Below are 50,519 nucleotides of genomic sequence, written 5' to 3'. Positions count from 1 at the left end.
TTTGCATTACCACTTTTTTTTATTTTATTAAGCGTGGCCCCTATAGTCCGTACTCGTGGTGGGCCGAAAGCGGTCCATTACTGACTCGATGGTGGTCATGCCGAGAAAGTTTGTTGCATGCCACCATCTGGAGACTTATCCAGGGGTGTTAATGGCATTCAAGTTTTGTATATTTATATCCTCCTTCTAGATTTGAAATGTCGTTTTCCTTTCTTCTACTTTTTTTTCTTTTTCTTTTGTTTGTTTCTAAAATTTAATGTGTTTAAATATAACAATGGGAAAGTACAGTAATGCTTACCCATGACAGCATGAGAAAAATGGTGTACTGAATCCTTAAAACCATATATACCTATGTATTTGATTGTTACATAAAAAAACATCTTGGTGTCACCTAGGTTAAAACAAAATATGTGTTGCCTCGCGACAATCCATCATCCATTTCAAAATCTATCCTGCAAATTTGCAGGGAGCATCGTCACCACCTTCCCCCGTAATTCTGCACCACCACACCACCACCACCACTACAAAGGAAATACATCGCAGGTGGTTGAGTGATGGAGTCTGAAGTGGGTGGGAGTGGTGGTGGTTGGTGGCCTAGTTCTCTGGTGTGGCGTTTCGGATAACCATGATTCTGCGCAAAAATAAATTTACAGGTATGATCAATTGGAGATGAACCATTCCTCCCTTAGAATTAACAATGAAGGATTTGATAGGAACAATTACATGTTGTCAAGAACAGGCTACTGAGGCTACAAAGTTTCCTTGAAATGTTAAGAGAGAAATGCTAGAACTTTCATTTTCTATTCAATTATGTAAAAGGTGAATCTAAGGCCTTATTTGCAGTTCAATCCTGTCAGAGAAACATGCCTACTTACCTTCATGGGAAATTTTGAAAGACTATAATCTTTAGTGTCCATTTTCATGTTAGATATATCTACTTTCATATGACTATTTGAGGCAGGAAATTGTTTGTAGAAGTTGGTCACATAAATGAACTTAGCCAACCCACAATTTGTAGAGATTATGACCACCTTTTTAAAATAACCACCTTTTTTAAAATAACCCACAATTTCTTTTTAAAATAACTACCTTTTTTAATGCAGTATATTTTCAAAGACATGACGCCAACTAGTTGACCAAGATAACTAATGTACAAGGTTCCTGTGCCATAAGATTAATGCCCTCAACTTAAAAAGAGAAACATAATTAAATTAATTATTGAGACGAATAGAGTGTGTGTGTAAAATTTAGGGTCATACAAATACTACAAACATGATATCTAGAAGTGTCGTTGCATTGGATCATTGTTCATATATATATATATATATATATATATAGCTGCATGACTATGTTTACCAGTGACAAGAAGAACCCAGAAAATTAACAAATAGAAAGAAGATTGACCATCAAGACCAAATGAAAGAACCTAAAAGGCAAAAATCACAGACCATTCCAATTTTAAAATTTGAAGCAGTAAATAGATGTACATGATATGGTGGTGGAAATTAATTGGAAAATAATCAGAATAATATACCAAAACTCCTATATGTCAGCTAGAAACCCCCATACGAGTGAAAATTCATACTTTGACAAAGCAACATGCTAGCGTATATCTTAATAAAGAAAGAAATATCATTTGAGCTTGAATCAAAAGGACTACAATTTAAAATTGAACATGACTAATTCCAAAATAAAAATTGACAAAGTAGCTCTAAAATCTTCTCTATTCTAAAAAGAAAAAGAAAATCAAATGTTCACAGCAAGAAAAGGAACAAAATAGATGAAGTTATCTCTCTTCCTCTCTCACTCTATACGAATCAGAGGCAGCATTCACCCTATGAGCTGAGATAAGCTCCGATTGGGAAATTGATTTGGTGCAATAATGTTAAAAAATAAGTTGATATTGTTGCTAAAATATATAAGAAAATCATAAAATTTAAATATGTATACGTTTTGATCTGATATGGTTGAAAGAGAGAGTGGATCGAGGAGGCATGATATGCAGGAGAGAAGTAATGGTTGGGAGAGGGTCAAAAGGGTTATAGGACAAAATTTTCCTGGAAAGTTGCAATGTAGGGTGACCATACACACCAACTTTCATTGAAATAGTACAGAGGGAAAACATAGTGTTCCAACTTTCTCGGTTTACCCTTTAATTAAACGAGGGAAAACAAAAAATAAAATTCTTTATTTTTTTTCGGTAATTCAGTGGGGGAAGACAGACCCAGTCTATTTTTTCAAGTAGTTTAGGAGTTAATTTTTTGAAAATTTTAGTGAAGTGATGTCAATAGAAATGAAAATCACAAGGTAATGACCAATGTTGCCAAATTCGCTTCATTTTGGCTGAAGAGGCCGAAGCCTTTGGATTTTAGACCTTGATCGAAGCGACCTTGATCGAAGCAAAATGAAGCCTGCTGCTTCGGTTAGCTTCGGACCACTTTGTGCCGCTTCAGTTAGATTCAAGTCTACTTTGGGCAGATTCAGCCGAAGCTTTCAGCTCTTCAACCCAAGCAAAGAAATATCTATATAAAAGTATTTTTTTATTTTTATTTTTATTTTTATATATTGGTGTTGCCACTTCAGTCAGATTCGAGTTGCTTTGGTCAAATTCGGCCGAAGCTTCAGTTTCTTGCCCAAACAAAGAAATATTTATATAACAATTTTTTTTTTTTGTTAAATATTTTTTTTAAATTTTGTCATTATTTTTATATATTTGTACATATAAATATAAAATTTAATTACATTAAATTAAAAACAAAAAAAATCCAAAGTCTTTCTCTTGAAATCAAAGCACCAAATTACTTCATTTTTCTCATCAAACAAAAAAAAAACGAATCCGACAACATTAGTGGTGAGCACAATGTGTGGGTGCTACATCTGGACCCAATCCCAAGAAAAAAAGCAAAAAATAGTAGACAAGAAAGTAGGGAAACTTCCCCAATTTTCATGGTCATCAAACATGATAAATAAGTGTGTGCTCGAACGTTATTTCTATCTCCAAAGTTATGTGGATAATTAGGTGACGACTCCTTCTCTCTCCCCGGTGATGGGCCACGTTACTCTCTCTCTTCTCTCCCCCAGTTCTGTGGATGTTTGCACGATCGTCTCTCTCTTGACTTGAGGTTATTTTATTTTCGCTAACATTGACTGCTATTTTTTGATATTTTGGGTAAATGTGTTGAAGTCACAAAAAAAATTTGATTTATTTCCTCCTCTTGATGGAGATAGAGAGTGGAAAGGGTTTTCCCAACACATGGAAATCGTTCAATATCAATTGGGAATTTTGTCAAGACGACAAACAATGTTGTTTTTAATGAAAGACTGCATATGGAAACATATGAGACAGTTTCCATGTGAAGTCTGCATCGGTTCGGCAGTCGAAATCAATTGCTTGCCTTTTTTTTTATTTATTTTTTTTGGTACAACCACCACCACAACTCCGGCCTCATTTTCATTTTTTTTGTTTTTTTAGAAGTTGTATCGTTGTTTTTCTTTTTATAGGAGTTGCATTTAAATTGCATGTGTACTTGCACATGAGTTGCACAGACTGGGTTGGTAGTCAATCAAAATTATACCTAACTGGAATTCTACTTATAGGGTGCGGTTTGTATAAAGTTGCGGTTCTAAACAATCAGAATAAAGCGGAACTTTAAATAGTGTCGAGAAATGTGGCTTCAATACTCGAAATTTTTGTGATAGCCTTAAAATATATTTTCATTTTAATTATAGAATTTAAAGTTTAAAAAATAGTGTAGATTGAACAGATCTATGAAAACTTGAAAGTCTTGAAAATTGACGGTCCAAAAATGCATTACAAGATGCACTATTTCCAAAACTCAAAATCTATTTTTTCTTGGTTGAGATGATCAATTTGAAGAAACAACCTCCTTTAGTGAAATTTTTAAAGTGTGCTCTAGTTTGATTGTTTAGAGCCTCGCACTTATAGTAACTTTTTCCCCTTTGAAATTACACCTACTTCTTTTTCCCTACTGAAATTATACCTACTTGAGTTGGATTGGGGTTGAAGTTAATAGAAAAAAAATACATAACTGGAGTTGTACTTGAATCGAGCGTTGATTTTAAACAGCACATAAGGCCACGTGATAATCTTAATTCCTTTTCAAGTATAGTGCCTCTGTCACAATCTTGCCTAGAAAATCTGTCTATTTACCGGATGCCCCCTGCTCCAAATGTTAGGGGTTGTTGTGTAAAGGATTGAAAGAATGATGTGTGATTTCTTATGGCGTTCATATGGAAATGAAAGAAAATACCACTTGCTGAGGTGGGATACAGTGTGCACCCCTAAAAGTTAATGAGATCTAAGGATTAGATTACGTAAAGTTGTTAATCAGACTCTACTGTGCAAGTGGCGGTGGGGAAACCTCCTTTTTAAAGATCAATTGTGGTTCAAAGTATTGGCAGCTAAGTATGGGGTAGACTGAAAAAGCTTGTGGTTAGGAGCTGGTCGTGGGGGAGTGACGACCACTTTTGGGAGACCTATCTTTCTTTGTAGAACAATTTTTGATAGAAATATTAAATTGGTGATTGGAAATGGAAGTGATGTCTCTTTTTGGCATCACAAATGAGTTGAAAACTGCTTTGTAAAACTCTTGTTTCCTGGAATTTTTGAGAGGGTGATCAACCAAAATGCCACGGTTTCTGAGGTCTTGGAAGGGGTGGGTGATCAAGTATTTTGGAATGTGAGTTTACCTTCAATAGGATAAGTGATATACTCATTGAAGAATTGAGTTCTGTGCTGGAATTACTGAAAGGAGTATATGTCCCACAAAATACGGAGGATGAGATCATATGGGAAGTTTAAAATGATGTTGAGTTATCAGTTAAATCTTGCTACCGGTTGTTATTCCATAACTGATGGCATTGGTTTTTACTTCAGGTTACCTAGATTTGGAGATGGTCAGTGCCTCATAAAGTACAAAATTTTATTTGGTTGACAGCACAAGACAAGATCCTAACCACAGATAATCTAATAAAAAAGGGATAATTCTATCTAACATATGTTTGATGTGTAAAGAAGATGCAGAATCCAAGGCCGACCTTTTTCTCCATTGTTCGTCTCAAGGATTTTGCACTGGTTTTTCATGACTTTGGGTTTAGCACATCATTATCGCATATTGTTTTGGGTATTCTCAATCATCTTTCTTTACCGAAATTGCCAAAGATTGGTAGTGCCATATGGAAGATTGCCCAAGGAGTTATTTTGTGGGAGATTTGGTTGGAACGTAATAGGCGCATTTTTTAAGAAGAGAGTCTGCCGTTTGAGAGAGTTCTTGCTAAGATTAAGCATACCTTATGGTGTTGGTTGGTTGCAACTAAGGAGGGATGGGGCATTTCAAAGATTGATGTTGTGCTTCATCTACATAACTTAATTGAACTAGAGACAGTTTTAGACAGTTTGAACAAGGCTTAGAAGTGCTTAGTATCCTCCCCTTCAATGTATGCTAAAGTTGAATTTTAATAGAAGCTCAAAGGGTAATCCAAGGGTTGCAGGGATTGGGGCTGTGATTCGATACTCCAATGGCCTTACCATTCTCACTTTTGCAAGGACAATTGGGAAAGTGACTGCTAACCATGCTGAAATGGCTGTTCTCTTACAAGGTTTAAAGCCCCTTCGTAGCTATAATTTGGGGTATGCTTGTATTATCGAAGGAGACTTGATGAATGTCATTCGATGGTGTAAAAAGGAGTTAAAGGTACCATGAGAACTGAAATCCCTGTGGTTGCATATCATTGATTTGTCGATAGGCTTATCAGTTTCTTTCCAACATGTTTTTAGGGAAGCTAATTTTTAGCTCACTCGCTTGCCAAAAGCGGCGCGCCTTTATCTTCTCTTTCCATTTCTGGTGATATTGTAATCCCTCTTGGGTAACTTCTATTATCAATAAATACTTTGCTATTTGTCAAGAGAAAAGTATCGTGCCTCTGACTCGCTGAATGACCAAGATGTGATATGGTTAAAGAGAGCATATTCCTTTGAAGAAGCCAGTTGGACAATGTATAGGGTTGGCAACAGGTCGGGTATGGGTCAAGTCCGGCTGGACCCAAACATGGACCCGGAATATCACTTATGGACCTATATTCGGACCCATACCCAATAGATCCAAAGAATCCAGACCCGTACCTGTACCCGTACCTCGGACAAAAATGAGCAGATCCCTTTTTTAATGCACGGTTATGTAAAAGTCCCCAAAAATTGTTTTTAATGCATAATTCTGTAAAAATCCCCCAAATTTCCTTAATACAGCTTCTTCCACGGAGAGAAAGCTCTTAAGAAAATTAAAATGCAAAAACAGAAAGCACAAAAATCAAATAAAGACTTTTCATTTTTGCTGATCTTCCACCGAGTATCAAGATGATAAAAAAGAACACACGAAAATCAAATAAAACCTTGCCATTTTTGTTGATCTTCCACCGACCATCAAGATGCAAAAAAGAAAGCACGAAAATCAAATAAAAACTTGCCAATTTTTCTGAGCATTAAGATGTGAAAAAAGAAAGCATGAAGTTAAATAAAAACTCGTCATTTTTGCTAATCTTAACCAAGCATCAAGATGCAAAAAAATAATGCACAAAAATCAAATGCAAACGTGTCATTTTTGTTGATCTTACACCGAGCATCAAGATGCAAAAAAGAAGCACAAATATCGAATAAAAACTTGCCATTTTTGCTAATCAAAGGTCCAGCTTGGAAGAGAAATAGGGTTTGGCAAGACATAAGGGAAGAGAGAGAGAGAGAGAGAAATGAGGTTTCCTAGGGGAAGATAGAGAGAGAAAATGCAAATCTACGGTCAAGGCTTCAAAGATGGAACATACGCATAGCTTGGCCGGATAGGGTTTCTGTGGTCTAAGCTTCGAATAGAGAGAGGGAGGGAGCTCAAAGCCTCATCGCTTCAGTCAAGCAGGAGTACTGGAGTTGGTAGGGTTTGCGTTTGGGAAGGAAATTAGGGATTTAGGGTTTGGCCGTACAAAAAACTTAAAACAAGATGGCTGAAGTTTGCTTAATTAGGGCTAAATTATAGTTAGTTAGGTTATAGTTTATTAGATAATTACGTTTTTAAAGTATAATATGATTTTAATTGAACAATAAATCATTAATCTTTATATACTTAAAATTCTAAATATATATAAATACCTTATAACTAACGACTCCAGGTTGGGTACCGGTTCGGTCCACCAATACCCACACCCCATATCAGAAATATTTTGGGTATCCATTGTTTGACCCAGACCCTACATGTGGGTCCAAATTTGAACAAATACCCGGACCCAGTTCGGGTATACTTGGGTCCCAGGTCGGGTACGGGTCCATTGTCGGCCCTAACAATGTACATTTAGAATTGATGAGTTGCATGCTTGAAAACTTATCTAGTCCAAGGATTTTTCTAGAACCAAGGTTGCCACATTATATAATCTACGCACCTATTCTAAAAAATTAAGGGTCATAAACCTATAAAAGGATTTTTTTAAAAAAACATTTATGCCATGTCTTTGAAAAGTTGGCAAAATTATAGATAGACTTCCAATTTGTACTTTCTAGGCACGCCACCAACCCAACTCCCACCCCCAAAAGAAAAAAGAAAAAAATATTTTTAATACCACACTATACTACACTTTTAACTCAAATACTATTTATTCTTCTATCCCCCCCCCCTCTCCCTAAATAAGCAAAAAAAGTTAATTTTTTTTACCAAAATAACCTCATTTTAACCTATGTTTTCTCTCCCAAAATGCAATGCCTATCATGTATCAATCCAACACAAAATTATGTCCGACTGGCTTCTAATTATTAAAATGTGCCAGTCTGGTACAAATGTGTCGGACTGGCATCAAACAAAATAGGCCGATCCAATACAAAATGTGTCAAACCGATTTTTGATATTAAAATTATGTTGGTATGGCACAAAATATGTTGGACTGATTTATATTGAAATTGTGTCGGTCTCACATAGTTTGTGTCGGATTGGCTGAGAGAGAGAGAAAGTGGAAGTAATTTCGCCACAAAAAACCTTAGTTTTTACTTGGGGAAGGTCGCAAAACTAAAGAGTTTTGGGGCTTAGGACGTGATCTAAGAAGTTTTCTTTTTTCTATTTTTCTTTCTTGGTTGGGTGGGGTGGTGGCGTGGGATGGTTGGATTGACTAGAAATTTGGGTGAACAAGAGATTTAAAATTTTCCTTTTAAAGTTGGAAAAGTCTATATAAAGTGTCAAGCATAAATTGTAGAAGTAAGGTGCACCACATAAATCCATATAAAAAAGTTGTTCTTGCGTCAAAAAAGCCTTACAATTGATCATCTTCATCTCAATATATCCAAAAAATAAAAATTAAAATCCAATATTAAAAATTATATATTTTGTAATGCATTATTTGTATTGTCCATCTTTTAAATTTGTAAGTGTTTATAGATTTGTGCGATCTATTGTTTGAGCTCTAAATATTATAATTAAATGTTAAAATAGATTTTAAGACTATCATAAAGGTTTCAAGTACTATATCTACATCTTTTGGCCAGATTTAGAGGTGCGCCTTAATTTGTTGCAACCATTGTTGGAAATACCAGACGATCTAACCGCTAACTGCCCTGTTAGATCAAAATCGTCCACTTCTAGTTTTGGATAATTTTGTTGATTGATCGGTATTTAAAAAAAAAAAAAAATTCAATATAAATTCTCAAAAACAAGAAATTTGGTTTGTAATGCATTTTTTAACATTCTTTACTTTATGGTAACGATTAAAAATAGTTTTGATTGTTAATACTCACTTTAATTTTGTCCCCTCTTTTTCATAAAATTTTAAAAATACCTTTAGGTACAAATTGATTAATTAAAATTCATTTTTTCATTAACTTTCAACTTCATTTGAATGTTTTTTGTTTTAATAATTATTTATTTGCTTTTCATATTTTAGTAGATTTGTTTATGTATCTTTTTTATTTTTTTCAACACTTTTTTGACCTTCCAGGCTTGCCCGATTAGAACAATTGAATAGGCCACTTTACCGGTTAGGCCAGTTAAATCGCTTCTAAGCCCATGCCTGATTAACCATTCCGGTTCGATTTTACTAACACTGGTTGCAACCTAAACAATCGAAGTAAGGCACACCTCCAAACATTGTCCTAAGAATTAATTTTGGCATAACTATTTTATCTCTAACATAAAATTTTAAACTATAAAAATATTTCAAATCAAGCATAACTATAAACACACGAAAACCTTGGAAATGGATGGTAAAAACCATATATTGCAATCTATCCTATTTAGGACTTGAAATCTTTTCTTGTTTTCATATCCATGCATCCCAACATCGAGATGATCCATCCAATAGTTTGAGCGTTAAAACAACCTTCTTTTCATCAATTTTTGAAGTACAACTTAACTCTACAATATAGGATGTCAAAATCATATATAAACTTTTGGGAAAAGTTTCTATACTTCCCCTACTGTGTAGAATTTTTATACTTCTCCCATCCAGCCGTTTTGATTATTTGACCTAGATGTGATGCCTCAAAGTATTTTATTTTTAGTTTTTATTCTACAAATTACATGAATATGAAAGTTGGTACATGCCATCAATTCAATGAGGCACACCTAAAACAAATATCCCCAATAAAAATAAAATAATCAAAATACCTTTAAAATTTTAAAAGGTATTTTGATAATTTCATTTTATTAAGAATAATTTTTTTTTATTTTTATTTTGTAGGTGCGAGGAGTGAAAGCCCAAAATTTAGTGTCAAAATATTTTGTAAAAACAAAAAAACATATTGTTTTGGATTCGGGAAGTATTGAAAGCTTGCTCAACTTTTCCAAATTTTAGTTGGGTGTTCCGGTAAGGGGGCGCATGTGCGTCAGTCATTAATAAACACTTTTCCTCCAATAAGGTCTGAAACTCACTTGATCCACATTATCACTTTTTAGGCATGCCACCAATCCAACCCTTTAATACTTTTAATACCACATTATGGGATATTATTAGCTTTAATACTGTTTATTCTTGCATCCAATCTATAAGTAAAAAAATTAATTTTTTATCAAAATACCCTCATTTAACCTATATTTTTCTCCCAAAATGTGATGCCCATCATGTGACGATCCAACACAAATTTGTGATGGACTAACTTTTGATCATCAAAATGTGTTGGTTTGGCACAAATGTGCCGGACTGGTTTCAAACAAAATATGCCGATCTGATACAAATGTGCCAAACCGACTTCTGGTATTAAAATTCTATTGGTCTGACAAACATGTGTTGGACTGATTTGTATTAAAATTGCGTCGGTCCAACACAATTTGTGTCGGATAGGTTTAGAGAGAGAAACTGGAAGCATGACTATAAAAAGAGAAACATGGGTTATAATGAGGGTAATTTCGCCATAAAAAAAAACCTTTAGGTTTTGACTTGGGGATGGTTGCAAAAATAAGGAGTTTTCGGGTTTAGCATGTGATCGAGAAAGTCTTTTTGTTTTTGTTTTTTGGTTGGGTGGGGAGGTGGGATTGACTAGAAATTAGGGTCCATAGGGCATCTAAAATTTCCCTTTTTAAAGTTGGAATAGTCTATAAGTTGTCAACTTATATTTAGATGTAAGGTGCACCACAAAAATTCATATAAAAAAGTTGTTCCAGAATAAAAAAGCCCTGCAATTGATCATTTTGATCTGAACATTCACAAAAATACAATTTAATATTAAAAATTATACATTTTGTAACATATTATTTGGACCATCCATCTTCTAAATTTTTAAATCTTTATAGATTGGCATGATCTATACTATTGTTTGGCCTTTAAATTTCATAATTAAAGGTGAAAATAGATGTTAAGGCTAGCATAAGGGTTTCCAGCACTAGATCTATATTTTTTAGCCAAACTTAGAGGTGTGTTTTACTTTGATTGTTTAAGGTTGACACTTTATACAAACCACAACCTTTAAAGTTTTGGTGTGATTTGCATAAGGTTCCATCCTTAAATAATTAAAGTAAAGTGCATCTTATAATGTTGTTGTAAGAAGCAATTTTGGCAAAAAAATCTCTTTGGATGACCTGAACATTTTTTTTTTTTTTCTTGAATCATGAAATTTTAAACTCCAAAACTATTTCAAATCGAGCTGATAAAAAAATACATGAAAATCTTGAAAATGCATGGTAAAAATAATATATTGTAATATGTGCTATTTTTAGGATTTAAAATCTTTTTTTTTTTCCCTCATATCCATACATAAATTTATGAGTCCATTTCAAAAATTGATGAGTCCATTTCAAAAATTTATGAGTTAGTGGACTCATAAATTTTTATGAGTCATAAATTTCATAAATTTTTATGAGTAAGTGGACTCATCAATTTTTATGAGTCCAATTTTTTTTGAAATGCACTCATAATTTTTTGAAATGGATCTAGTTTTTATGAGTCCACTGACTCATACTATTCTCATGCGGGCTCCCTCTAATGCCCATTTTTTATATAGATCTTGGATCTAAATTTGTAGAGATACATGATCTACACTATGATAAATATGAATAAAAAAGATAAAATCAAATTTTAGAATATTTTTTTAAAATTTTTTCATAAAATAAGATAATAAAATTTCAAATAGAAAATAGCCTCTACCCCTTTCCCAAAAATTTCCATTCCTGTTAGTCCATTGGGTTCACCAAAATCCCTTATACCCTCTCAAGTTTAAAATTTTGGGATCCTTAGTTCCCTAATTATGTTTTTCTTCATGTTTATATTTGTTTGATATTTTTATTTTACCAATTGCCAAACCCTTCCATTAGTCAACTTCCTTTCCTTTCTCTTCCTTGCCTAAAACCAATCTTACCTCCTAAAACCAATCTTACCTCTGTAGACTCTACTCTATAAATTTAGACATGAAAAGCAAATGAATTTTTTTTAATATTATGACCTATTTTACAATCGCATCGATATCTTTTGAACTTCAAAAAAATTAATCAAGATCTTTATTACTATTGTTAATGGAATATTATTATTTATTTATTCATTAATTAAAAAATTTCTCAAAATACTTATAAGACATGAATTTTTTAACAATTAACATTATTGTTGTTGTTATTATTATTATTAATTATAAACCGTATTATTATTACTATCATCAACATCATAAATAAAAATTTTATATCAAGCCACAAAAAACAAAATAGAGATGACTAATGTATGGGTTTAGCATTTATGTGATCAAAATTGTAAAAAGAAGAAAGAAAAACACAATTAGGGGGCTAATGGTTCCAAAGTGTTAAACTTGAGGGGATAAAAGGGATTTGGCGATTTCAACGGGTTAATAAGAATGAAAATTTTAAGGAGGGGGTAGAGGTAATTTTCCCAAATTTAAAATAATTTTTTTAAAAAAAATTCCTATCCATTGAATAGGAATCTTTAGGCGTGGAGGTTAATCGTAAATATCAACTTCTGTGAATCCTCAAGACTGGGTTCCGGTCAAGGGGCCGCATGGGGGTCGGTCATTATAAAATGTTTTATCCATTTCCTTTTAATCCACCGCTTCCAACTGAGAAACGGAAACAGGGCTCTATGGTTTCTTCATAAGAGAGGGAGATTTAAGAGAGAGAAAGAGAGAGATTTAAGAGAGAGACAAAGAGAGAGGAGAGAGATGTTTAAGGGAGAGGAAAGAGAGAGAAGACTCATTTGTTAAAGCTTGAAAAAGATGGAGAGTTGACTTATTACACCTCATTACTGTTACCAGTGCCATTATCGGAGAAACATCTGCTTGAACACAGAAGGAGAGAGAGAGAGGGGGTCATGGAGCAATTGAAGCCAAGCGATGCCAACTCTGTGGCTCTGACGCCCGTCAGATTCCTGGATCGTGCGGCCACCGTTTACCCTGACTCCACCTCCATCGTCTACAACCGCACCCGCTTCACCTGGTCCCAAACGCTCGATCGGTGCACCCGCCTCGCCTCCTCTCTTTCCTCTCTCGGCATCTCCAAAGGCCACGTCGTGAGCACCAAATCAATAAACCCACTTTCCGATTGCCGGCTTTTCTTTCTCTCTCATAAATTCCCAGTTTCCGATTGCCCTGTTTCTCTCACTATTTCTAATTTCCAAATTACTCAGTTTTTTCAATTTACGTCTCTCTCTCTCTGCAATTCACATATCACTGCGCTTTTCAAGTTTTCACTTTTCAATTGCTGTCTGTGGAATTCACAGATCTCTCATGGCTTATTCTCTCCCTAACAGGTCTCTGTGATGGTGCCCAACATCCCGGCCATGTATGAGCTTCACTTCGCGGTGCCGATGAGCGGTGCGGTGCTGAACACCATCAACATCAGGCTCGATGCTCGCACTGTATCAGTCCTCTTCCGACACAGCGAAGCGAAGCTGGTCTTTGTTGACTGCTCCCTCCTCCCCCTTGTCCGTGAAGCGATCTCCCAGCTCTCCTCCCCTCCCCGAATTGTCGTCATCGAAGACGAATATGACGATGCAGGAACGGGTGTGGAAGTGGAAGGATCGGCCCTTACATATGAGGGGCTGGTGCAGCAGGGAGACCCTGCGTTCAAGTGGGTTGAGCCGCAGTCGGACTGGGACCCGATGGTGCTGAATTACACGTCCGGGACAACATCGGCTCCGAAGGGTGTGGTCCACTGCCATCGCGGCCTCTTCACAATGACCATAGCCTCGTTGATCGATTGGTGTGTGCCCGGTCAGCCGGTTTATCTGTGGACGCTCCCGATGTTCCATGCGAATGGGTGGAGCTTCCCGTGGGGCATCGCGGCCATGGGCGGGACAAATGTCTGCCTCCGCCGCTTCGACCCCGCCTCAGTCTACAACGCCATCACAGAGCACAGGGTCACCCACATGTGCGGGGCGCCGGTTGTCCTCAACATGCTTTCCAACGCCCCTGCCAAGCTCCAGCACACCGTCAACATTTTAACCGCCGGAGCGCCTCCCCCGGCTGCAGTGCTTGCCCGCACTGAGGCCCTCGGCTTCACAGTCAGCCATGGGTACGGCCTCACAGAGACTGCAGGACTTGCGACGTCCTGCGTCTGGAGAGGGGAATGGGATAAGCTACCGGGGATGGAGCGTGCACGGCTCAAGGCACGGCAGGGGGTGCGCACAGTAGCCATGACAGAGGCCGATGTGCTCGATCGCCAGACAATGACGAGCGTGCCACGAGACGGTGCCCATCTCGGGGAGATCGCACTGAGAGGCTCGTGCGTGATGCTCGGGTACCTCAAGGACCCCGAGGCGACCGCCAAGTGTTTGGTTAACGGCTGGTTTCTCACCGGAGATGTGGGGGTGATGCACCCGGACGGGTACATAGAGATCAAGGACAGGTCTAAGGATGTAATCATAACAGGGGGCGAGAACGTGAGCAGTGTTCAGGTGGAGTCGGTGCTCTACGAGCATCCATCAGTGGAGGAGGCAGCGGTGGTGGCGAGGCCCGACGAGTTTTGGGGCGAGACTCCATGTGCTTTCGTGAAGGCGAGGACCCAGACGCAGGAAGTAGGGGAGAAGGAGGTGGTGGCCTTCTGCCGGGGGAGGATGCCCCATTATATGGTCCCCAAAACTGTTGTCTTTGTGCCGGAATTGCCAAAGACCTCGACAGGGAAGATTCAGAAGTTTTTGTTGAGGGAGAAGGCCAAGGCCATGGGCTCTGCCTCCTATTCTTCCTCTACTCTCAGTCGCATGTAGCAGTAGCATTCGCCTGTGTAAGTTTATTGCTCGTAGATGGATAAAATAACAAAACAAATAAATAATAATAATAATAATGGAAGATTGTTGCTCAAAAATTTCAGTGAAAATAAGATTGTTGTTAAAAAATTTCAGTGAAAATTAGTTGAGTTTAGTGAATTTTCATTGCTAGTCTCTGTTGTGTATACTGATTGTGGCTTTGAGCAATTGGTGTTTTAATGTTGTACTGGATTTCACTAGTTTGGAGTAATTTACTCTTCCAGTCATACTTGAAATTTTGCTAAATTTGATGTAGTTCCTAGTATTTTAAAAAGCCATGGCTAGGCTCAACTCTGAATACAGTTCGATGGAAAGGCGTTTTAGTCCAAAAATTGTGACTTTCAATTAATTCCATTGTTCGTGCCACGAAATTTGTGGCTCAAAACTATCTTTTGGGATTTCAGTTTAAAAGACTTTTTCAATAATTGTTTTGGAAGATACATCCAAAGGAAAAATCATTGGCAGGGGCTCATCAAGGGAGAGACAGGTGAGGGTGCATCAAGGTACTGGAGATGATGGTGCAGAGAAATGAAAATGAACATGCTAGATTGTCAGGTTCTACTAAAATAAAATTTGACTCCTATAGTAGCTTCTGAGTATGATGCTATTAGCAATGGGCGAGTGCTTGATGGTCCTCAACCCAAACCCAATGATACCAGCTTTTTCAATGAAGAAAAGCTAGTGGAAAATCATAAAGGTATGGACTCTGTGTCCCCATTTGAATATGTAACAAGTTACCCATGTTTCGAGCTCACTATTTCGTTTCCCATCACTTAGAGAGACACATATTAGTGGTAATAATCTGACATATTAGTGCAATAAACCAGTATTTATAGAGATACAATTCCTATCTTTTAATAAATAAATCTTACCACAATAATAATCCCACAAAAAAAAAACTCAAAATAGGAAACTTAATATATTCTAATATATAAGATAGAAACTCAACATTTGGTTTCTATAACTGTCAATACTCCCTCTTAAGTTGATGCGTAGATATCAATTGAGCTTAACTTGGATAGTATCTGATGGAACTTTGTCTTTGCAATAGTTTTGATAAACATATTTGCAAGTTATCCTTCACTTCAAACATAAGGAGTGCTAATAATTTTGTACTGAATAAATTCTCTCACAAAAGTGACAATCAACTTCTGGATTGGAGGCTATATGCATAGCTGTTTGATTATGTGATAACATATCTATTGAATTGACCGTTGGGAATCCCATATCTCGAAGTAGGTATTTTAGCCACATCAATTCACTTGTAGTTGAAGCCGTAGCTATGTATTCGGCCTTGCACTGGATCGAGCAACTACATTTTGCTTCTTGCTTTTCCAAGTAATTAAATTTCTTCCGATCAATGTACAATAACCAGTAGTTGACCTCCTATCAATTGGACTATTTGCCCAATCAGCATCAGAATAACCAATAATATTAGTACGACCATTCGGTTTCAACCAAACGCTTATACCGGGTGACGATTTAAGATATCTAAGAATCCTATCAACGACCTCCATATGACATGATCTATGAGCATGCATAAGTTGGCTTACAAGACTAATCGCATACATTATATCTAATCGTGTCACATTCAAACAAATGAATATGCCCACAAGTATTTGAAAGCAGCCCACATCTTCAAGAAGTTTTCCATTTGTTAACTCTATAAGTTTGGGTAAACCCTTTGGCCACCAACCTGGCTTTATGTCTCTCAACAGACCTATCACTATTGTATTTGATTTTATAATTGCTTTTTTCTCTTTAGGTAGCTTGACAATATCCCAAGTATAGTTCTTGTTATGTGTTTGAAGTTCATAGTTCATGGCCTTCCTCCACCATTATTTTGAGGCATTTTTGTTTCATATTTTTCATTATTAGCAACCGAAGAAGATTTTCTCAACACTTTCTTCAAAAGTTTTAAAATCAAGATTCATGATTTTCGTCATAGTTATGTATTCAAGTTTAGATTTTTTAAAGAGAATGAGAAACAACTTTCGATCAAACAAGATAATTGAATCCATTTAAAAAAACAATGGTAAGTTTTATGCTTGAGTTATTTTTTGAATATGCGATTATAAAGAAATAACAAGAACTATAAGATGAAGAATTCCAGTTTTTCTCACTAGAAATTGCTAATTTACAGGATGAGGCAACAAGTCCGCATCAATATTTTGGTCAACTTGAGTGTGCACGGAAAGCAACCTTTTGCATTAAAAATTTGCGCATCAAAGCCCTCAATGCAAAAACCCTCGACGTCTTCCAAGTGCACATCAACGTCCTCAATTTGTAAATTATTTTCCTGGAGGTTTCTTTGCCTCTAGGAAAATCACGGAAATAATAGAGAGAAGAAGCACCGAAGAACAATAAGGAACTTGTCCGAGATTTCAAGAGACGAAAGAAGCACTGCATAAGGAAAAGAGGGGTTTGTAATTGAGGCACCTTCTGGATATAAGAATTGGCAATCATTTATATATATATATATATATATATATATATATATATATATATATATATATATAGGAAAAGGTTTATCTAAATAATCAAGGATACAACCTTATAATGTTGAACTACAGATGCACCTCTAAAATCCATTGGAAAAGGTAGTTTTAATGTTGAAAAACCCTTGATTGATCATCATCGACATGTATGACCATGAAAAATAAAAAGATTTTAAGTTTCAAAAATAGTGCATTTTACAACATATTATCTACACCGTCCATTTTCAAGATTTTCATATGTTTATAGATCTACTTGATTTTAATCTTTTTTGAAATTTTAAATTTTATAATTAGATATAAAAATAGATTTTGAGATAATCCTAAGAACATTTTACATATAAGAACATTTTACATATATACCATGATAAAATTTGAAGGTGCACCTTACCTCTACAACTACAGATGCATTTGTATGCCAATTGCACCTATATATATCGACTGTGATCTTCTACACAAGTCTCAAGACTTTTGCTCTGATACCATGTTGAAGTTGCAATAAACGAAATAGAGACAAAAATAGAGAAAATAGATCAACACACATACATGTGGTTCGGTAATGGTGCCTATATTCCCATAAGGTAAACTAGTATTTCATTTATAGGGATTACTCTGGTTTACCAGAGATTTATAAAATTACATTTCTTGTCTTTTAGGAAACAAATATCATCACAATAGTAATCCCACAAAAAAAGAAACTAAAAATAGAAAACTTAATATCTTGTAATATACAAAATAGGAACTCAATATTTGGTTTGTATAATTGTCAACATAATCAATGTCGGGGGTGATAACTGTGATTATAAGCTTGCTCTCAAATGGAGCTCTCTATGGTTTGGCGTGAGAATAAGAGGTTGGGGAAACTGGGTGAGAGAGAGAGGTTGAGAGAGAAAAAGTGGGGAACACAAGAAAGAGAGAGAAAGAGAGAAGTATGGGGAATATCATATGAAAAGAGACAAAAGATGGAGTTTAGAAAATGAATATTTTTATCAAATTTGTTTGGGCTAAAAATAAAGGTCTAAAGTGGGTAAAGTCAATCTAGGAGGTTAGAAGATATAGCATCTAGGTTTTCTATGAGGCAAGATAGGTTTTGAAACATTGGGTCAACTAAGAAATTAAACCTAAAAATATGGAGTATGGAGATATTTTCCCCTTTTTTTTTGAGGGAGCGATTAAGTTGGAAAGACATGCCCTACCCATTTTTTCAAATAGTAGTAGTTTAGAGATTAGTTTTTGGAAGTGTTAGTGAGATGATATTAGTGGGAATGAAAATCACAGCGTGATGATTAGGATGTAGGGGTGCTACACTACGACCCCAGCCCCTTTCCTTTATGTGGTCTTTCTATGTTGGTATTTTAATGCCATGTTCCCATATTTTTTTAACATTTATATATTTTAATAGTTTATAAGTTTTAAATGGATGAGGTGGGGCTTCCCTCAACAAGGACATGTACATTCTCTTTCTCTGTCGTTAACATAAGCTTTTTCTCTCTTATAAGTGCTCGTACTCTCTCTCTTGTATGGAGAAAAGAGAGGAGAGAAGAAGACACATGTTGCACCTATGGGCTTCTCTCTCTCTAAGCTTCCTAATTCCAACATTACAAAGAGATAATGAAGATATTTGTAGCACTACCTCACGTGAGTTTTAGATAACAACACCATTATATTAATGATTTATTTTATGAAGTGCAAGTGTTATATGTGTTTTTATTTCCCAAACGATATTAAATGGCTGTTATTTTATCAATTGGATGATTTTTGTTACGAGAGAAATGTTTATAGATATTGAATTATGTTTCCAATCGATGTTGAGTGATATTATATCAATTGGAAGATTAATATGTAGTGAGAGAGAGAAGTTTGTGATCCTAATCAATGCTTTTATTATACCCGACTGGATGATGATTTTTGTAGTGAGAAAAAATTATGTTACCAATTATATATGTGCTTCTATTTCCCATATGATGTTAAACTATTTCTATTTTTAATTGATATTGATAAGATTGGAATATTAATCTGTATTGAGAGAGAGGTGTTTGTGATCCTAATCGATGCTTGTATTATACCAATTGGATGATGGTTTTTGTAGTGAGAGAGAAAATTTTGTTTTCAAATGATGTTTGTAGTTTTATTCCGATTAGAAAGACATATCAAGTTTATAAACTGCAGTTTTGTATGGGTCTCATGAGTGCATAACTTAGGGACTCAAGAATTGTATTTCGATTTGGTTGTATCTTGGGAGTGTACTTGCAGGACCCGTTTGCACTTTAGAATTTTACTGAGAAAAATGCATTTAATACTTCAAAGAAAGTGAGCTTTTCTCATGCCTCTAGATCCCCAGAATTTGGTCCCAGTTATATAAGAGTTTATATCCACCATGGTGTATAGTCAACCGCGGTGAGACCCCAAACAACCATTCGAAGTGTTAAACGTGGTTTACTTCTGGAGATGTCTATTGCTAAGTCGCTAAACTTTAAGAACCAGGACTGTGTAAGGCCAAATCAGTTTTGATAATGTATGGCTTTTAAGATGACTTTCAATTTCTTGGAAGATTGCAAGTAGGGTAATGTATAGACCAACGGTGTCTACTTGCTAGTCATGTATTTGTTGATTTTGTGGTTGACTTGGTCAGCCGTAGATTTCTGCAGGCTTTGAAAGTAGTCAAGGCCCCAGACCTAGATTGATCGATGAACATATTTTCTTATGAACTTCAATGCTAGTATAGTAAGGGGCCTACTATTTAATGGGTGGACTCCAATGCCACCAAACATGTTTTCAATATTGAAGCATGTTTTTGAGGCCTATAGAAATGATGGGGGTCATATTGTCTTATATAAGGATTACCCCATCGCTGCGAAGGTAATTGATAAAGGCATTTGAATTAAAATTCATGTTCGATGAGGTACTTGCTTTTTAAACTTGTACGTTGCCCTCGAAATCTAGAGATATTTTGTCAAATTTAGGATTTACGCATCAGTAAGCATGTTTTGTATGAGATTTGTGGTTACCTTTTACTGTGGACGAATTGGATAGATATATCAGTAACCCAGGCTAAGGGCATTGGGATGTGATCTATAGGGTCCTGAGATATTTCAAAGGGACTACAGATCCTGACCTACATAATGTAGGTGGTCCATTGTATTAAAATATATAGTGATACTTCTGGATTCTAATTAATCTATAACTTTCATATATATCTCCACTTGTGGTGGTGGTATATTTTTGAGCTTCCAAGAGGTAGACTTGCATCTCCAAATGATCGGAGAAAATTGACATGAAACCCATAGTGACAGGCTAAATGATTAAGGATTTGATGGTAGACATAGCTCCTATTCAAGGCGCATGCTTGCAGTCTCAAATAGTGTGTCTGTGAAGCTTTTGTATACTAATCGAAAGGTAAGGGATCCATTTTGCAAAATTCAATACTACTTGCTTGAAGCACAATTAGTTGATATTTTTTCTTGAGGATGGAGTCATAAAGTACTCCATATCTATTATACCCTAGGACTTGGTATAATATTAATAAAAGATCTTGCAAGGCACCAAGTCTGAAAGATGAGGGATAGGATTGAACCCAAATGTATAATTCTAACTCGTTCAACTTTAACTCTAGACTCCTACACAACTCTGCATGAGATATACATACCCATGTCTACCTTATTTACCATGCTTAACACTAAAGAAGAGTTATATGTTAGTCAAGTAACATGTCCTCTTCCTCCTTAAAATTCGGTCTTGTCCTCAAGACCAAAATCTGTAAATTGTTTCATCATGGCCTCTAGGACTTCCCACATAGCTTCTACAGGTGACATTCCCTTCCAATGGATGAGAATTTGTTCTTTCCTTTTGTTAACTCTCTTATCAAATGACGGCTTGTGGCTTGGGATGGAAAATATCGTCGTCTTCTCGAACTATTGGAAGTTCACTCTGGACTGGAATGCCTTCACCCACACTTTTCTTCATCAAGGATACATGGAATACCAGGTGAAAGAATGATTACTTGGGCAAATCTAACTTATATGCGATGGCCCCAATTTTCGTGACAATCATATATGGCCCATAATACCTTGGGGATAGCTTGAGATTTTTTCTCAGGGCTAACGTGGACTGCCTATAAGGTTGAAGTCTAAGATAAACCCAATCTCCTTCTTCAAGTTATCTCTCCCTGTGATAATTGTCATACACCTTTTTCATGCGATTTTGAGCCTCCTTAAGAGTGGCCAGTAATTCCTTAATCATGAGGTCCCTATCAAGCAATTGTCTCTCAATGGTTTCAACTCAAGCGGTGCCCAGAACGTATGTTAGCAAGGATGGTAGTGGCTTGCCATAAACCACTTCAAATAGAGTTGTTTTGATCACCGAGGGTCAGCTAGTGTTGTAACAATACTCTGCCCAGGATAATCACTTGCGCCATTCCTTAAGATTTGAATCAGAGAAACAGATCGAATACATTTCCAATGTATGGTTAACAACTTCGCTTTGGCCATCCGTTTAAGGGTGGTAAGCAGAGCTATAATTAAAATTTGTACCATTAAGTTGAAACAGCTCTAATAAAAAATTTCTAGTGAATGTGTGATCACAGTCACATATGATGTTTCTTGCCATTCCATGCAATTTGAACACTTGATCAAAGAAGACTTGTGCAACTCCCATGGCTGTGTATGGGTGAGATGAGAGAATAAAGCATGCATATTTTGATAATCTGTCAACAACCACCAGAACGACATATTTTCCCTTAGAGGCTGGTAACCCCTTGACGAAATCCATCAAGATGTCCTCCCATGTTTGGAGTGGAATTGGCAATGGCTGGAGTAGCCCAGCAGGAGATACTTGCTCCATCTTATGGCACTGACATGTGTCACACTAGGCAATAAAGTTCCTAATTTTAGTCCTCATGCTTGACCAATAAAAACTGGTTTTTTTCATTTGGAAGGTTTTATTATAACCCTCATGTGCGCTACTGTGGAGTTGGGCAATGATATCTTCAATTAGGGACGAATTTTAAGCAAGATAAATTCTTTCCTTAAAAAAGATAAGCCCCTCCTTAAAGTCCCATGGGCCCACTGCTTCATCATTCTATATTCGTTGAACCAACTTTTGCAAACCTGGGTGTGAAGTGATCTCCTCCTTAACCGCAGCTACCCAATCGGGTACTGGTTGAGAAATAACAGCCAACTTTCCTTCCTTATCTTCGTTATTTTCTCCATATTCTTCTCTTCTAGACAAGGCATCAACCACAACACTCTCCCTTTCTTTTTTATATTCAATAACAAAATCATAGCTCATCAACTTGTAAAGCCACCTCTGTTGTATTGAAGAAGTTATTTTTTTGGCCCATAAATACTACAGACTGCGTTGATATGTCCTTACTATAAATTGTCGCTCCAACAGATATGAATGTCATTTTTTGCATTGCCAGCACCAGCGTCAACATTTCCTTTTCATAGGTGGATAATAGCAGGTTTTTTCCTTGCAAGGCGTGGCTATAAAATGCTATTGGCCTTTCTTGCATTAATACAACTCCTACACATGAGCCACTAGCGTCGCATTCCATAATAAACCTCTTTGAGAAATCAGGTATGGCTAATACGGGAGCCTTAGTCATAGCTTCCTTTAATTTTTGAAACGACTCCTCCGCCACTAGGGTCCACTTGAATGAATATTTCTTGAGCATGCTAGCAAGTGGTCTGCCTATCTTACCAAAATTTTGAATAACTTTTTGGTAATAGCCTGTTAGATCAAGAAATCCTCTCATAGACTTTGGCGTTTTAGGCTTAGGCCAACTCAGCATTGCAGAGACCTTATCCGGATCAACCGCCACTCATGTGCTAGATATTATATAGCCGAGGTAGTGTACCTCATTTTGGCCAAATTGACACTTCTCTTTCTTGACAAACAACTTGTTAACTCGTAAAATGACCAATGTCATTTCTAAATACTTAAAATGTTCTTCCCATGATGCACTATATATTAAAATATCATCAAAAAATACTAATATGAATTTCCTTAAATGATTTTGGAATACCTGATTCATCAGGGATTGAAAGGTTGACGGGCGTTGGTGAAACCGAAAGGCATCACCAAGAATTCATAGTGACATGGTGCATCTGAAACATTGTTTTTACTGTATCTTCGGGCACTACTCGAATCTGATGGTATGCAGATCGTAAGTCAAGCTTTGAAAATATCTGTGTTTCATTCAACTCGTCCAATAACTCATCAATTACTGGAATCGGAAACCGATCCTTGATTGTGATCTTGTTAAGGGCACGATAGTCTATGCACATCCTCCAAGATCCATCGTACTTCTTAAGAAGAATACGGACTATTCCTGGGTCGGATTACCCCGTGGTGAGCATCTCAATCATTAATTTTTCAATCTCCACCTTTTTGTATGGGTATCGATAGGCCTTGACACACAGATGCCCACTCCCCGCCACCAAGGGAATTTTGTGATCATGGGAACGTGGAGGTGGAAGATCCTTGGGTATACATTATGGAGTTTCTTCAAAATTTGTTGCAACCGAGGAGGTTGAACCACCGCCTTGGGCGTAGACCGTAGAGTTCCCAATGTATACAACTGTAATAATATGCCCTGCTTGTTTTTTTCTTTGCTTCAAGGCTGAACACTGGGTCTCCAATAACCTTATCATTAGAAGCGGTGACTCCCTTGAGAATCATTCTTTTTCTTTCTATATTAAATTTTATCAATAGCCTTACAAAGTCCCATACAATTGGGCCAAGTGTTTGTAACCATTGTGCCCCTAAACCATGTCATAGCCTTCTAATGATAGTAAATAGAAGACCACATAAACTGGGACATCTTGCAATATCAACTTAACGTTCAAGCACTTACCCGATTCTAGGAAGTAACACTGTGGCTGATACACGACATATGATGTCATTAAGTCGCATTGTTTTAGGTGCTCTTACACCAGAAATAACATGTAAAGAGATCTCCGGCCCCTCAGGGAACTCTTTAGCAACAACTTCTTCCTGGTCTGTTGCAACGTTGCTATCTTCTTCTGCATAAGGCCTCAATTTAAAAACAACTTCTTACATCAGTGCCCTGGCACAAATTTCTCGTTACAATTATAGCACAACCCTTCGCATGTGTCATCTGTCGAATTGGAAGCGTAAGACCAATGTTGGTTGCAGCCTTGCTGGTTATGATGGACTTCTTCCCATCAGACGTTGGAACAACTCGTCGTTGCGAGAAATTGAAGGCCTATTACAAACGAGCAAGTCTGATAGCAGTCGATAAGGTTGTAGGGTGCCCTGCTAACATGTCTGCCTTGATGTTGTCCTTTAAACCGCTGATGAAATAGTTGACTTGGTAGTTAGGAGGAAGATACCCCACCTTAGTGAGCAACTTTCAAATTGAGTCTGGTAATCTCGAACAGTTACAACTTGTTGCAACTTAGCTAATTCTCTAAAGAAATCTTGGAATTAGGTGGGACCATACCTAACATGCAACCCGTCATAAAATGTTTGCCAAATCATTTCACCTCCTTCTTGTTTGAATAGCTGGTACCACAGTTGAGCATCACCCTCCGAATGGAATGATGCAAGAGCCACACGTTCTTCCTCTGGTGTTTGATGGAACTGGAAGAATTGCTCCACCCTGCAAGTCCAATTCGTCGTGTCTTCTTCACCATTAAAGCAGGAAAAATCGAGTTTAACAAGCCTTGGAGCAAAGGCTGTTGCAATCCATTTGACGGTTTCCATTGGTGTTCTCAGGTCGTACTCTATAGTTCTAGAGTCGAGCCCTTGACCTCTCTCCTACTTCAAGTTCAGTATTGGCTAGACTTTTCGAACAGCTCGTTAAGCATGTTCAATATCTGCTACTTCAAGTTCAGTATTAACTAAGCTTTTCGAACAGCTCGTTAAGCTTGTTCATTATCTGCTGCTATCCAATATTGAGAGAGCTCATAACATCTTTAACCTTCTCCACCTGCTGATCCATTGCTCTAATACCATAATGGTATGTATTGAGAAGAGTTCTTCTTGTTCTTCGATGTACCTATTTTGCTAATGCAGCAGAAAACGAGAATAACTAATGACTAACGAGTAAAATAGGTTTAATGGAGGAAACCTGGCCTTGTTTAACACATAAGTGTTGGTTGGGATTCAAAAAACCTCCTCGCCTAAAAGATTACTTCTAATGAAATACTCAAGTCCCGTTTGATTACAAGAAAATAGCCAAAATATCAACTTCTACTAACTATTCATGTACATCTAGTCGATAAACCATAACCCACTTAAACGACACAATAAACAACCCCTATAGAATCGGACAACCCAAAGACTCGTTCAACTTTAACTCTAGACTCCTACACGATTCTGCATGAGATATACATACCCATGCCTACCTTCTTTACCATGCTAAACATTAAAGAAGAGTTACATGTTAGGCATGTAACACATTTTGTTCTTGCATTAGTGTGAATTGTTGGTGGAGTGATCTCGTAGTTGTCAGTGACCTATCTAGATTGCCTAGAGACCGTGATATTACGGCACCGATGAGTTAGTATTTAGCATGTTGTAACTTAGTATTGGATCATCAGTGTTGGAACAGAACGACAGAGGATTGACTCGATGAGGTATAGTTGTGGACCGTAAGTGAGATCAGATCGGATTATTCAAATTGCCAATTTTTGGGATGCGTGTGTGGATGGAGAGATAGTTTCTAGTATTATAATCATATTTCACTCAACAGAAACAATTGAATTGTCTGGAAACCTAAAATAAAAGTTCTTTTATTTTATAAGGACTTTTTATACGTTTGTAAAAGGGACGAAAGTGCAAGCCCAAAGATGTGTTAGATGAAGACTCCAAGAAGTTTGATATAAAAGCTATTAAGACAATCTGACAATTGCTAAACATGTTTTATACTATTGTGTTAAGCGAGACAATTGTCAAGTCTCAGTACACGAAGGTATAAAATATGTACGAGAGATAAAAGTCCTTAAGGAATTATTAATTAAAAAGGTAGTGAATCTAAGGTGCGTGTGATAACTTTCACTACTATTTCTCAGGGGAAATCCCTGCTGCTGATTTTGTTAGATTTTGGGAGGCAGGGAAAATTGATAGCCTAAAAGCTAGAACTCTATTTGATAAACGATGGTGCTAGTAATTTTACCTGTTTGGCATTAAGAAAGTTTTTAGAAACTGCTTGTTTAAGTGTTCATTATGTATTTCATTGATCTAATATGTGAATTGCATATCTAGAATTACATTTTCTTGCTACAACTCATTTACTTCATTTCTTATTCAATAAGGTTCCTTCCATCAATCCAGTATAACACCAAAATATGTAAATAGATTCGAGGAGAACTTTTTGATTGTAGACACCCCGATCTCGATCAAGGAAACCATGTGAAGCTGAAATCCACTGACGTAGCTACCCTGAAAACCTGAACAAACCATAATCGACCACAAACCACACCCGAAACATCCAGACCACCTGCCAGAGTTTGGAACACTGAAGAACGCCCTTGAAAACCGATCCAAGTAGTTCGGAGCCAAGGGCTACCTGTTTGGATGCAACAAGAAAGTAAACAGTTCCAATGACATTGGGAACTTTGTCAACTACAATCCCAACTCCATCAAGAGAACTATTGTTCGAATCATTGAATTAGGCTTGACAACTCATAATAGTGAATGCCTGGGGATGTGGAAGATAATGGGCAGAAAATGGAGGCAACGAACTTACCATTTATGTCGATGGAATTGGCAAAGTTGTCGAGATCTAATGGTTCAAATCAGCCGTTAAATAGCCTAACAATCTGGATGTACGGACTAACACGTCAGGTGGCAGTTCAACGATGACGCTGACAACTTCAGTAATGCTGTCGCCTTTGGATTCATCGAATGAAACATCAAATCAACCTGACATTGGGATGAGAGTGCCCAATGGTTGTTGGCCGTGATGCGGCTGGCACATGCGCCGACGCGGTTGCCAACAACGCCAACCTTTGATTAGCCGGTTACCGCTCGAAAAAAGCCTAGAGAAGGACACATGGCAGTTTCTAATGGACGAAGGTCTCAATGACATCAACGACATTGCCAACTCTATTGAATCACTGACATCTCACCCCCAAAATTACACTGTACTATAAGATCATGGATTTCTTAAGCATTAATTATGCAGACCATAATTAATTCTATGGTGTCGCGTATGACAAGTGTCTTTTAGTTGTTGCCAACCTCGTAATAATCTGAACGGCCCAGATTTAATCTCAAGTTTCAATGGTGATTAAGGGACCTATTTGCCTATAAATAAGGGGCATTTTCTCGACTTAAAAGAACCAAATTTTGACACAATGTGCCCATGCTCTGCCACACTTACCCCAAACCTTATTCAACCAAAAACCGAACCCTAATCCCTGAACTTTTACGACCTAGACTTGACATTTCCCAAACCAAAGAGGACCCAAATAACTCGACATTTCGGACATGTACTTTGGGTCATTTCTTACCTCGTTCGGCAAAACCCCAAAGGATCGGAGAAGTCGTGCGATTGTCGGCTTTGAACCGGCACCGAGTATGGGTACTAGGTGTGGGGTCTAGCCTAAGGTATTCTTTCGTATGTTTCTTTTGTTATTTTATTTCTTTATTCTGCTTTCAAAATTCTTTAGAAATCCCCCACTTTTCTCACTCTGAGTTCAAAACCCTCTTCGAACTTCAAAATTCAAGCATGTTGGAAGCCGATTGCCGGCCATCCAAAAAATATATTCCAATTACTTAATTAATACATGTTTTCTGCATTGTGAGAAGCAACGAGCATCTAAAAAACATAAAACAACAACATTTTGTTTTCATCGGTGGGGCATGGTGATCTAGAATTATTATTTTTTAGCTAGATAACACATGTTTTCGTTAGTTATTTGTGTGGTAGTATTGAATATTAATATTCTTGGCATTGTGAGAAGCAACAAGCATCTAAAAACCAGAAAAGGACAACATTTTGTTTTCCTCAATGGGCATGGTGATTTAGAAATACTACTTTTTTGCTAGATAACACAATTTTTGGCTGGTTATTTGTGTTGTAGTATCTGATATTAATATTCTCTGCATTGCAACAAGCATCTGAAAAATAGAAAATAACAATATTTTATTTTCATCACTGGATATGGTGATCTAGAAGTATTATTTTTGTGAGAAGCTATAAGCATTACTTATATTTTGTGTTTGCTCTTCTATGCTTACCATTTTCGCTCAAATTTGGAAATCACTTGGGATATCACTAGCTTTACTTGTGTCAAATTGCATCATTGAGATATCACTTGAGATATCATTGGGCCAGAATGTGTGGCCCCGGCACAAGGGGTTCGACACATGGCTTCCCGCTATTAATTTGGCATTCTAATTCCCTGTTTAGTTGATTTAATTCCCTGGAATTTTGTTTGGAGCAATTGTATATTGTATTTAAGCTTTGGGGCATGGTTTATGTAATTTGTGCTATGAAAGTGTAATGCATAAGCTAGTCATGCTTTATATGTAATTGCCCCATAAGGGGTTGGTATTGAGTTTATTTACTGTGGTTTTACAAGGCTAAAAATGGTTGTAATTGTTATTTAAATTACTGTAACGTATTCACTCGGTTTGGTTTTAAGCAAGTGGCTTATTAAAGGTATCAATTTCAGCTTGAAAATTTGCTTCAGTCCTTGTACCCACTATCAATTGAGATATACTCAAATGAAGTTTATTTGTTTTTCTTGTAGGACATACTAGAGGTGCACCAGCCCGGGTTGTGGGATAAAGAAGAAGTCCTTGACAAGAGCATAACTTGCTCCATGTCTGTGACCAAAATTCACTAAGGAAAAAAAGGCCAAGACTGTTATGTGACTAATTCATTTTTGTGGTGCCATGGTTCTTCTATGTTATTCATGAAAACTCTATTTTTAATATTTATTTAATGGTCACCAAGCAAATTCGTATGTACTTATTGTTCGACTTTCATGAGTATGTATTTATTGTTTGACTTTTGATTGTCTAAGCAAAGATATGGAACCCCACCATAGTAGAAATAGGCACAAGAGAGCACGAGCATGTGAATTGTGTGCTATGGCTGTTCATAATCTCTTTATTTTCCAATTGCTCCTGATCAAGTAATTGCAACATTTGAGAACTTGGTGCAAATGGAGAGATCCTTGGGAAGTCTATCGTATATGCACCAATTCTGCATAGAAATCATACGTCCTATTTATTTTGATCTCAACATTTTAATCACTATGGGTCATTGTCTTCTAGTTTTAATTTAAGGCAAGTGGCTCTAAACTCTAATAATCTACTATAACAAGAGTTCAATGCAACCATTTGTTTATATGGCAATAAAGATTCGGCCATTTTGACAGAATGGGCAAACCAAGTATTGTGGCAAATGAAGTCATAAAAATACCAGGTCTGTACAAACAACAAAAGTCAAAGAGAATTCCTACAATGCATTACAGATGTGGCTTTTATAAGCACAACCTGAAAATATTGGTTCTTAAATGTCATTTTTGGCAGAATGGGCATACAAAGTTTTGTGGCAAAGAAGATTGATATGCAGTTACCATTTGGCTATAGTACAATTAGCCCTGTGATGGGATGGATATAAGCTTACCTCGCCAAATACAAAGCAAATAAGAGAATACAAAGCAAATAAGAGAGAGAGAGAGAGACCTGGAAAAAAAGCAATATCATAGTATACTGTTTCTTGAATTACAAGACCTCCACTCCATTTCCGTCAAACTTTTTAGAAGTAGTTAAAACAAAAATAAATGCATTCGTTATACATAATATATACATATATATAAATTGTTGTATACACATCAACAATTCGATTTTGAATGATCATCAGCTTGGGTGTGACCATGGGATGTTCTTGCGATACTTGTGATTGATCCTCAGGTTCACATTGTAGCTCAAACCTTCTACATATTCATCACACTAATGAAAAAAAGTACACCCTAGACAACGATAGTACATTCTTTCAGGATTGGCTGGAGAATTTGATATAATTGAGTTACATGGTAAGTGGCAATGCAGACATGTGAGACATGGATATCCTCCATTGTTTGTGGAAGCTGATGACATCCTGGTTTCAAAGGGCTTGACCTACATCCAATTTTCAGGTTCTGTGGGCTTCCAGTGTACGTCAATAAACAATGAACAGCACACAATTCCGTAAAGAAGCAGAATTATGTCAATGAATAGTTTTCCTCAAGGAAACATGTGTGCACATCCATGAGCATATGACAATAATGTTTCACAGTTCCTGATCACTAACAGTAGAGAAAAGGCATGTGAGAGCAAAAAAAATGCATCCTTCTTCATTCCACTACAATAGTAAGTGACAAACACAAACTGAGGAATTGAAATATACACAAATCACAGCAGGACACAAAAGAGATGTGATGAAATGTCCATAAAAGTTGAATGCAAGAGAATCTCCAAAAGCTATGAAATTTTCAAATAAGAAAGAAAAACAACCCTTTATGTTTGATAGAGAGAACATGAATTTGATGTACTAAGCCCTAATTTTTCCCAAAGACTGCATTCCCAATTCAAACATCTGCCTTGGATCTTAAATGATTTGCGAGTTGGAGAAAATCATATTGAGAAGGAGATTAATCATGAAATTTCAAAGGAATTCTTCATTTAACAACTCATTAATGTCTACTAAAATAAACATTGCACGTATAATATGACACTTAAAATGAAAAAAAAGGTTTCAAGCAACGTAAAGAACAAGATTCTTATATCTCCAATGAAAAGAATAACTACGACAGTCGATATTATTCAAAACTCACTGGAATAAGAGACTTTATCCAATCTTGGATCGGGCTCCCAGATATATATGGATCCCCATTGAAGTAGTCCGGAACAATTACAAAGTATCCAGCAGTTGCAACTTTTTCAGCAAGCCTTGTACAAACTCAAACCATGATTGAAGTGTGAAGATATTTATTTCATGTATGAATAAGAAACACAATGAAAGTTGTGATGGAAGAGAACATGATGATAAATGGAAAAAATGAATAATATTTTATCAATTATTCCTGGAAAACTGAGAATAAACCAAGATTTTTAAAACACATAATAAAATTTATCCTACAAAATCTGAGAATAAGCTGCAAAGATCTTATCTTGAACAAAATCATTTGAATGAAGAAAAATCACTTGATATCTCAGAGAAATATGGCAGGAAAACATATTTTCATGGGTTTTGCAGCTATGAACAACATTTTCGTCCTATACAGAACCACAAATTTTTTAAAATCCCTAATTTAAAATAGCCCCCAGCAGAAAACCCAATATGAAACCCTGTAAAACCTAGTTTTAGAAAGCACCCTAAACCTTAACATTACGTTGTAATTGAGAGAGAGAGAGAGAGAGAGAGAGAGAGAGGTACGGCCCTAGGTTATACGGGTCCTGATAAATTTATGGGGGGACAGAGAAAGGAAGGTAAACGATGGTTTAAAATTTAAACGGGTCTTGAGATTTACAGTGATCTGTAGGGTCTCACGCCACTATTTGTGGCAGTGTCCTATAAGATCACTACTCTTCAAGTAATTCACCTAGATCTTGGATTCAGACTTTTCACCAGTAACATTTTATTCTCATATTCAGACTTTTCACCAGTAACATTTTATTCTCATATTCAGGGGCTAGAGTGCTTCTTGATCAAACAATCTCAGAGGAATCATCCAACTCTATTGTTTTCGAAAACAATTTGAAGAAATTTTGAAAAACAAGGATACGTTGTGAAACAGACACCCGTAGTGAGTTACAATCTTAACAAAGAAATTAAGGTCTTTAAATCAAAAGACACAAACTCTGAAAAAAAATTTAGAGGGGAGGATTTTTTAAAAAATGACGCGGTCATTAGTTTTAGCTCGTACAACCATTGAGAGGCTAATAAAAGGAAATAAAGATTGAATAACCTTGGGCTGATCTTGACTAACAAGTTTGGCAAAAAAACTTGCAAAACTGGTTGCTTGCATATGGATGACAAAGAAAGACCCCTTGGGCTACTATTGGTGGTTAGACCTCTGGGATTGACCTTGGTTAGCTGGGTACAAATTATTTTCCCTTTTTTAAAATTTTAACGGTTTTTTACCCATATGCTGGCAAGTTCTAGGCTCAACCTGAGCTCAGGAACATGTGCAGTAAAACATTTGAAAGTTTAGATATCTAAAAAGGGGAAGTTGAAGAATTCAAAAAGATTTACTGTTTAATTGCAATACTTGGTAAGCACCAATGGTTGCTTTGGCTGGTCAGCAAATGGGGAAAAAAAGCACGGAGTGCATTGATGAGCAATGGCCATTGATGATTGGGTGTTATCCTTTGTTGTAGTGGAGCCCATAGAGGAGTTAAAGTCTCCTAGTGTTTCTCACCACTGTCCCAATTAGGTCTCACCAGGGCTATGAAAATCCATGCTTGAGTCACCAAGACCGATTCCCAATTCGACTTATCAGAATTGACAGTTCTCAATATTTGATGTGTAAAGAAAAACCCATTAAAAACCTGGGGAAATAGGGTGACCTCAGGCTTTCCTATAGATTGATCGGTTTGAACCAGGGGTTCTTGGTCCAAACCGACAATTTTTAAAACAGTAGATCCTACATAGGGTGAAACATTTCCAAGTTTTTCTCCATATAGTTCCAATAGTCTTAGATTTTTCCAGGTGATTGAAGATAGATGATGCAATGCTTGCTTTGGCTCCCCACGTCGGTTTGAAAAGGGTAACGAGTATCGCCAATGATAGGCTTATAGCCGAAGCACTCAGTTCAGTGCAGATGTGGGCAATGGAGTACTTTGAACCAAATATCAAACGCTATGTTTATATGCGTTTGAAGAAGTGAAAAACAAAAACATAACAAAGCAAGTATGGGGCAAACAAGAATGGTGGTTCACCTGAACATGCAAGAATTGACATGGTTCACCCACACGGGTTATGTCTGTCATAAGCCACAAGTGGTTCATCCTTTCGGACTGCATCCACCGTAGAGGGAAATAATGACTTCCTAGATGCCATTTCCTTTTTCAAGAGGGTTTTGACATCTACTGCTAATGGTTTTAACCATGTTCATCATTTTTTGGCAAGGTCTGGCTCTTGGCCACTTGAGAGCCTCAGCAGGAACCAATATTTAACAGCGGTTAAATTTTGGTTAGGAACCGATCTAAGCGATTAAAATTGCACCTGTGGGTTGGGCAGTTTACGTATATTGTATACTTTAATATTAGTACAAGGTTAATAGTTAAAAAAAAAAGAAAAACGGCAGTCACAGGTACGTTCCTTAACGAGAGCCAAACTGGGAAATTGTTCTTAGCCATAATCAAAACTTTTGAACAGAGCTGAATCAAAGAGTGTAAGATGGCCCTTCTCTGTCATAAAACTTTAGTTTCCAAAAACAGCCTATTACTCACACTTTTGAAAAAGAATGTACGATTCCAAACAGGGCAAAAACTTAAATTTTGCAGAAACTGAGTTGCCCATTTGCTTCAAAAATTGACCTAGTGGAATGAAATGCTCCAGGGGTCATCAAAGTGTTAGGAATTTCAAGATGCAATTGGCTCCTAATGCTCTATTATACAACCAAGCCAGGAGGGGCAATATAAAATCTTCTCTAAGTTGCATGCTCAAAAGGAGCCTCCTAAAACATAAACACACACAGATCTACCTTCCATATTCGCTTTGAGAATATTTGAAGAAAACATTGTTTTATGTTAACTGCGGTGGAACTAAATTTCAGTGTCAAATGGGGGTATTTATAAAGAGATTCTTAGTTAATAGCAGCGAACAGTCGTCTGATCATGGTCCAAAGTCACGTCTCTATGTAAGGCCATTTAGGTTAACCACCGTGTGAATGAGTGATGCCCGCTTCAAGTTAACCACCGTGTGAATGAGTGATGCCCACTTCAAGTACCCAAAAGCCCCAAATCTCTCTTCCAAGTCCCCATGGTGCTAAAAGCTACCTGAATTTCACACTCATAAACCCATAGAGAGGCTTGTTTCCACACCCTATAAGACTAAAAACGTCACTTAGCCATACTTTGCTTTAGCTTAAAAAACACCAACAGAAGCAAAATAGAGCAACTACGTTGAAACATCCTTTAAATTACTAAGGGTACGAGCTCTCTCAAACATATGACTAAGCAATGAAACATTTGTTATACACGAAAAAGCTCTTCTCGGCTTTCAAAATGGCAAAACAAGTATTTAAAGACCACCAGCATTTGCACTGTTGGTTCATCTCTGACCGTGGAAGGGTGCTTGAGTTCACACCTTCCTCTATTGAACACTTCTTACAGGGTGCATCCAATAACTTCGAATTTGCATCATCGTCATCCTCATATCATAATCACAGTACAGATGGATCATTTTTCTGAACAAGTGCTCGATCTCTTGGTCTACTCCGCCACAAGTTGAGCAAAATAAGTAGACTTGTTTTCTAATAACACGGAAGGAGAATCAAATTCAGCCACAATGCCTGCTCAAAAACAATGAATTAGAATAAGCATTAAAAAGAAGATGACTCCATGATACAACAATGCATTTTAAATATATACTAACCATTGTCAAGCAGCAAGACCACGTCACTATCAAGAACAGCTGCAATACGATGGGCTATGGTTATAACAGTACAATCAGAGAAGTGTTTCCTGATGGTTTGCTGGATACGGCTGTCAGTTGCGGTGTCAACCGAGGCAGTTGCTTCATCCAACACCAACACTTTACTCTTATTCAGAAGCACTCTCCCTAAGCAGAGCAACCGCCTCTGACCCACACTCCAGTTCTCTCCATTCTCTGACACTGCAATGTGTGTATATATATATCACGAGAAGCTAAACTTCACAAAGCTGTCTTCATATTCTGAAGGTTGCTTGTATAAGAACGTTACACTGCATGTTTGTGTGTGTGTGTGTGTGTGCTTAGAAGTGACATGTAATAGAGAGGGATGAAGTTAACCAAACAAAGAAAAAGAATCCACCTAAGGACTCGAATTTCATGTCCTTTTGCCTGACTTCCTCTCTGATCTGGCATTTATCTACAGCCTGAATTAGGAAATAGTTTCCCAACAAAACTTATTTTTGCATGAAAACCAAAAGGCAAGGTCAAGTAAAATTATATGAATGAAGCACGGATTGAACAACTCACAGCCCAAATCTCACCATCAGAGTACTCTTCTAAGGGGTCCAGGTTGCTTCTGATGGTTCCTTCAAACATGGTGGGATCTTGAGGAATGATGCTTAGTCTGGAGCGAAGGTCATGGAGTCCTATACAGGAGATGTCAATGCCATCAATGAGAATTTGGCCTCCAACGGGGTCCACGATCCTGAAGAGGACTTGAATGAGAGTGGATTTTCCACTGCCAGTCCTACCAACAATCCCGGTCTTCAACCCTTCAGGTAATGTACATGTAATGCCTCTCAAAACTAAAGGTAGTTGTGAGGCATACCGGACCTGAACAAACAAAATGCATAGGAAACTCTCTATGACCATAAATGTTTTTTCTATATAGTTAATCTTGGTAGTTAATCTTGGTTTTGACAACCTAGCCTTCCATTAACATGAACCTCCCACCCCTGGGGAACTCTCTCTCTCTCGGAAATGAATTTTGACGCTGACTTGCCTGCCAAAGGAGTAGACCAAACCGAGCCTCTAATTTCATTACTTCCTTTCTTTTGTATATTCAACTGTACATAGACTCATTTTTGTGTAGGATGGATTCTTATACATATAGTTTAAGTTGATACTAATTTGCTAAAACAATAACTATACTGGAAGAAATAGGCAAAACATGGCGTCAACTTTTTTGTTATAAACAAATCACAGTTTCAGAATTTCTTTCTAAAATGATAATGTTGCCCCTCCAACAAAACAAAAGATAAATTCTCTCTCTCTCTCTCTCTCATGCATACGCGCACACACACACACACACAAATATTCATTCTTTCAAGTGTTACCTGCAAATCATGAATTTTGACTTCCCCAATTGAGGGCCATTTAGGGTCTTGCCTGCTTTCTTCTATTACAAGAGGAGGTTCACTAGGCATACTTGAATATTGAAAAATTCTCTCCACTGATATCATCTTGTTCTCAAGGTTGCATAGGTTCCATATAACCCATGCTGTAGCACGTTCAGGTTCAGTCCATATGTCACAGCTAACCCAGCAATGCCAGAAAATAAGGCAAGGTCAAATTTCTGATCTGAGCCTTCCTTTCTGCTTCTTGTGCCCATAATTAAGTGAACATAAACTAGAATCATAAAGACAATGGAAAACCAGACTCCATTGAGCTTATCACTGCCAGATTACAACGGACAAGAAAGAAGAGTCCGTTGGAACAGGACACGACCAACGGTCGCTCTCCATCAAAGTCCACCATTGCATTGGACAGTGATAACTCCCTGGTTTACAGTTTTCCATAGTCCATAATGCATTGGACAAGAGTAGACTTTCTGTAATTACATATGCAGGGAATGGAAAAGGTAATCGATAAAAGTTCTCAATATGGGCCTACGAGGATCGATAATTCCCTCAGGCAAAGTGGCCAAGAAAACTAATGAGAAAGCAAATGTTAAGGCAGAGAGCAAATCCAATCGGAAACCGAGCCATTCAATTGTACCCGCATTGTAAAACTCAGGTCTGGAATATGCATCTATCAGCTTTAGATTGGTGGTCATGAATCTTGATTCCTTATCAAAACTCCTGATGGTCGTTGAACCTGATATTGATTGACTCGGCAAAATGCTGTATGATTGGAGCTTTGCACACCCCAACCAAACGAGCTAATTCCCTGGCCGTTGGTATGTAGTATTGCTGTTAAACAAAGACATGGGCCAAGAGAATCAGAATAAGAAATTTTTCCTAACAAAGTAAAAATTCAAAGAATCTTCAGAAGAATAACACGAAATGAAGTTTGCAGACTATGGGGAGCAAGAATTGATTGATTGAGTTCCACATCGAGCACACCTAAAATAGAAGGTTAGAAGAGAGATTTCAAGAAAGGGTAGATCTATTCACTCTATCAATACCCGAGCCCCATCTGATGCATCCAGTGTTCGTAAAATCGAATCAGAACGGTTAACCGGACATGGGCCTTGAAGAGTTTAACCAGCCTAACCGGTAAACTAGCCGATTTAATTGCTCTAACGGGGCAAATCCCAGACGGTGAAAAAAGTGTTAAAAAAAATTACAAAAAAAAAAATCTATTAAAATATGAAAAACATGTAAAGAATGGTTAAAACAAAACACATTCAAATGAAGTTGAAAATTAATAAAAGAAATGGATTATAACAAATCGTATTTTTAAATTTTTTTTTAAAAAGATGGGAAAATATAAAATGAGTATTAATGAACAAACCAATTTTTAATTTTTACTATAAGATAAAGAATATTAAAAAATACCTTACAAATCAAATTCCTTATTTTTGGGAATTTATATACAATTTTTTTTTTTAAAATACCGGTTGAACACCAAAACCACCTAAAACCGAAACCGAGTAGTGTTCGGTTCCAATCTAACCGGGCGGTTAGCGGTTAGATCGCTTGGTTTTGCGAACACATGATGTATCATAAGGTATTTTCCTTTTCTAGTGATTCTTATGGAAATCTTCAAAAGAATGACAAGAAATGAAGTTTGCGGACAATGGGAGCAAGAATTGAACGATTGAGTGCCACCTCGCGCAGACCTAAAATAAAAGGTAGAATTATGAAAGTGTGATTTCTTATGTCTTTGAAATCTGGAGACAATTCAGGGAAATCCACTGATTGCATCAAATGTTAAGTGGCCAAATAAGAACTCAGAATTCCTTCGATAGTCCGTACTTTTTTTTTTTTGGTCACTCCACAAGGTTTTATAGGAGAGTAATCAATACCACACATTTCAGAGAGAGGTCAGAAACCAATTCCAAAGACTGAGCCCAAAAAGAAGGAATAAATTAGGAGGAAATAACTGAGATCATATGGAAGTAGATCAATGTAGGAAATTGTCAATGTTCAAGCACATCGACACGCTCATAGAACTTGAACATGAAAAAGTCCAAACATATTTATACAACTCCACAACTAATATCAATATTCCTGCATAGCCAGATTGATTGAAATGAAATTATGATTTATATGAAAGAAATGACAATAGAAACACCAAGAGATATTTGATTATGATTGTTTCCATTTCACTTTATTGGTCTAATCTAAATTTCAAAAAGCTGATATCAGTTTGAACTTTCTTCATGGTCCTACTTGCTAAAATGATCCTCCAATGATATATTTACTCACGTTAGTTGAATTTGTAAAAAATAAAATAAAATCAAAATATGAAATGAGGTCGTAACCGTCAAATCGGCTTAGATTCAATCTGGGCTGTTGGGTTCATATGTTCATATGAGCTAGTGAACTAATCTCAGCATTATATATATATATATATATATATATATATATATATATATATATATATATATATATATATATATATATATATATATATATATATATATATATATATATATATATATATATATATATATATATAAGAAATGCTGGCATAGGCCCACTACTAGCCTACAGCTACGTATAGACCTAACAGCCCATATTCAATCTGGGATGATCCAATGATAACGATTGCATTTCATATTTGAATTTTAATGTTTTTTTTTATAAATCTAAATCTCTTGAAATTTTAGATATGCGTTCTTTAAAAATATTAGAATCCAATAAAAATATCAAAAAACTAATTTGTGAAATAAATTAAACAAAATACCCCCAAGATATTTCAAAGGTATTTCGGTCAATTTATATTTTCGAATTACTTTTTTAACATGATTTCTAATGCGGAATGAAGTCGTGTCTGTCAGATCGGCCCAGATTAAATCTTAATCATTAGATCTATATGTAGTTATAGGCTGTGGGCCTACGCCAACATTTAGATGTTGTCAGAAAAGCTAACTCCCATTGGAGAACAAAATTCAGACAGATGTATATTTCGTTCTCCAATGGGAGTTAGCTTTTCTGAAGGTATTAGTGGGGTGTTAGTAGCGAGAATGAAAATCACAACGTAGTTATTAGAGTGTGGGGTGCTACTACCACGACCCAAGCCCCTTCCCTAATTGCGAATCTCCCTGTCCCTCGAATCTCTTAAGTAGGTTTGAGGTAGCATGGAATATGCTCCCACCTAAAACCATAGTAAACACGCTTTGCTAAATAAGGAGCATGTTTACTATATACTCCATGGGCGCATAATGTAAATTTAGTCCCTTAGAAGACCATGAAAGGCATGATTTTTAACCAAAACTTTTCGGAACCACTTAAGAATTTTTAAATGAATATTTTCAAATAAAAAAAAAAATTGACTTTTGTGTTTTTTATGACTTTGATCTCATCGTTTAAAATTTAGACAACATCTAAATGTTGGCGTAGGCCCACAACCTATAACTACATATAGGTCTAATGATTAAGATTTAATCTGGGCCGATCTGACAGACATGACTTCATTCCGCATTAGAAATCATGTTAAAAAAGTAATTCGAAAATATAAATTGACCGAAATACCTTTGAAATATCTTGGGGGTATTTTGGTTAATTGATTTTCACAAAATAGTTTTTTGATGTTTTTATTGGATTCTAATATTTTTAAAGAACACATGTCTAAAATTTCAATAGGTTTGGATTTATAAAAAAGAATATTAAAATTCAAATATGAAATGCAATCATTATCATTGGATCGTCCCAGATTGAATATGGGCTGTTGGGTCTATATGTAGCTGTAGGCTAGTGGGCCTACACTAGTATTTCTTATATATATATATAATGTTGAGATTAGCTCACTAGCTCATATGAACATATGAGCCCAATGGCCCAGATTGAATCTAAGCCGATCTGACGGTGACAACTTCATTTCGTATTTTAATTTTATTTTATTTTCTACAAATTCAACTAACGTGAAATTTTTGAAATTCATTATAAATGTTAATTTTTAGGAATTCAATAAGAAATGAGGGTACTCCATTAATAATTTTCATTTCTTTGCATGAATATGCGAATCCCTGCATAAACTACTATTTACCATTTAATTTATATCACACAAAAGGATAAACATAGAATTATCATGGATTAAGTATATCATCATACATGAACTACAATAAAGCATACAATTCGTAACATACAATCTAAAAATAAAATGACAGACGATGTCGTTCTTCATCTTGGTCACGCTGGTGCCATTGATTAAATTCGCGTGACAATTCATTGACTCGATGTAAAAATGAATCATCCAAATTAGTGGGCACTCGACTATACCTAAATCCCTGAGTGTTAATGTTTTGTTGTGGTCCTAATCCAAAATCCCCGAAGCTTGTCCATCCTTCATGCTCACGTACACTATCGTGCTCATCCCTACCCTCTTGTTGTTGGGACTCGATATGTGAATGATTTAATTGGGATTGGGTGGCCTCAGAATCATCATCTCTCTCATTTTCCCTTAGACCCCCTTCCCACTCTTCCTCATTAGGTGCAACATCACCGACAACTCCGACGAATTATGGATATGTTGGCAGGTTGCTTCCTCTTTTATACTGCTCATCACTTTCTTCAAGATCTTCCTCATCGATAACTTCAAGGAACGCTCTCTTGTGCAACACTGGCTCATCTTCTTCTACTACCCATTGTTCTGATGTGTCAGTGATAAATATTGTGTCAAAGTCTATCGGCCCATAGTCTTCAAGCTTCATTCTTATTTATCGCTCTCGGAGGTTTAAGTTATAATGAACGTCGACTAGTTTATGAAGTTTCTTCGAAACGAGTCGATTCCTCCTAGTAGTTGTACAACCATTGGAACGTATTTCAGTTTCGCTCACAGCCAGTAGCAGAACATGTCTGGAAGAGCACCTTGATTGCTATCCTCTTTAGGTGAGGTGCATCACTACCATATATCTCCCACCATTCAGCTGGATTAAAATGTAAAAAGCATTATAAGGGCAAGAACAATTCATATGATTAAATATATGAATGAACAAAATATTAGTTAGGGGATAACCTGGATCCATCTTAGTTCGAGAAATCCTGGCAAATCTAGTTCTGAATGATCCTATAGCATCCCTATACATAGCAAGCTAAAACAAAATATTTCATTTTAGTGCATTATTCCTCACAAATATAACAACTCAATCAAGTTCTTACCCAAATATTAAATAATACCTCTTGTATTGCTGCTACCTGGTTTCGATGACTTCTCTCCAACCTGGCAATAATGTATCTGACCCCTTCCATAATCTTGTGGGGATGTTAAGGTGTCAAATAGAAAAATTTTGGGTTGAAGTAGTAACCTAGAAAATATATAGATAGAGAAATGTCATTTAAAATTTCATAAAAAAATAATTTAGAATGAAACATTCTAATAATATAAATATATATTTACCTGCATAATGAATTGGACGTCCAAATTTGATATTCCACCTTCTTTCTATAATATCAATCACTTTACTAACAAAACTACACTTCTCCCCAATAGTTGATTTGGCCCTCTCGATACCTTCATAAAGAATGCCCATGGTAGCTTTCTTGTCAGTATCTATCATTCTTAACATCGTGACCAAAGGGGCAGTGGCTTCTATGATACTAGAACATCGAGACCATAACCTCCTATTGAGACTATGCCGTCCACTTTTAGCCCGGTACTGGACTTCGAGGGGCAGTCATTTAACTACTCTCCACTGGTAAACAATCTCTTTATTGCACCTTCAGATTCCCGAATGGACTCCATAGCCAAGTAATTTGTAGCAAAGCGGGTTATGGCAGGCCTGATTATATCTTTTTTCTTAGATTGTTCTCTGAACAAAAATAAAATTCTAAACTGGTTATATATAAATCTTGACACCAACCTCGCTTCCTGTAGAGTCTCCTTCACAATTTTGATCTCGCCGATCTCCTATAACATAAGATCAATGTTATGTGCGCAGCACCGGGGTCCATACTAGATGCTTCATCTTATCCATCAACTTGCTGCCCGCAGAAACACATGTACGCTCATTGTCCGTAATAAAATAGACTACATGCTTATCTCCCACCTCCTCCACTATCTGATCATATAGTCGTACGTAAAAGTTTGCATCATTCTTCGTCCTTGATACGTCTTTGCTAGACAAAAAAGCTTTACTTTTTAGAGAATAGGCCAAGAAGTTTACAAACTCCTTTTTGCTAACTTTATTCAACCAACCATCACTCATGAGAGTAATGCTTATTCTTGGCCAACTCTGTTTATATTCTTTAATCCACTTTCTAACTTCCTCCACCTCTTCATCCAATATTGGCCCACTGAGCTCATATGTCGTCAGGGGTTTTACCTTGGGCCTGGCTCTCTGGATTGCATTGACCATAGGTGTAAAATATGGGCTATTGGCTGCATCAAAGGGGATCCCTTTATCGTAGAACCATTTACCAACATATCTGCCCAACATATTTCTCGTACCTTTCACCATGCCTTTAAGGGTCATCTGTTCTGACTTAGGCTTTGAGAGAAATGGGTCTATACGACTATGACCTGTAATATTGGCACTTCTAGATAAGCTAGAAACAATTTCTTCAACGTATGATTCCTCTTAATACATATTGCCACCAATCCCTCCATACATATTTGAGTTGGGCCCGCCATACATACTCAAGCTGGCCCTTGCCATGCATGTCTGAGCTAGGCCTACCATGCATGCCCATGTCATAACCACCAGGCATTCTAAACTTGCGTTCCCTCTAGTATGTTTCCTGTAAACTCATTTTTATGGTCATCTCCAAGTCATTATTATATTACTCTTTTGGATTATTCCCGCTTGATGACGTATATAAACTAGCTATCTCCTCTTTTATCATCTGCTTTGCAATTTTTTTTATCTTTGGTAGCCTTAAGAAATGCCGCCATCTGCTTTCTTACATTATTAGGGACACTATTGCATGCAAAAACATCTCCCTTAACCTCTGCCAAGTGTTGCTTGAACCTATATACCTCACTACTTAACACTCTTTTGTAGTAATTACAAATAATTTTATCTTTTTTGTTGGGATCAAATCTGACCCCATGTTGCCATGCAGGGTCTTAGGCATATCTTACCATAATTCAACTTTAATTTGTAAAAGGTTAAAAATTAACCTGACAGTTTAACATGAAAGTAATCACCATGTGTAGTGATAATATGTAAGGGTTGTTCATGAAGTTATATTTATTGTTAATGCAAAATACTTCTATTGACAAAAATGTTTTTAATTCCTATTGGGAAAAATAATTTATTTATGCAACATTATAGATAAAAAAAGCCTATATCAGCCACTGCATATAAAAAAAAAAAATTACATTGATATAGTATCAATAAAAAATATATTTACAATGGTATAGTAATTCACAATGCCAATGCATATGGACTTGTCACAAATCTTCATTTCGACAAACATGAATTAGTTCCTACCAAGAAAAAAAAAATATTTATGCAACATTATAGATAAAAAAATTTGTATCAGTCACACTTAGAATCAAGAAAAAAATTACATTAATATAGTCATCCATGATGCCACTACACGTATCTTTGATACAAAAAACATTTACAATGATATAGTCATTCACAATGCCACAAATAAAATTTACAATGATATTGTCGGCACGATGCCAACTCGATTGAAATGATCACAAATAGTCGTACATCTCAATTACAAATATGCAAGATAATATAATAAAAAATGCAAGCTCCAAACATGGCTACCACTCAATTTTTTTAATAATAAAATTGAAAAATGCAAGATAATATAATTATCATACATGCCACGATTTTTTTACAACGATATTCACTTTAATTCCTCATGATAATACAGTTTAACAACATGTATTTTTTGTATTAAAAATTTAAAAACTTAAAAATACATTTTTAATGCAAAAATGCATTAAAAATATAATACAATTTAACATCATGTATTTGTTAATGTATTGTTTTGCATTAACAACAAATTAAAAAATACAGTCTTCTATTAAAAATATAATAACATGCCACGATTTTTTTACAATGATATTCACTTTAACTCCTCATGATAATACAGTTTAAGAACATGTATTTTTTGCATTAAAATTTTAAAAAATTAAAAATACATTTTTAATGCAAAACTGCATTAAAAATATATTACAGTTGAACAACATGTATTTGTTAATGTATTTTTTTGCATTAAAAAATTAAAAAATACAGCTTTGCATTAAAAATATAATAACAAGTATTTTTTTGCATAAATAATCTATCAACATGTAATTTTTTGAACTAAAAATTTAACAATAAAAATTTAAAATATTGTTTAATTCCTCATGATAATAAAAAACTGGTCACAATTTTTTGAAAAATCATGATTTTTCAAAAAAATTGATCATGGATTAAAAAAAAAAAAAACGCAGTTCTTCACAGACCTACCTAACATCAGTAATTCCAACTAAAAAATCTGCCTCAAATCGAATAAATTACATCAAATTGAATATATGTTTTGATAAACAACACTATAAGGAATCAAAACCCTATAATATTAACACATTATTATCAAAATATTAAATAAAATTGATTGAATTGAGGAAAAAAAGAACAAACACAGTTCTTCCCAAACATCAGTCATTCAATCTCAAAAATCAAGCTCAAATTGAATAAATCAGATTAAATTGAATACATGTGATGATAAACAACATTATAACGAATCAAAACCCTATAAATTTAACACATTATTTGCAAAATATTTACTGAAATTGAGAGAATGGCAGAAAAAAAAAAAAAACTCAGTCTATTTTTATTTCACAGACATCAGTCTTTTTTTCTCAAAAATCCAACTCAAATTGAATAAATATAATCAAATTGAATACATGTGATGATAAACAACACTATAACGAATCAAAAGCCTATAAATTTAACATATTACTTGTAAAATATTGAGTGAATTTGATAGAATGGCAAAAAAAAAAAACAAACACAGTTCTTACCTATTTTTCGTGCACCTTGCCTTCAAATTTAAAATTGATATGTATTCCTCCAAAATAATCACAAATTATACACAAAAACTTCTAAACAAACACTCTGATGATCAATCACCCTGAAATTTTACAAAAAATGATGCGCTCTTTTGCTTGAAATCAATGATATGGAGGAAACCCTAAAACGCACTCTTCGATCCAAATTTTTTTGATCAAAATCCGTGTTTTTTCTATCTTTTATTGACTGAAATGGCTGAAAATTTTGAATTAAGGCCTGCAAGATTCGATTATAAGGCGGAAAAAGATAAAAAATGATAACAAAATGACAAAAAAAGATGAAATCCGTGAAGAATACTGTGCAGCCCATGTTCTTGGGCGAGACTCGGTGAAACTCGGTGATTCACTATTGGGAATCGCCCGGTTCTCTCTGGACACAGGTGATTCCTGCTTTTCTAGTGGAACTGGCACGGTGTCTGCCGATTCTCGAGTCGAACCGGACGACTCGGCGAGTTTTCAAACCCTAGGTATGAGTATGAAAAGTAAAAAGATATTGAGTCCCAAAAATAGTGCATCTTGCAACTTATTATCCAGACCGTCCATTTTCAAGATTTTCATATGTTTATAAACCTACTTGATTTTAACTATTTTTGGATTTTTAAATTTTACAATTAGACATGAAAATAGAATATGAGATAATTTCAAGAATTTTTTACACCAAAATTATATATATATATATATATATATATATATATATATATATATATATATATATATATATATAGGGTATGGTTTCTATAAGGTTGCAACCTTAAACAATCCAATTAAGGCGTACCTCCAAATTTTATTATAACATGTAATTTTATTGTAAAACATTCTTAGTATTATCTTAAAATCTATTTTCATAACTAATTATAAAATTTTAAATTTCAAAATTGGTTAAAATCAAGTAGATCTATAAATATATGAAAATCTTTAAAATGGACGGTCTAGATAATGTGTTGCAAGATGCACTATTTATGAGATTCAAAAACTTTTTTGTTTTCATATTCATAGATCTCAATGTCGATATGATTGATTAGAGGGATTTTTCTACATTAAAACAACATTTTCGATAGATTTTTGAGGTGCATATGTGATTCTACATTTTAAGGTTGCAACCTTATATAAACTTTTCCCATATATATATATATATATATATATATATATATATATATATATATATATATATATATATATATATATATATATATATATATATATAACAGACCCAAATTTGTTAAAAGTCCTAACCCTAAACCTTAAAACTCAAGGTTTTGATATGGACCCAGGTACTCAAAACTTGGCATTTGTTTACAGAATCTGTTACAAAGTAATGAATACTTTGTCCCCGAATGCTAGGCAAATAGACTTAAAAGGACAAACTGTATTTTCCAGACAAACATGAAAAAATCAAATTTAGTTATACCTAAGTCAATGACATGGTCTTTAGGTAAAATTACCATAACATTGGTCTTTACAAATTGAATCCCAAATTTAAAATCCTGAAAATAAAAACCACAACAAACTTACATTTCACAGATACAAAAGCTGATAAACAATTTCAACTGCTCAGGGATGTATTCAGGAACTTCTTCAAAAAGCAGTCCCACATACCAATTATTAGACCCTCACGCTTTTACAGAAGAGAAAAAACTGATGGCTAGATACACCACTAGATATACAAAAGAGAGAGGACTGTATAAGAGAGAGAGAGAGAGAACACCACTTAATATTCAGGTCTTATATATATCATTATAAATTTTATATATATATATATATATATATATATATATATATATATATATATATATATATATATAATGCTGGGATTAGCCCACTAGCTCATATGAACATATGCGTTCATCTGACGGTCACGACATCATTTCGTATTTGAATTTTAAGTTTTTTTTATGAATCTAAATAATATGATATTTTAGATGTGTATTCTTCAAAAATAGGAGAATCTAATAAAAATATCAAAAAAAAAATTGTAAAAAAAAATTTGACCAAAATACCCTTAAAATGTTATTGGGGTATTTTGATCAATTGATTTTTTTGCAAATTATTTTTAAAATATTTTTATTAGTTGGGCCTTGATGAGAAGAATTGACTCCTAAAATTTCAACTTATTTGAATTTGTAAAAAAAAAACTTAAAATTCAAACACGAAATGAGGTCGTGGTCGTCAAATTGGCCCAGATTCAATCTGGACCGTTGGGCTCATATGTTCATATGAGCTAGTGGGCTAATCTCAGCATTTTCTTGTATATATATATATATATATATATATATATATATATATATATATATATATATATATATATATGGAAAATATTTTTATAAGGTTGCAACCTTAAAATGTAGAATTAAGGATGCACATAAAAAAACTATCGGAATAGGTTGTTGTCATGTTAAAAAACCCTCTAATTGATCATCTCAACATCGAGTTGTATGAATATGAAAACAAAAAAATGATTTTGCAATACATTATCTAAACTGTCAATTTTAAAATATTTCATATGTTAATAGATCTACTTGATTTTAACTATTTTTGGAGTTTAAAATTTTATAATTAAATATGAAAATAGATTTCAGATAATGCTAATTATGTTTTACACCAAAGTTGCATATTATGATGAAATTTACAGGTGCGCCTTAAATGGATTGTTTAAGGTTGCAACCTTATATAAACCACACCATATTTTTATAGAGAAAATATCTTTTTATTTTTTATTTTTAACTTTTATATCTTATGAGACCCAAAAATTAAAAATATTACTTATAAGCAAAAAAGTCTTCATCTTTTCTATCTTACAACCCCCTAAACCCATTTGACCATGTATTATTGACCTCAACAACTTATAAAATGAATCCTTTCCCTCAAAACCTAACCTCTAACATACACCAACTCTCTCTCTAAACTCAATCTCTCCCTCTCTCTAAACTTAGCCACCACCATCCACCACTCTTTGAACCGCGAGCACTCGGTCTCTCCCTCTCTCTCTAAACTTAGCCACCACCATCCGCCACTCTCTGAACCGTGAGTTCTCAGTCTCTCCCTCTCTCTCTCTCTAAACTTAGCCACCACCATCCGCCACTCTCTCAACCGCGAGCACCACCCCGTCTGCCACCGCCACTTTATACACAAACCCTCGTTTTCCCTCTCCAAAGCATACACAACCCCTTCGTCAATAACCCTTAAACCCCCGCTTTCTCCCCATTTCTTCACTTTTCCGGCAACCCCCTCTACTTTTATGGCAAAAAAAAGCTGCCAAGATGACGAGAGCATGGCTCCGGCCAAAATAAACACCATTGGGCATTGCCTTCGCTTTGGTGTCACCTTTTATGGCTTATTTAAAAGGACCTTTGAAATTTTCCCCCAAATTTCCAGCCAAAATCGCGACCTCTAAAACTTCACATGGCTTATGTAAAGGGAAGCCACATAGAGTATAGTTCCCGAAAAAAGCAGTTAGTCCTTCATCCATAACCCTTAAACCCCCACTTCTCACTTTTCTGGCAACCTTCTATACTTTTATGGCAAAAAAAAGCTACCAAGATGACAAGAGCAGCGGCTCTGGCCAAAATCAGTACCATTCGGCCTTGCCTTCGCTTTGATGTCACCTTTTTTGGCTTATTTAAAGAAACTTTTGAAATTTTTGGCCAAAATCAGCCCCAAATTTTCGGCCAAAATTGTGACCTTGAAACTTCACATGGCTTATTTAAAGAGAAGCCACACGGGTTATAGTTCCTAGAAAAAGTAGTTGGTCCTTCATCCATATCCCTTAAACCCCCACTTTCCCCCCACTTCTCATTTTCCGGCAACCCTTTCTACTTTTATGGCAAAAAAACACTGCCAAGATGACGAGAGCAGCAGCTCCGGCCAAAATCGGCACCATTGGGCCTTGCCTTCGCTTGGGTGTCACCTTTTTTGGCTTATTTAAAGGGACTTTTGAAATTTCCAGCCAAAATCAGCACCAAAATTTCGGCCAAAATTGTGACCTCTGAAACTTCACATGGCTTATTTCAAGGGAAGCCGCAAGGGTTACAGTTCCCGGAAAAAGCAGTTGGTCCTTCATCCATAACCCTTAAACCCCCGCTTTCTCCCCACTTCTCACTTTTCCGGCAACCCTATCTACTTTTATGGCAAAAAAACATTGCCAAGATGACGAGAGCAACGGCTCCGGCCAAATTTCCGGCAAAAATTACGACCTCTGAAACTTCACATGGCTTATTTAAAGGGAAGCCGTACAGGTTACGGTTTCCGAAAAAAACAATTGGTCCTTGGTTTACGAAGTTTCCAGCGGCCAGAATCCAGCCACGAAGGTCATTGTGGGTAAGATCCAAGCTAACCAAAATAGGGAGATTTCCTAAAGCTTCATGGATTCTACCTGAAAATATATTGTAGAAGAGGTTTAAAGTCCCAGAAATTTGTCTTAGCTTGCCAATATCTTTTGGGATTGAGCCTTTAAAAGGTTATCTGATAGAAAGATAAATGGAGGGTGTAGGTCAACAGGTTTAGAGAGAGAGAGGGCGTAGGTTAACAGTTAGTTAGAAGTTAGGTTTTGAAAGAAGAGAGTTATTTTATAAGTTGTTGAGATCAATAATACATGGTCTAATGGGTTTAAAGGAGCTGTAAGATAGAAAATATGGATACCTTTTGCTTCCAAGTAATATTTTCAATTATTGGGTTTCATGAGATATAGAAGTTAAAATAAGGGGATATGGAGATATTTTTCCTACTTTGTAATTACTACAAGGTTAACAGTTTAAAAAAAAAGAAAAAAAAACCAGCGGTTAGAGTGGCATTCCTTAGCAAGAGCCAAAATGGGAAATTGTTCTTACCCATAATCAAAACTTTTGCACAGAGCTGAATCAAAGAGTGTAAGATGGCCTTTCTCTGTCGTACAACTTTAGTTTAAAAAAAATAACTATTGCTCAAACTTTTGAAAAAGAATTTACGATTCCAAACAAGGTAAAAACTTCAATTTTGCAGAAACAAAGTTGACCATTTGCTTCAAAAATTGACCGAGAGTTATGAAATGCTCCGGTGGTCATCGAAGTGTTAGGAATTTCAAGATGCAATTGGTTCCTAATGCTCTCTCATACAACCAAGCCAGGTGGAGCATTATAAAATCTTCTCCAAGTTGCATGCTCAAAAGGAGCCTCCTAAAACATAAACACACACAGATCTGCCTCCTAAAACATAAACACACACCGATCTACCTTCCATGTTCACTTCGGGAATATTTGAAGAAAATATTGTTTTATGTCAACTGCTGTGGAACTAAATTTCAGTTATAA

The 50,519-nt window shown here is 35.9% G+C and overlaps 1 protein-coding gene, 2 long non-coding RNA genes and 1 pseudogene across 10 annotated transcripts; 1 reads left to right on the top strand and 3 right to left on the bottom strand.

Moving 5' to 3' along the window:
- The first annotated feature begins 12,521 nt into the window (after positions 1–12,521).
- LOC18429794 (2-methylpropanoate--CoA ligase CCL4) lies at positions 12,522–29,208 on the top strand. Of its 7 annotated transcripts, XR_016041941.1 has the most exons (5): positions 12,522–12,981; positions 13,222–14,693; positions 15,181–15,412; positions 16,859–17,137; positions 28,937–29,208. XR_016041941.1 is itself a non-coding variant. In XM_088848724.1 (3 exons), the coding sequence occupies exons 1-2, from the start codon at positions 12,784–12,786 to the stop codon at positions 14,674–14,676; spliced, it is 1,653 nt and encodes a 550-aa protein (XP_088704850.1). In that variant the 5' UTR covers positions 12,522–12,783; the 3' UTR covers positions 14,677–14,693; positions 28,937–29,208. The 7 variants fall into 7 exon arrangements, 4 of the variants coding, with proteins under 4 accessions (XP_088704850.1, XP_011621782.2, XP_020520297.2 ...); XR_016041940.1 differs by lacking the exon at positions 15,181–15,412; XR_016041942.1 differs by lacking the exon at positions 16,859–17,137.
- A 668-nt stretch (positions 29,209–29,876) lies between these two features.
- Positions 29,877–32,749, bottom strand: LOC148780150 (uncharacterized). Its single transcript, XR_016041833.1, has 2 exons — positions 31,010–32,749; positions 29,877–30,481 (listed from the first exon to the last, which is right to left on the bottom strand). It is a non-coding gene; the product is annotated as an uncharacterized LOC148780150 (long non-coding RNA).
- A 1,707-nt stretch (positions 32,750–34,456) lies between these two features.
- Positions 34,457–36,961, bottom strand: LOC148780149 (ABC transporter C family member 3-like; annotated as a pseudogene). Its single transcript, XR_016041939.1, has 6 exons — positions 36,730–36,961; positions 36,171–36,387; positions 35,362–35,667; positions 35,195–35,258; positions 34,777–35,016; positions 34,457–34,693 (listed from the first exon to the last, which is right to left on the bottom strand). The product of XR_016041939.1 is annotated as an ABC transporter C family member 3-like (transcript).
- Positions 36,962–40,303: 3,342 nt separating this feature from the next.
- On the bottom strand, positions 40,304–41,624 carry LOC148780148 (uncharacterized). Its single transcript, XR_016041938.1, has 3 exons — positions 41,400–41,624; positions 41,239–41,314; positions 40,304–41,149 (listed from the first exon to the last, which is right to left on the bottom strand). It is a non-coding gene; the product is annotated as an uncharacterized LOC148780148 (long non-coding RNA).
- Positions 41,625–50,519: the final 8,895 nt, after the last annotated feature.

Source organism: Amborella trichopoda, chromosome 10 (assembly GCF_054954075.1).
Source record: "Amborella trichopoda isolate Santa Cruz 75 chromosome 10, AtrichopodaSantaCruz75HAP2 v2.0, whole genome shotgun sequence".
NCBI classification, from domain to species: domain Eukaryota; kingdom Viridiplantae; phylum Streptophyta; class Magnoliopsida; order Amborellales; family Amborellaceae; genus Amborella; species Amborella trichopoda.
The sequence above is the reverse complement of the archived record's forward strand: the minus strand, read 5'-3'. Positions and strand labels throughout refer to the sequence as shown.

What these genes read in the sequence shown, in the direction of transcription:
- LOC18429794 (XM_088848724.1), top strand. Translation starts at nt 12,784, where the DNA reads ATGGAGCAATTGAAGCCAAGCGATGCCAACTCTGTGGCTCTGACGCCC. An exon ending in GCATCTCCAAAGGCCACGTC is followed by an intron (nt 12,982 to 13,221) that starts GTGAGCACCAAA and finishes TCTCCCTAACAG; the next exon opens with GTCTCTGTGATGGTGCCCAA.